Source organism: Phyllobates terribilis, unplaced genomic scaffold (genome assembly GCF_046119375.1).
Source record: "Phyllobates terribilis strain yellow unplaced genomic scaffold, ASM4611937v1 Scaffold_5__5_contigs__length_657084704, whole genome shotgun sequence".
Lineage (NCBI taxonomy): Eukaryota > Metazoa > Chordata > Amphibia > Anura > Dendrobatidae > Phyllobates > Phyllobates terribilis.
In genome coordinates, this window is record NW_027362765.1 from 261090778 (window position 1) to 261162866 (window position 72089).

Below are 72089 nucleotides of genomic sequence, written 5' to 3' on the forward strand. Positions count from 1 at the left end.
ATAGTGTACTTATTTTACAGTGTGTGGTTTTGTGGTTTATTCAGTGTGTAGTTTATATTGTATGTAGTGTTTTTACTAGACAGGGAACACAGGATAGTGTACTGTGTATGGTTTGCATTGTATTTAATGTTCTTATATATAATAGTGTAAATATCATGTATGGTTTATATTGTATATAGTATATTAATACAGTGCTTTTTTATTTTAATGGCGAGCATAATAATGTACATTTATTATTATGTGTAGTGTATGTATTATACAAGGGACTAGTGTTTGTACAATTTCTAGTTGTTTTATGTAGCGTATTATACAAGACACAGAGTAGTGGGCACCGAATATTGGGGCGGGCACACTGTATATAGGATAACTGCAGGATTTCTGCTGGCACTGAGGTTATATGTACAGGGGACACCATACTGTGCTGCTATGTCACAGCTCCAGACTGGTGGCAGCCGCTGTATTTTTGGGGGCCTTCTAACTCCAGAATATACAGCTAGATACAGACTGATATCTGTATAGGGAGGCATGTACCCAGCCTGCTGATTTCCTTCCATAACAGCGGTAGTTTATCAATAATATCATATATTTGTATATATTTGTCATCCAATCATTATTTATACCCTACTGTACTAATTCCTCATTAACCATACTACTTCATTCACTACTCATCGATAGTTCCTGGTTGTTCTTTTCCTTACACGAATCTCCATGGAAACGGTAAACAGATCGAATGTTCCGAACTTGCTCCTTGCGACAAAGCAGAGTTTGCTGGAGACAAGTGTAATAATACTGATCTATATATAGACCGCGGCCGCCGCTCCGTGTGCTGCGCCTTCTCCATAGTGCAGCTGGCAAGACAAAGAATACGCGGAGAGGAGCACGAAACGGGGCGCAATAGGGAAATGCGTGCGTGTGTGCGTGAGGGGGATTCACATTAATAGAGTGAGACTAATAGTAATAGTACAATGACTAACAGGGTAGATTAACGGCGAAATGTCTCAGGTGACAGCTGTCATTTAGTCCTGGTAATAATCTATACACCCTTTCTAAGCGTTACATCTAATAAGACCGGATAATAGAAAAGATCGGAGGCAGCGATTATACCGACCCTATATGGAGAGGAAGCGCGGTATACAGAGAGGAGGCGCCAGTGTGACACTGCCTGACACTGGGAGGCGATCAGCTGGCTGGCTGTCTGTCTATCATCTATCTGTCTATCCACCTATCTGTCTGTCTATCATCTATCTAATTATCTATCATCTATCTAATCAACTCTGTCTGTGTGTCATCTATTATCTACCTATCATCTAATATCTATCTATTATCTTCTATCATCTATGTTATATCTATCTAACATCTATCTAATCGACTCTATCAGTCAATCATCTATCTAATATCTATCTATCATATATCTATCTAATATCGATCTATCATCTGTCTATCTATCCAGCTCTTTATCTTCTTTCTGTCATCTCTCTCTCTCGATTCATTGATCTATCCTTTATTTTATTATCTAGGTAACTGATTAATATCTATCTGTTTTTTAGCTATTTGTATCGATCTATTGATCCATATTTCATTTTATTATCTAGCTAACCGTTTAATAATATCTATATAGCTTAGTTATCTATTTGCATCTCATATCTATCTAGAAAGACAAAATGAGATGTAGCACCAGTGCGGGTGCAAAGCATAAGCATATAGATAGATATGGGAAAAAAGGGAATAGCTGCACTCCAATTCCAAAAAAATGTTGGTGTTTATTCGTCCAACATGGCAATGTTTCGGTTTATGTCTGAGAAAGGTTCACACATGAACCGAAACGTTGCCATGTTGGGCGAATACACACCATCAAGTTTTGGAATTGGAGTGCTACTATTCCCTTTTTTATATCTATCTATATGCTTGGGCTTTGCCTGGGGAGCTTTGCACCCGTACATCGGTTAGCTGGTGCTACATCTATCTATCTATCTATCTATCTATCTATCTATCTATCTATCTATCTATCTATCTAGTATTTATCTACAGTATGTATCTATCCAACTATCTATCTCATATCCATCTATCCGCTTATGTATTATCAATGTCCCATTGATGTACTGAAGCACTGTATGTGTTCTGTAGGTTATACCAATTATGTATTCCTTACACAAAAGGAGAAAATACTGCAAATATATTTGAAACAACAATCCATATAGTCTTATAACATTCATCAAGGCACATCCTTAGGCAAACAATAGCTACCCCTGATAAACTGGTTCTTTTATATACAAACCAAGAGTGACTGGGATTACAACACAGAGCTTGTGAAATAAATAAGAAATACACACAACTTCTCCACATCAGAATGTGAAATAAATGGCACTGACGCCTGAAGGTTAGCTCTGTTCAGGTTGCAGGGTATTTCATGCTGCTTTTAGTGCAGTTTTTTTTTTTTGAGCCAAAGCCAGATCAAGCAGGAAGGAGAAGTGTCAGTATAACTTCCTTTATGCTTCTTATTCTTTTTGTATCCACTTATGGTCTTGGCTCAAAAACTGTATGAGTGTTTCCGTCCTTAGCCACCTTTGTGTGTAATTTTATCACTTCACTTCATATTTTATCATATTGCTTTAGATACTTCATTTTGCTGTCTTTTGGTCATTTTGCTGGCATTTTTAATTATGTCTTTTTAAGCCAAAAACCCAGAGGCCAGATGTTAAAATTGAATGTCCAATATAGTAAACACATATACAAAAACATTTTGGTTTGTGGCATTTTTGCAGTTAGTGGCATTTTTTTTATGAAACAGTATGCTCTGGGTATGGCACTTTTTGGTATTTTTCCCATATTGTATAGAAAATTTGTTGCTAGATATGTTAGACACTGCTCCTTTTGTCACTTCTCGGTTGGCTTATTTTAAACTAACATTTTGTACATGCCATTACTAAATAATCTGCCATTGACAAATATCTTGCATTTTATGACTCCACTTAGTCATGCCTCCTTGTCTAGTGGGGAGTAAGATATATCTGATACACATAATAAAGTTGTCATACAAAATATTTGTCAGTATTTTGGAGCAACTTGATACAGAATACTGGCGCAGTAATCTATCCTAGTTTCAAATGCTAATGATATGGACAAGGCACATAGCAGCTGTTCTTCTGCTTCCGTCTTCATTTCAGAGTAATAAAAGATTGGTAATAATGGATAGAAACACTTTTTTGTTGTGTTTAATAAACATAACATTAATATTAATGATGTGACCTCTAGTAGCTACTATTATCTGACGTTATTAATTATAATCTATTTTTCCCCATTGACTAAAAATGGCCATACACCTAAGTATGATCCTGATGTAGCATTTGCTGCAGATTTGCAATATAGATTTTGCGTCGTAATACATGTACATGCGGTTTTCAAAATCCCATGCATGTGTAGCAGAAAAAAATCTGCACAGAAATCAGTGCATGCGGCAGATTTTCAGATCCCTAGCCTTTTCTTTTTTTTGTGCTGATATGTTGAAGATTTCTACAGCAGATCTTACATTTTCAGCAAAAATTGTATGCAGATCTTACTGCAAATTTTGCAATTTGCAACAAAATCACATGAAGATTTTGTTGAGAATTTATTGCGAACTTAGTAGATTTGCAGAAAAATCTGCAGCGAAATTTATCCTCCACATCTGCATTTATCCTTAGATGTCAGCCAAACGCATGTTTAGCTTCCATATATTCCTCCAAACCTCCCCATATATGTATGATTTGCTCAGCTGAGCTTGCATGTGTTCTCAAAAGGGAGAAGGGAATAAGCCACTGTCAGGTATCTCCCATAAGTAGAGATGAGCGAACCCGAACTGTAAAGGTCGGGGATTCGTACCGTCCGGTGCTGAACTCCGAACACAGACTTCTCCTGGAAGTCAGTTTGAGAGTTCAGGAGTTCGGGAAGGAGAGAGAGATTTTCCAGCTCCAAAGTTCGGGTCTCCATTGATTTCATTGAGGTTTGGATTCTGGTTCAAGTTCGGGTACAGTTCTGGTACCCGAACTGAACTTTGGACTAAAGTTCGGTCTGGTACCGGAACCTGAACTTTCACGGGTCCGCTCATCCCTACCCATAAGAACAAAGGGTCAGGCATGTTAAAATCTAGTATGCGCAACCCTTCTTTCTATTGACCTCTGCTGTTGAGGGTAAGTGGGTATATCTCAATAATCTTTAGATAGTTGGCAGGTCCCACCCACCGTTTAACATTTATGACCACCAGCTTTACCAGAAAAAACCATTAACATACACAGTAGTGAAATTCTGTATAGATTGTTTTCCCCATTGTCTTCCCCACAATTCTTAAGGCCCCGTCACACATAACGAGATCGCTAGCGAGATCGCTAATGAGTCACGGTTTTGGTGACGCAATAGCGATCTCGCTAGTGATCTCGTCATGTGTGACAGGTAGCAACGATCAGGCCCCTGCTGTGAGATCGCTGATCGTTACAAAGCTTCCTGGACCATTCCTGGGTCGTTGCTCTCCAGCAGGGCAGTGTGCATCGCTGTACTTGACACCTTATCAACGACCTCGTTAGTGATTCAGAACTGAGACATGTAGGCGTGCATAAATTGGACTTTTCTGCGCTCCTCGTTTCCGATTGGTGGTCGCTACTGCGTCCTTGTTTTTTTCAGATCCCACCAGCGTTCTCCGGCTGTGACTCTACTTTGAAGAAATCAGGCATCTTTAGCGAGGTAAGTATTGTTTGGGGTCTCAAATGAGTTTCCATTTTTAATGGACACGAAGTGGAGATCCCATCTGACTGGAGACGCAGTGTTAAACCAAGGCCACCCAATCAGAATGTAGTAGCGTTCTCCAATTGAAGATGAGGGGGGCACGGAAAAGTAATTTTATGTACGCCTTTCTGACACAGTACAGTCCCTATCAAGGTGTGGATCGTTGAAATAGCTGCTGTGTGAAAGCGTCCCAACGACTGCCGAGATCGTTGGTTAGATCGCTGGGGCAGCCGAGATCGTTGGGAAGTTCTGCACGTTTGACATCTCCCCAGCGATCCCAAAACCGTGACGCAATAACGATCTCGCTAGCGATCTCGCTAGCGATCTCGTTATGTGTGACAGGGCCTTTACCTACAACAGATAAGCTGTATTTAAGGTTGATGGAGGATGGGTCACCTATTATCTTTTTGTTGATGGAGGATGGGTCACCTATTATCTTTTTGACATGCCATCTTTCTACTTTATTCTTGTAGTAGACAGAAATTAGAGTTTACCAAGGTCCACCCAACTATTTTGGATGCTAGAACGATCCTCAAAAATGGTGGTCCATTGTAGGCAAAGGTGGCTTACACTTTGGATTGCTGTCAGCCTAACCATGGTTGAGCGAATATGTGTTCATTTGAATACTGAAGTAATACTCCTTTTCTCCAACATGTGCCACTCAGGGAGCATAGTGACTAAGCAATACAGATTATATAGTCAGCAGTTTTACTAAAATAATCAGGTTAATACAATTTACATGCTCCATCATACAGGAATCACTCCATATTTATAGAGTCCCATTTTTATTTTTTTCCAACATATGTATTGGAAAAATTTGCAGTAGCTTAAAGAAGTTGTCCACTACTTGGACAACCCCTTGACATACCCTTGGCGCTGGCGCTGATAAAATAAAAAAAGCTTATACTCACCTCCTGTGCCAATGCTGTTCCCGCGGTGTCGGCACTCATTCTCCCCGAGGCAACTGTGCTGTTGTTGTGACACGTGAGCCTGGCGCCTAATCAGTGCTGGTGTCACTGTCCCCACCTTGGGACAAATTGAACATGAAGAGGAAGTCAGAGATCAGCTGCAGCTCGGACTTCATCTGCATGTTCAATTCGACAGAAGGCGGGGACAGTGACGCCGGCGTAGATTGGGCACCGGGCTCATGTGTCACAACAACAGTACGAGAGCCCTGGGACTGCGAGTGCTGACACCGCTGGAACGGCGCCGGCACAGCAGGTAAGAGCTTTTTTATTTTATCGGGGCCAAACATTTAGATCAAGAAGGGGTTGTCCTTTAAGTTTAGGCTAGTGTCCTTTATTCTATTACATTTGCCACATATTTTTGACAAAGAAAAGTAAAGAAAGGGACACAAGGCTCAACGAGGTGTTGTTTTTAGCCTTACCAAGGTTCAATACAGCGTGCACATGGTTGATGTATCTGGCTCGTTCTCCACAGGGGAGAAATATTGGCATACTGCTCATATGGCGCTCCAGTATTAATCTCTTCTGTTGTGTTTTGTCAACTGTAGGCCCTGAGGGAATGGTGAATATACACATATTCTCTCCTGAAAGCTGCTTTAAAAAGGCTTGAAACAAAACCCTTTTTTTAAATGGATTTAGTGGAAAACTGGCTATTTTCATCAGTGACTTGGACATTGGTTGTGATCTAGCGCACGGTTCTCTGTAGATCTTAAACCCACAACATCTATTTATTTACACAGTGCAAATGTTTTTGCAAAATCTTGTTTTGCTTAGGTCTTCCACTGGTTATAATACCATATGTAAATTTTGCCTGAATTGGTGGTGCAATCTGGTGCACAATATGGATTTATATTGTGGTCAGTGCTGTCCCATATTATATACTGTTTTTGTTTATTTGAACAGCTTTCGGCTCGATCTCGAGCTATGGCGATGGATGAACGCTCTGTAGGAAGATCTTGTGCAAGCCTAGATAGGGCTGCCAGGGTCTTCTCCGCCGTTATTGTGATAGTATCTCATGCTAAAAATTGAGCTTCTACGGAAAAATATGGTCAGAAAATAAAATAGGGAAAATAAAAGTGATTCTAAGAATACATATTGTTCATTTTTCACAAGTCAGTAGGATGTGAATATATTAAAGAAATTGTCTGGGGTAATTTTTTTTTTAAGTCATTTTGTCACAGCTGTCCTCACCCTGGTCAAGCGCTGCCTCTTTGCCACTGCCCCGGTGTTTGTTTACAGGAAGCAGTGATGATGTCATATGTACAGTGCATGTTACCGCTGCAGCCAATTACTGGCATAGTGGCTCTGATGATATAGACACATTGAGCCACCGAGCTCAGTGATTGGTAGCTGCAGTCATGTGTACTGTACTAGTGGCACCATCACTGCAGCTTGTCAACAAGGACAGTGGCAGTAAGGCAGAGCAGAACCTGGGAAAATGAGTATTGGTGTGCTTGTTATTTTCTACAGCTGCAACTCTATGGAAAAAAATGATCCCAGACAACTTCTTTAAACATTGTTGTATATTTTATCAGTTATAGTTTCCTGCAGTCCTCCTTTCCCAGCCTGTAGGCCCCATATAACTGTTCACAGCAGGGGAGAGATATCTGAGAATGCAGCAAAGTTCTGATGTCACACCAGAAGGAACAGGAAAAACTTAGCAAGTATTTAGAGGTGAAATTTGCAATTACAGAAACCTGCAAAGGGAAGAGAATATGATCCAAAATATGCAATTTAGGTGAAGCTGAGAGCGTGATCAGTGATAATGTGTAGACAGATGTGATCCTACACAGTTCTGATCTTCTGACATTGACTGAAATAAAAAACCATATACTGGACAGTATACGGTACTTACTGCATTGAAAACACACTTGATTCAACTTGCATGAATAAGCTATCTTTCAAGTATGTCTACTCTTTTTAACAGTATTTTATTCACACTAATGAGCAAAAAATGGTTCAGTATCCAAATGTATAACCTTCAACCAGCAATAAACTATAAGATAGCATGAAGCATGGGAACTGGTATTTTCAACAATTTACTATACACACAGTTAGATCAAGATATATTTGGACAGTGACACAAGTTTTGGCATTTTAGCTGTTTACCAAAACATATTCGAGTTATATGGGCTTAAAGTGCAGACTCTCTGCTTTGGGCTATGTTCACACGTTAAGTATTTGGTCAGTATTTTACCTATTTGTAAGCCAAAATCAGGAGTGGAACAATCAAGAGGAAAATTATAATAAAAAATATGTGCACCGCTTCTGCATTTTTTGCCCACTCTTGGTTTTGGTTTACGAATACTGATGTAAAATATTTAACGTGGCCTTAATTTGAGAGTATTCACATCCTAATTGGAGTAAGGGTTTAGGAATTACAGCTCTTTAATATGTAGCTGCCCCTTTTTAAAGGGAACAAAAGTAATTGAACAATTATCTCAAAAGCTCTGTAATGGACTGCATGGACTATTCACTTGTTAATCCATCATCAATTAAGCAGGGAAAAGGTCTGGAGCTGATTTCAGGTGTGGTATTTGCATTTGGAAGCTGTTGCTGTGAACCCACAACATGCAGTCAAAGAAGCTCTAAATGGAAGAGAAAAAGACAATCATTAGGTTGAAAAAAAAGAGGAAATCCATCAGTGAGCTAGCAAAACTGTTAGGAGTGGCCAAATCAACAGTTTGGTACATTCTGCAAAAAAAAAACAGTGCACTGGTGAAATTGCCAACTCATTAAGGCCTGGACATCCATGGAAGACAACAGTGGTGGATAATCACAGAATCCTTTCCATGGTGAAGAAAAACCCCTTCACAACATCTATCCAAGTGAAGGACACTCCAGGAAGTAGGTGTTTCAGTATTTACAGTAAGTCTACCATAAAGAAAAGACATCATGAGAGGAAATACAGAGGGTTCACCACAAGGTGCAAACCATTAATCGGCCAGATTAGTCTTTGCCAAAAACATATCTAAAGCCAGCCCAGTTCTGGAAAAGCATTCTTTGGACGGATGAAATTAAGATCAACCTGTACCAGAATGATGGGAAGAAGAAAGTATGGAGAAGGCTTGGAACGACTCATGATCCAAAGCACACCACATCCTCTGTAAAACATGGTGGAGGAAGTGTGATGTCATGGGCATGCATGGCTTTCAATGGTACTGGGTCACTAGTGTTTATTGATGATGTGACTGAAGACAGAAGCAGCCGGATGAATTCTGAAGTGTACAGGGCTATCCTTTCTGTTCAGATTCAACCAAATGCAGCAAGTTTGATCAGACGGTGCTTCACAGTACAGATGGACAATGACCCAAATCATAATGCAAAAGCAACCCACAAGTTTAAGGCAAAAAAGTGAAATATTCTGCAGTGGCCAATTCAGTTACCAGATCTCACTCCATCGAGCATGCATTTCACATGTTTAAGACAAAACTTAAGGCAGAATGACAAAAATTCACTGCTTAGGAATTACTTGTTTATATCTCCAACATAGAAAATTATAATAATTCATAGACTTATCCAATTGAAGTAGAATTTGAAATTAAAAAGTAACTTTTATTAAATTTATTAAAATGATTCAAAACACTCACTATACTAAATATTAAAAATAGATGACTAAAGACCCTTGTATCTCTGGACTAAAGCCACAATAGGGTGTTACTAGTTAGTCAAACTTCATGATTCATACAGCCCTATGCGTTTCATCATCTAAATATGACTGCTGTGATCATCAGGGGTTAGCAGTCTCTTTGGTTAGTTTACTGATAAGAGTAACATATTGTTTGCGGATAACATATTGGCAGGGTTGCCGGCCATCAACCCTGCCAATACGTTTATCATCAATGTTACTCTATCAGTAAACTAACCAAAGAGACTGCTAACCCCTGATGATCACAGCAGTCATATTTAGATGATGAAACGCATAGGGCTGTATGAATCATGAAGTTTGACTAACTAGTAACACCCTATTGTGGCTTTAGTCCAGAGATACAAGGGTCTTTAGTCATCTATTTTTAATATTTAGTATAGTGAGTGTTTTGAATCATTTTAATAAATTTAATAAAAGTTATTTTAATTTCAAATTCTACTCCAATTGGATAAGTCTGTGAATAATTAAGGCAGAATGACCCATAAACAAGCAGACCCATCACAAAGGTTTTTAACAAGAATGTCTCGGTACATTTTTTCCATTCATCCTTCCTTCAGTTATATGAAGTTTGCCAGTGCCATTTGCTGAAAAACAGCCCCACACCATGATGTTCCCATGTCCAAACTTCACTGTTGGTATGGTGTTTTGGGGTAATATGCAGTGCCTTTTGGCCTCTAAACATGGTGTGTATTATGGTATCTAAAGAGTACAATTTTGGTCTCATGTGACCAGACTATTATACCAGTATTTCACAGGCTTGTCTAAATGTAGTTGAGCAAACAGAGTAATGGAATCTTGCATGGTGAACATGTGTACAAGCCATGGAGGTTGAGCATTACTTATAATTTTCTTAGAAACATTTATACCTGTTGATTCTAGGTCTTGTTGTAGATCTCCACAAGTGGTCATTGATTCTTGGACAACTCTTCTTGTAATTCTTTTATTTCGGTTTGAAATATTGTGGGGAGCACCTGGTCGTGACCGGTATATGGTGAAATGATGTTCTTTCCACTTCCAGATTATGGCCCCAACAGTGCTCACTGGAACCTAAAGTAGTTTATAAAAACTTCTGTAACCAATGTCATTAGAATGTTTTGCAACAATAAGGCTGCAAAGGTATTGAGACAAGGCCCTGGTTTTACCCATCATCAGATGTTTTTTTTTTGTGGCACCTAGATAATGAGATGCTTTTTTATAGTGCATCAGTTGAACTAGCTGATATTTTTTATCACTAAGTGGCAAGATTGCTTTCTAATTACTGATAGATTTCAGCTGGCGTCATGACTTTCCATGCCTTTTTTCACCTCTTTCTTCATGTGTTCAATACTTTTTTTCCTGTCCTGTGTCATTTCTCATTATTACACATAATTTATGAACAGCTATGGTTTGATTTCTTTGACTGTGTGGATTGGATGACTTGTTACCGACTTAAGGGAGGCCATTCTTGTGGGATACAATGATACTCTTTATTTTTTTTATTTCTACAAGTGCAATCTTTTGGAACAAGCAAAAAAACAATTATACCACCTAGATCTGGCCATATCCTAGAAACTTTATTAGGTTGTCTTTACTCCAAGTGTACGAAAGTACCATTAAAGGGTTATTCCCAACTTGGGAATTTATCAGCTATCCACATGTGATAAACTGCTGATCGCTGTGGGTCTGAACTCTGAAATGCCCTATTTAGAACAGCGTTGGCATACACAGTCTATGGGACTGCCAGAATGGCCATGTGTGATATACCCATAGATAGCAAATGAAGGAATGGTGTGCATGTGCAACCAACACTCAATATCCCAGCGGGCAGACCTCTAGTGATCAGCCATCCTATAGATGTGTAATGACTGGTTTTGTTATACCAGTAATGAGTGGGGATTTCATATTTGGGATCTAAAAAAAAAAAACAAAAAAAAAAAAGCACCATGGCACGCTGTTCCTGATTCATTAAGGAAGCACACATCTCTTAAGTCAACTGAGTCTGAAGAGTGGCCTGCACCTTGCCACAAATCGTAAGATTTCTGGCTTAATGTGTTCCAGAGCGTGTCTGTCATGAATTACACGAATTGTGGAGTCGTTTCGCCCATTTTGGCGGAGCTTGGCGAAACCGGGCTGAACATGGCAAAAGTCACAACATTTTTGCAACTTATCAAATGTTATATGCCAGAAATATGGCCAAGACACTATGATAAACCATTTTTCAAGAAATTGGTTGCCTCTTGAAAAAAGGAGCAACAAATGCACTAAAATAACAAAGCACTAACTCTTCTATCCCCATCACCCAGTGCAGATGCCCCAGCAGTCCTTACCTTTATTTACCAGCATGCGACTGCTGCAGCCAATCTAATCATGTGCCAGATTACTGGCATGCCCATGAGGTGTACAGAAGAGATGTCTTTTTTTATTTTTTGGAGCATTCTCAGCACATCTTTTTTGGGAAGAGATGCACAAAACATGTTTTACATAAATCAGTCACACATTAGAGACATTTGTAATTCTTATATCAATTTAATTTTTCATTATTACACAGCATTAGATAGTACTTAACCGTGGCAGAAGGCTAGATAAGCCTATGGCTTTACCACTTACATAACATTTCTCCACTGTACATTTACATCCATTCATTAGCTGGAAGCACTAGGCCTAGTCTAATAGCAGCATTTTCCTATCAAACACTCTGGATTTAAATTGTTCCTGTATCCCATGAGTACCCCAAATACTATACACATTGTACATAAGTGTAAATGCTTACAGTCCTGACAAAAAAAAGTACAGAAAAATGCATTTCCCACAGAAAATAGGTAAACAATAAAAAGCCAAGTTACCTCTACAAATATAAGTATGCACCAATAAATATAGAAATTTCAGAGTAACTATTAAAGGATATTGAGCTTCTGCCTCTAAGTGCTTTAAGAGATCAATTCTCACAGCTGTCAAGTATGGAAACAAGATATAAGGTCCAGTATGATGTACCCCCCTGCTACGATTTTCCCTGATCGAAAAGTATGGCGACTGTGGGCTGCCTGAAAAATAAAAATGTGGCTTGTGAGGTCATGTTGTTATATACTCCTTGAAAGTCACAGTAAGACAGTTGGCCGTTACATCTGTAATAACAATATTTCCAAAAAATGGTCTAAACACAGTTTGTGGTTCCTCCTTTGCACAGTGTGATTCAGTGGGTTGTAACTCCTGGGGTGTCACTTGCACCCCATTTTTGCCTGAGCCCTGGTCAGTGTCACACCTGGACTTGACACAGCGGAGGTCTATGGGTTCATCCAAGTCTGAGTCAAGGAGAATGGTGTCTGGCTCTTGTGGACATAAAGGAAAGTTCTGCAAGGTCTGGTTCTCCAGTCTATCAGAAGCACTCACACTTCGAGAGGCGAGGAGATTTTTGCAAGGTTGGGTTGGCTCAGATATTTCGGATAAGCAGCGCTTTCTAGGATTTGTGTACACTTTATCTTTTGAAAAATCCTTAACAGCACTGAAACCGGTGTTGATCTCTTTTTTCGTGGTGAGCTGCAATGGCTTGTCACTGACAGTTTCAACACTTGAATAGGTTCTCTGGAGACCTCCAAGAGGAACGGTGCCTCTATTCCCATTTTCTGCATTAATCTGGATTTTAGACTCCACTCTCTTCTTCCAGTGTTCCTGTTTCTCCTCTAAGACTTTACAAGTCCTTTCTCCATTACAAGATTCAAGGGTTTCCACTTTGTTTCCAGAAGTAACAGCACCACAATCTTCCTCCGAAGATTTAATTTTGACTGACTGCAATCCATTATCCATGTATTTACTCATAACTATGACAATCCTTCCATTTTTATTTTTATTCTTCACAATCTTCATTTTACCCCCAATGCCATTTACGGCCACCTCCGGTGGACTGGTGGAGGTGCCAACAGATGAACTGTTCTTATCTACTCCATTTAAGGCGGTACCGGAACCATTCTTTACATGAACGCCAAAATCCACATACTGGCTATTATGCCATGACGATTCCTTGTTTCTATTGTTTTGATCAGCACAATGCTGGAAATCTTTCCCAGTGGGTTGTTGATCATACATTTTCGGATCTGGCTGATAATGGTGGTGTCTCTTACTGTTCAGCTGGTAATAATATTTCTTTTGGCTGCTGGGGTGATGCTTTTCAGTATGATCGTGATCATTGGGCTGATACTGGTGATGCTTTTTACTGTTTAGCTGATATTGATGAGGCTGACTCTTCTTAACGGATGTTATCTCCAGTTTAGAGCGGTGGTCCACAGAGGAGTCCTGAAGGCCACTTAAAATATTAGACCGACGAGCAAAAGAGGGTATCTGCAATGTAAAAGAAAAACTTACTAGTAGCTATTCAATCTAGATTAGGTACTACAAGAGCCGAAAGCAAACAATCAGAATTAGGGCTTGTGCAGACAAACGTATACATCGGACAAGTTCTAGCCGATGTTTTATCACGTAGCACTCAAAACAACGTTGTTCTATGGGGCAGTGCTGATCAGCTTTTTTTTATTCCTATACCGATTCAGCGAGAGGAAGAAAAAAAAAATGCAGAATGCAAATTGGATCGCACTCGGCCATTGAAGTCTATGGGTGTGCAGAAAACATCAACTGCACTTTGATGACATCTGAGTGCAGTCAGATTTCCGTAGACTCGTAGAACAAAATTTCACCATTCACCAATGTTGTTACATTGGCTTACTGGGTTAATGCGCCTGTCTTGTTAACAGGCTTTCATGAGTTCAAATCCATGGAGAGCTTTTTTTTTTTTCGGCCTTATAAACTATGTAACTATTCTTGAGAACAATAAAATTACATCTTATGCTTAGTTAATTAATCCAGGGATTTAATCTGACTGCCAGATTGGTGTCAGGAAATGAATTTTTCCTCAATGATGTAAATTGGCCTATACCGCATGTATTTTTTTTTTTTTTTTGCCTTCCCCTGGATCAACGCTGCGGAATAGCTGCAGTGCACAAGAAATAGGCTGAACTGGATGGACGCTTGTCTTTTTTTGGCCTTATAAACTATGTAACTAAACTATGTAACTATATCTTCTTCACATCTGATACAATTCGCTCATCTGAGCGAATCGGATCACACTAAGCTGACACTTTGATCAAAGTTTGAATCAATCATATTCTCAAGCATGACAGAATCAACGCTCATGTGACCCCAGCCTAAGGGTGCTTTCACACTGCATTCAGGCACCCCGTTCGATGGCCCTATAGGGTCTTGCGCCCGAACTACCCGAAAAACAGGAGTCTGGCGTATGCGCCAATAGGGCCATAGACTATAAAAGATGCAGACAGAGTGAAATGTGCGCTATGACGTGTATAATTTTTGGGCATATACGCCTACTGGAGCCGGGCACCCAGACGTAGTAGACTCCATATAGAACAGTAAGGCTTTCTGACGTTAACAGAAAGTATGGATTTTTTAACAAATATATTAACTTACTGATAAAATGTGGTGCTTTGGTTTGGGGCCACGTTTTCTGTATCCCAAAATTTGCTCCTGCCTTTCCCTATAGGTAACAGAAAACACAGACATTATTATAAGTTACACTGTATTCTTAATAAAGAAACCCAGAACTGGATACAAAGCCTGATGTAACATCTTATGAGAGATGATGCAATAACACATAAAAGCCTGACACAACCAGGTGGATAAATACATATACATTTAACTTTATAATATACAAATGTAAATGGCTTACATTTAGAAGGTAGGAAAAAATGTTAAATGGCGTTCAGATGCTAATGATCAGGACAAAGTACAATTCACGTCTTGGTAGACTGTTTGTACTGTATAATCTTAGCCTAAGGGATGTTTTTCAAAATGAGCCGAGAAACTTTGCAGCAAAGACTTGCACCATTGTAAGAACAGAACCTAAGGATGGCTCAATGACAACGGCCTTTTTTATGGCATAGAAAAGTAAGAATGGGTTCACAAACTGACTAGCATTTATTTTCCTAGACTTTGATACTGAAGGCCTATTACTAGTATATCAGTATCCATATATAATATAAGGATACTAGGTCAGTGGGGGTCTGACTCCTGGCACTCAACTACTGACTCAAGGGGTAGAACAGGACTGAGCTGCAATACCACGCACAGCCACTATAAAATATAAGGCATCGTATCTGGTGAACAATGAACAGGATGCGGTGTAGGCCATCAATATTAAAGAAGTCGTCTACTGCTGGACAACCCGTCTTTAACTGCTTAAAGGGATATTCAAGTTTCAAAAGTTATCCCCAATCCACAGACTAGGTACAGGCGCTATGGCCTAGAGCGCACCTGAGAACAGGAGCCCTGAAGAGCCCAGGCTGAATTGAGCAGAGCTTGATCATGTACACTAACACTCCGTTCACACTTAATGAGAGCGCCAGAGATATCTGAGTGCTGCTGCGCTCGGGTGATTGGCCCTGCCTTTAGAAAGAATGGAGCAGCAGTGTGCATGATCAATCTCTGCCCCATTCAGCTGGGCCTGGTTCTCTGGATCACTGGGGACCGTGGAAGTCAGACCCCCCCAGGTACTGGAAAGTTATATCCTATACTGTAAATAGAGAACAACTTTCAACATAAGAATACCCCTTTAAGTGTCCCATAGAACAAAAAATAAAACACCAACCTCCAAGACCAGCAATATCAGCGCTGTGATTTCCGGTGATCACGTGGCATTTTTTTTTTTATCTCACGTGATCGCTGCCGCCAATCGGGGGGCAGCATAGCCGGAAAAGTTCTGTCTGACAAAACTGAGCGCTGCAGTTGACGGCTGCAGCCACTGAAGTGACAAACTGTCATGTGACTGCCAGGAATCTCAACACAGACATCGAAGGAGCAGTACTAGTCAGGGAGGCAAGTATATGTTTTTTTTTTTTAAAGTTTTGTGGAACACTTAGGCACTAGTGGACAATCCTGTTAAAAATCCAGGGAAACTATGAACAGCACTGGGAGCACCATAGAATGTATATCCAAGCCATGAAGAATTTTTTAAATGGATTACAACTGAAAATTATGTTTTGCTTTAAATAAAGTAAACTAATATTTAATCATTGGACAACCCCACTAAAGTGTCATGTGCGTGCCACAAATTAAATATGCAACTTGCCTCTTCAGAGAGGAAGAGGACTTGAATGGTAGCGCCACCTATTGGCAGTAGCAATCCTAAAAGTCACCATCGACCCTTTAACAAGCCTTGGCATATGCTACAAATTAATAATAATAAAAAAATATATATATTTGTACTTATTTTTAATGTCCCACCTGTTCTGAAAAGCAACCAAAAGCCGGGGGTCCAAAATATTTTCCTCTGGTTCCCATGTGTTATACCTGGAAAGCAAAATATACCAGATTATCGAAGGAGTCATTTTTTTAATTGTTGTCTACAGTTCTAGAAATAAAGTCTAATACAACATTATGCAGCTTCCTTTGCAGATCCTAGCCATTTTCAAGACACCTGTCTGCTGTAACTAAACAGGAAAATTCTTCGTTCCATCCACAAGCTGGAAAGCTTTACAGACCCAAGAAAGGCATCCAGTCAAGGCACATTATGGACCTAAGAATTGCCCAGACGGAATAAAACAACGTGCAACTGTACTAGGTCTGTACAGCTGTATGGCTTCATCCACTGACAGCAAGGAGGGATCTTGAAAATGACAACAATTTGAAATATTACGTGTACCAGAACTTTGCTACGGCGAAGATTTACTAAACTACTTTGCAAAAAAAAGTTGTTTTACTACGAGTCTGATTTGTTATGTTGTTTAGACACTTTGTGCCTTGCTCGACATGGGGTGTGGTTTATAATACACCAATGTGTACCAAAATTGCGACACAAAATATTGCCATCAAATAAGCCAAACGAGGTGGCACAACACGTCTAGCAAGAAGCACCACATTTATCACACGGTCTGAGCCATTGGGATATTGATTTGGTGCATTTTCTACCAGCCTGGTCTAGTTTTAGGCCATGTTCTCACATTGCATAAACACTGCATTTTTTCTGCTCAAGGAATGCGATTTCCTGGAAAATTATGTTCACTGTGTATTTACAGACAATTTTAAACTGTACATTTTTCCCCTATAGAATTTTAAGAAGACACAGGTGAAAATAATGCTTCAAATCTACACCAAATGGGATAATGCATAAAAAAGCAGCTAAAACGCAATAGCAGATTGCTAGTGTGTATTTTGTTGCAGACACCTGCAGAAAAAAAACCTGGATGGAAAATCCTCAACAGATTACAGCCCCAGTAAAATGGATGCAATATTAATAATCTCATCCAGACATTGCTTTTATTTTCAGGGCAGATATTGGTCCATTTTGTCAATTTTACCTGTGTGTATTTAGTGGCAGATCTTCTATTCTAGAGATAAGAATGGCTAATATACAATATATGCATTATACATTACGCTGCGGGTGTCACCTACAGTCGCTGCAGGGCTCCCATGTCAGTCTCTGCACATCCTGACCTGTAGAGGTTACAGGAGGCTGGGATGTGACAGACTGGAGAATCACCTGTACAGGTATCTTTAAAAATAAATTATATATATATATATATATATATATATATATATATATATATATATATATATATATAGTTAGTTAGTCTGCAGGAAAATCCACACGATTGTGTCAAGAACTGTCCCTGTAAATCTGCATTGTGTGAACTTAACCTTAAAACAGTTCATTTGAATCCATCCGATTTAATAGCACATGATCCAAGTTATAGGACCCCGACCAGGCAGAGTGCAGTACTAGAGTGGGAGGGAGAAGCAGGGGGCACAGAGGCTCCGATTACAATTATTGCCTTGGCAGAGGCAGGTGGAGGTGCAACATTGGGCAGAGAGGCTTAGCATGCAATTTTTAAACTTGGCCATGGCAGGTGAGGTGTAACCTGCTCCCCTAAAAAAAATATCAATATCCAGAAGTAAGCATTCATATACAGAATAGTTACTACATACAGCAGCTGAGATATATATATATATATATATATATATATATATATATATATATATATATATATATATATAGCTATATAGCAGCTGCTGTATGTAATCATGCCAATGTCAGAATCGTAGTTATGCCATTCTTTTGATTGTGTCCCCAAATATTAATAAATAAAGAAGGAGGACTCATTAAATCTACCATGGAAGAAGAAGCCAGAGTGACGTGGAGAGAGAAGAGAGGAAGGCAGGGAAAGAAATTCCATCCTTGGCAAAAAGCGCATTCCCCTCCCCCTCACCCGGGCCGGTAGTGCCAGTCTGCACTAACTCCTTCCTTGCCAGCTGCAGATTGTACCATTAGGCTGAGGCATTATTACACAGGTGGCACTGATGCCATGCACAGTGCTAGTGAGCACGATGCAGGATCCGGATAATATGATGCCAGGCCATTACTAACAGCTGCAATATGTGGTGGGGGATGGGGGGGGGGATTTCGCCATTGCAAACCGTGCAGTAGTTTTATATAGGGGAGCACTTACTTGGAAGACCACCCTCGCCATTTCACCAGATACTCCACTCGGCCCTGCAATGACAGAACATATGGGGTGACTGGCAGTCCTGGGTGGCACCGTGCCGCAGTAATGGAGGGGTGCCCGCCTCTTACCTTGCGGATTCGCCTCTTCTCGATGCTTTCCACCGCAAACACATGCTCGCCTGCAGCAGGCAGCTCCATGTCCGCCGTCTACAAGAGGCCGGAGCCTGGTGCCTGCCCTGTGTATAGATCGGCCGAGCTGTCTGTGTGCCACTTCTAAGCTGCCCTTTTCAGCAGTGCAGCCCAATCCTTCCCCCGGGTCTCATTATGTAGCAGGAGCTGTAATCAGTCCCCGGCTGCAGAATGACAGCGCAGCGCTCATCACCGCTGCTCCGTGTCACTGCGAGCGCAGACTGTCCGGAGCTGCTGGAGTCAGAGCTTCACTGACATCACGGGGCGGGGCCTCCAGCTGTCACCGAGCAATGACAACGAGTCGGGATTGGTCAGCACAGATGGCAGGCTCCGCCCATCTCAGCAAGCAGCGAGAAGATGGGGGAGGGGAGGAAGCGCACAGCTCTCCGCCATGCACAGCCAAAACTACAAGCGGTACACTGCACATCTGCGGGCAGGTGTGCTCCGGCCCCCGACTGCTCACACGATGTGTGGGGACTTGTGACAACTGCCCCTGCATTAGCTAGCCACGTGCATGATGGCTTATGTGCGGGTCTTAGTACAGTGATCAAATAAAATAGCAATTACCAGATCATAAGATCGGGAATAGACATCTCTAAATCCACGCATCGATCCTTCTAGATCCATAAATCTACAGACACACATAGAACGTCATACTATATATACCCCTCAGCTTAAGCGTTATATGTATCTATATACTCACAAAATCAGATCTATAGAGCCACTCACATATTTAAGTGTATGGATATATTTCTTTTTTTATAAGTATATATATATACACACATGTATACATGTGTGTAGATCTATGAATCAACTGATCTTAGTGTATATATATATATATATATATATATATATATAAACACATAGGCATTTGTGTAGATCTATAGAGCAACAGCTTTTAAGTGTATATATATATATGTATATATATACACACACACTAAGATCAGTTGATCTACACAGATGTATATATTTATATTTATAAACATATTTACATACACTTAAATACGTGAGTATATCTATAGCTCATCTGTTTTTAGTGTTTATATGTGTGATTATATATATACATATGTACACTTAAGATCAGTTGATATATATATATATACATACATATATATATATATATATACACATACTTTTATTCACACATGGACTGAGACCCCTCTTATACTAAAATCTAACCATCCTAATTAAAGGGCTTCCCTCTAAAAATTAAAGAACTGTCATAGAGATATCTCTTTCTCTAATATATTGTTCTGACAGCCGTGACAAATGATATTCCTATCAGTTTCCATAGGGGCTGTCAGCCACTTTTTCATATTCCCCTATATGTCATATTAAACCTGGTGGCTGTGAAATACAATGCTGTTCTGTTCTATGTCTGTGGAAAGCTGTGGAATAAACTAATTGGCATCAAAGGTTTCCACCCAGCTTCTGTAATAATGGAAATGACATGATTTTAGGTGGATCTGCTTTTCCTGCAGCTCAGCTAGGCGTGGAGGAGCACTGTGCTTCTAATTTCGTAGCTAATTTACTGGAAATTAATTAATAAACAATTAATGATGCAATTGATCCCTTATGAAATGAGGTGTCTGGGGATCAGTGGGTTAATATATATACGATGAGATCCACATTTATCTATCATTCTTCTATTTTGTGCCCAGTAGTATTGATATCAGAGAGGGGTGCAGTGTATTTTAGCATAATCCAGCAGATCTTCTGATCATAGAGCTATTAATAGTGCTCACTGCTAAATGTTACCATTTCGGATGGTTTTCTATTTCTGTAGAAGGTAGATATATACCCTCAGGATTGTAAAGTGTTAATCAGTCTTGTGGATCTGCAGTGATTGCAGATATGTATAACATAGATGTCACATTATAATTAGACATAGATAATGACGTGTTCCTAACTGCTCCACATGTAATGTGACACGTGGTGTAAATATGTATGTTCTATATGAAAGTCGTCCATCCGTTCGAGCCCAAGTCAATTGCACTTTTGCTGTAAAACTTTCAAAAAGGACTGCATGGGATTGAACGTGAAATGTCTTTTATTACGGTAGGTAAACCATTATAGTTCATTATCCCAGGATGTCATATATATTCATTATAACAGGCTGCATGTGAGATGCCATCTCCAATTCTTTCCATCAGCAATCTCCTCGTGTCATGTGCCCTCCAGACGTCTGGGGAGATCTAATCGCAGACATTTGTGCTTCTAGCCGGGTCCTTTCTATAAATATAGAAGTCGTCCGATGTGTTCTGTTGTCCAGACATCGGTGACTATGACGTTGCCTTCTTTCTATTTTTACATGCCCTGTGATCTATATCGCTGCTTTCTGGTGTAATCTGTATGCACTGAGCAGCTGTATGTAGACTGACGGAAATTACAACGCAAATTCATGTATTTAGTCAAGGATCTGAATTTATGCCGTCTCTTAGTAAATAAACGCCTTATGCCCCCATACACATTAGAGCTGAAAGAAAAGGATGATTGTGACCAAAATTATTGTCGTGTGTAATACTTCACCAACGACTGTGCTCTACGATCGATTCTAGACTGATGAACGTTCATAATTGTCAGAAATATTGATGGGAATGTTGGATATTTTCATCTATCGGCATTGGTGTAAAGTGTATGTGGTGATCATTCGAACCACCAAAGATTGTTTTCTAGCCACACTGTGTAAGGGCACAAACCACGAGTGCTCGTACTTACTAAGCCACATCCAGAAAGAGCAGACACTCCAGGGACGATCGCACATATTAGCCAGACTGCACGTAAAATTCACAGTATATGCATGGTGTTTCATAAGGAAATACATACATAAAGTTAAGTTCACACAATGAGATTTTGGTGGGTTTCCGACTGCTGTGTATTTTCACAGTGCAAAAAATGCAGCGTCTTACAGTTCCAGTAAAGAATTGTGAGGCAAAAAATAATTATAATAATATATTTTGCCGCGCAATTGTTTTAATGAGCCAGTCTGTCAGCTTCAGCAGATGAAGTCTATACGAGGAACACCACTTCACTACTACTCTCATCAGAGTTGACCTGCACAACTCCACCAGGTGAGCAGATCCCATCTACTCTTCCCTGTTTCTTATCACCAGGACTTCACTTCGCTCCTATTTTGTCTTCTAGTTCCAGCAAACAGGATGGGAATTATAGAGATCTCATGCCCGCTGTGCTTCTTTTTTACATGGTGTAAAGTGACCTGCGGTGCTTTTTTGAAATTCACAACATGTCAATTTCTCTTGCGGGTACGCTGAGTTTTCTGTGCAGATTTTCTCCATTGACTTGTGTTAGATGCAGAAAATCTGCCGGTGAAAACCATTCGTGGTTTTAGTGCATTTCCACTTAGGAAACGCACTAAAAACGCATGTAATCCGCACATGACTGTCAATAAATTTTTGTCAAATCCGAATGCAAGGAAGTTTTCAAAACAAAGCAGCTTTATTTCAAACATGACATAGCAACAAGAGACAAAAAACGGTGCGCCGAAAACGCGATAGAAACACACGTAAAAAAAATGCAATTAAAAAACACAGATAACATAATTTACACAATAGGTTCAGAAATGATGCAGAAAATATACATTGAAACCGCACCAAAAGCTCAAAGTCAGCCTACAGAAAAAAATGAACTGCGCACATGGGGTTTCATAAGGAAATACCCCATAGACAAAGCAATTACACAAGTACAATGTGATTGCAAATTTGTAAATTTACTTTAAGTTTATAGTTTTTGCTTTGATTTTAGTATGTTGTGTGCATATTATATATATATATATATATATATATATATATATATATATATATATAGCGCGCATAAGAAGAGGCAGCACTCCAAAAGCTGTGAAAAAGGGACTTTATTAGTCTATCAGATGTGGCAACGTTTCGGCTGAGCACAGCCTTTTTCAGGCTTGAAAAAGGCTGTGCTCAGCCGAAACGTTGCCACATCTGATGGACTAATAAAGACCCTTTTTTCACAATTTTTGGAGTGCTGCCTCTTCTTATGCGCTATACATATTGGACAACGGAATCATTGTCTGGCTTTGGACCCAATTTTTAAGTCTAGTGCTGTTCCGTTTTCTTATTTTATATATATATATATATATATCTTTATGTGCTCCAGACTAATAATTTATTTTGACCTTGGCTTCAAATGTTGGATAAGTAATGACTTAGGTTAATATTGTAGTATGCTATCATATTTTGTATATGATATATTTTTACCTACATTTTGAAAGATTAACTTATCCATATTTTTTTTTCATTAAAGCCTATGAAAAGTAATGTAAAAGTTTTTCCTTGTGTTTGCTTTGAATATCTTGTAAAAATAATGTCAAAAACTGACTTTGTTTATTAATAAAGACCATTAGATTTCTTCTAAGACGTATTTTAAACCTTTTAGCAAAATGATATGACCTGATGTACCTTGTGATCGTGGAATAAGTAATTCGGCAGCTGTCACGTATGTGAACCATAGGTAGGTATAACAATAACATTTACTGTAATTATTTCATTCGTACACGAACACTGGTGGCTTTTACCAATAGCGAGGGCTGTAGTCCGTAATATACACAAGGAGTTGTAGGAGGCAACCATCTTTGTGTTAATGTTCCACTGCAGTAGAGGTAGTGACAGAGGCAGAGGATAATATCTGCAACATAAGGGTATATGCACATGGCACCTGCTGGTTTACCAAAAACGCTTCAGGAAATGCCTGTAGTGCTTTCCTGAAGTGCCTTTTGAAGTGTTTTGCAGCTACTTTGCTGCTGGTGCTTTTTTTTGGTTAAATTTTATGTATCAATATTGAGCGGCTTCCAAGCAGAAGCCACCAGAAGTATAGTCAGGTCATTTCTTTTATCTGCTTTTCAGCCCTGAAAAGGTTAAAAGAAGTTCAAAAAGACTTAACATATGCTCAGTAAGTCATTTTTATATTGCATATGCTCATTTTATATTGCATAGGCTTATTCTTTATGCAATTTTTTTTACCGCTAATTCAGACAGGACCTGGACTAAATTTTCCTTCAGAAAGGCATAACCAAACTCCACGTTCACATGCTGAGTATTTGGTGAGTTTTTTACCTCAGTATTTGGAAGCCAAAACCAGGAGTAGATGATAAATACAGAAGTGGTGACGTGTTTCTATGAGACCACGTTCACATGTTCAGTATTTGGTCAGTATTTTACCTCAATATTTGTAAGCCAAAACCAGGAGTGGGTGATGAATACAGAAGTGGTGACGTGTTTCTATGAGACCACGTTCACATGGTCAGTATTTGGTCAGTATTTTACCTCAGTATTTGTAAGCCAAAACCAGGAGTGGGTGATGAATACAGAAGTGGTGACGTGTTTCTATGAGACCACGTTCACATGGTCAGTATTTGGCCAGTATTTTACATCAGTATTTGTAAGCCAAAACCAGGAGTGGGTGATGAATACAGAAGTGGTGACGTGTTTCTATGAGACCACGGTCACATGGTCAGTATTTGGTCAGTATTTTACCTCAGTATTTGTAAGCCACAACGAGGAGTGGGTGATGAATACAGAAGTGGTGACGTGTTTCTATGAGACCACGGTCACACGTTCAGTATTTGGTCAGTATTTTACCTCAGTATTTGGAAGCCAAAACCAGGAGTGGGTGATAAATACAGAAGTGGTGAAGTGTTTCTATGAGACCACGTTCACACGTTCAGTATTTGGTCAGTATTTTACCTCAGTATTTGGAAGCCAAAACCAGGAGTGGGTGATAAATACCGAAGTGGTGACGTGTTTCTATGAGACCACGGTCACACGTTCAGTATTTGGTCAGTATTTTACCTCAGTATTTGGAAGCCAAAACCAGGAGTGGGTGATGAATACAGAAGTGGTGACGTGTTTCTATGAGACCACGTTCACATGGTCAGTATTTTACCTCAGTATTTGTAAGCCAAAACCAGGAGTGGGTGATGAATACAGAAGTGGTGACGTGTTTCTATGAGACCACGTTCACATGGTCAGTATTTGGTCAGTATTTTACCTCAGTATTTGTAAGCCAAAACCAGGAGTGGGTGATGAATACAGAAGTGGTGACGTGTTTCTATGAGACCACGTTCACATGGTCAGTATTTGGTCAGTATTTTACCTCAGTATTTGTAAGCCAAAACCAGGAGTGGATGATGAATACAGAAGTGGTGACGTGTTTCTATGAGACCACGGTCACACGTTCAGTATTTGGTCAGTATTTTACCTCAGTATTTGGAAGCCAAAACCAGGAGTGGGTGATAAATGCAGAAGTGGTGACGTGTTTCTATGAGACCACGTTCACACGTTCAGTATTTGGTCAGTATTTTACCTCAGTATTTGGAAGCCAAAACCAGGAGTGGGTGATAAATACAGAAGTTGTGACGTTTTTCTATGAGACCACGGTCACACGTTCAGTATTTGGTCAGTATTTTACCTCAGTATTTGTAAGCCAAAACCAGGAGTGGGTGATAAATACAGAAGTGGTGACGTGTTTCTATGAGACTGTCAGGCAAAAGGTATTTTTGCCCGAGTTTTAAAAAATGAGAGAGGTTTTAAAAAGGAAAAAAAAAAAAAAAAAACCACCCCCTATCTGTTTGTAAGAGAAGACATAGAACTCACTTTTGCTTTTCCCCAAACCAGGAATCTTTATGACCCGCCATAAAACCTCAGTCCAGGGCAAGCACTGGTACAAACCGGAAAATCCCTCCAAAAAATCCCATTGTTTAATTGTACAAACGTTTTATGCCAATTTTAATCACGCACAGGTCTGACAAACATCGGAACCACGTTTTTTGAATGCTTACCTTTTTCCCATTACAATAGTATAACTTGCATAACTGAGGAATGACCGAGAACTGAGATAATGGATTCTGAGCGTCATAGAGGTTTCATATTTAATATCTATCTTCAGGAATATTGGTGACGGTCAAGATGATGTCTCCCTCTTGGATGTGGGACCCCCCCACACCAAGATATGGAATCTGAAGGATTTTTTAGGTCTTCTGCAGCTGGGTGGGCTCGCAAAGCCGAGCCCCCTTGTAAGGTAAATAAGGGGTGTGCCCCAGAGTTTTGGCTGCTTGCTAAAAACCAGATCGGCCATTTTTCAAGCCATTCCAACCAGGGACGCAGACGCATGCACTACACGCTGCGTGAAGGAATCAAGTCTAATTTCCGGGGAGCCGTCCCCCCCACAGAATCTGAGACCATCACCTTGTGAAGCAGGTTTTGCTATTACTTATCCCTTTTATTTTAATAACTGTTCATGCATACATGTAAACTGTCTCCTTTATAATATCTTGTATATATTTTGTAAACACTGCCCCCCTTTGGGAGTAAATAATTAATTATTTACCAGTTTCGTCCTTCTTGTCCTATGTCGAGCAAACACGTTCCTCACCCGCTAATTCACATTACCTACCAGGTACCCGATCCACCTGTTAAGCGATCGGTGGTGGCAGTATACCAGTATTTATGTGATATTGTGGTTTGAGGGTGGCTGGTTGGAGGTATATATACGTTCCTGGAAGGAACTGGTGGTATATATACGTCCTGTCACATCACGTGCCACAATAGTCGACATAAATTAGAGCAGCTGCACCCGTGCTTATCCTCTGTCAATACCGTGTTTGACCAGCAGGATAAGGGGGCGCCAGAGAGCTGCAAGGTCTGACCCAAGAGTGGGTGTCGTTTTCATGACAGAGACCACGTTCACACGTTCAGTATTTGGTCAGTATTTTACCTCAGTATTTATAAGCCAAAACCAGGAGTGGGTGATAAATACAGAAGTGGTGACGTGTTTCTATGAGACCACGGTCACACGATCAGTATTTGGTCAGTATTTTACGTCAGTATTTGTAAGCCAAAACCAGGAGTGGGTGATGAATACAGAAGTGGTGACGTGTTTCTATGAGACCACGTTCACACGTTCAGTATTTGGTCAGAATTTTACCTCAGTATTTGTAAGCCAAAACCAGGAGTGGGTGATGAATACAGAAGTGGTGACGTGTTTCTATGAGACCACGTTCACATGGTCAGTATTTGGTCAGTATTTTACCTCAGTATTTGTAAGCCAAAACCAGGAGTGGGTGATGAATGCAGAAGTGGTGACGTGTTTCTATGAGACCACGGTCACACGTTCAGTATTTGACCTCAGTATTTGTAAGCCAAAACCAGGAGTGGGTGATGAATACATAAGTGGTGACGTGTTTCTATGAGACCACGTTCACATGGTCAGTATTTGGTCAGTATTTTACCTCAGTATTTGGAAGCCAAAACCAGGAGTAGATGATAAATACAGAAATGGTGACGTGTTTCTATGAGACTACGTTCATACGTTCAGTATTATTTGGTCAGTATTTTACCTCAGTATTTGTAAGCCAAAACCAAGAGATGGGTGATAAATACAGAAGTGGTGACGTGTTTCTATGAGACCACGTTCACACGTTCAGTATTTGGTCAGTATTTTACCTCAGTATTTGTAAACCAAAACCAGGAGTGGGTGATGAATACAGAAGTGGTGACGTGTTTCTATGAGACCACGTTCACACGTTCAGTATTATTTGGTCAGTATTTTACCTCAGTATTTGGATGCCAAAACCAGAAGTGGGTGATGAATACAGAAGTGGTGAAGTGTTTCTATGAGACCACGGTCACACGTTCAGTATTTGTAAGCCAAAACCAGGAGTGGGTGATGAATACAGAAGTGGTGACGTGTTTCTATGAGACCACGTTCACATGGTCAGTATTTTACCTCAGTATTTGTAAGCCAAAACCAGGAGTGGGTGATAAATACTGAAGTGGTGACGTGTTTCTACGAGACCACGTTCACACGTTCAGTATTTGGTCAGTATTTTAGCTCAGTATTTGGAAGCCAAAACCAGGAGTGGGTGATAAATACAGAACTGGTGACGTGTTTCTATGAGACCACGGTCACACGTTCAGTATTTGTAAGCCAAAACCAGGGGTGGGTGATGAATACAGAAGTGGTGACGTGTTTCTATGAGACCACATTCACATGGTCAGTATTTGGTCAGTATTTTACCTCAGTATTTGTAAGCCAAAACCAGGAGTGGGTGATGAATACAGAAGTGGTGACGTGTTTCTATGAGACCACGTTCACATCGTCAGTATTTGGTCAGTATTTTACATCAGTATTTGTAAGCCAAAACCAAGAGTGGGTGATGAATACAGAAGTGGTGACGTGTTTCTATGAGACCACGGTCACACGTTCTGTATTTGGTCAGTATTTTACCTCAGTATTTGTAAGCCAAAACCAGGAGTGGGTGATGAATATAGAAGTGGTGACGTGTTTCTATGAGACCACGTTCACATGGTCAGTATTTGACCTCAGTATTTGTAAGCCAAAACCAGGAGTGGGTGATAAATACAGAAGTAGTGACGTGTTTCTATGAGACCACGGTCACACATTCAGTATTTGACCTCAGTATTTGTAAGCCAAAACCATGAGTGGATGATGAATACAGAAGTGGTGACGTGTTTCTATGAGACCACGTTCACACGTTCAGTATTTGGTCAGTATTTTACCGCAGTATTTGGAAGCCAAAACCAGGAGTAGATGATAAATACAGAAGTGGTGACGTGTTTCTATGAGACCACGTTCACATGGTCAGTATTTGGTCAGTATTTTTAGTCAGTATTTGTAAGCCAAAACCAGGAGTGGGTGATGAATACAGAAGTGGTGACGTGTTTCTATGAGACCACGTTCACATGGTCAGTATTTGGTCAGTATTTTACCTCAGTATTTGTAAGCCTAAACCAGGAGTGGGTGATGAATACAGAAGTGGTCACGTGTTTCTATGAGACCACGGTCACACGTTCAGTATTTGGTCAGTATTTTACCTCAGTATTTATAAGCCAAAACCAGGAGTGGGTGATAAATACAGAAGTGGTGACGTGTTTCTATGAGACCACGGTCACACGTTCAGTATTTGGTCAGTATTTTACCTCAGTATTTGTAAGCCAAAACCAGGAGTGGGTGATGAATACAGAAGTGGTGACGTGTTTCTATGAGACCACGTTCACATGGTCAGTATTTGGTCAGTATTTTACCTCAGTATTTGTAAGCCAAAAACAGGAGTGGGTGATGAATACAGAAGTGGTGACGTGTTTCTATGAGACCACGTTCACATCATCAGTATTTTACATCAGTATTTGTAAGCCAAAACCAGGAGTGGGTGATGAATACAGAAGTGGTGACGTGTTTCTATGAGACCACGTTCACATGGTCAGTATTTGGTCAGTATTTTACCTCAGTATTTGTAAGCCAAAAACAGGAGTGGGTGATGAATACAGAAGTGGTGACGTGTTTCTATGAGACCACGTTCACATCATCAGTATTTTACATCAGTATTTGTAAGCCAAAACCAGGAGTGGGTGATGAATACAGAAGTGGTGACGTGTTTCTATGAGACCACGGTCACACGTTCAGTATTTGGTCAGTATTTTACCTCAGTATTTGTAAGCCAAAACCAGGAGTGGGTGATGAATACAGAAGTGGTGACGTGTTTCTATGAGACCACGGTCACACGTTCAGTATTTGGTCAGTAATTTACCTCAGTATTTGGAAGCCAAAACCAGGAGTAGATGATAAATATAGAAGTGGTGACGTTTTTCTATGAGACCACGTTCACACGTTCAGTATTTGGTCAGTAATTTACCTCAGTATTTGGAAGCCAAAACCAGGAGTAGATGATAAATATAGAAGTGGTGACGTTTTTCTATGAGACCACGTTCACACGTTCAGTATTTGGTCAGTATTTTACCTCAGTATTTGGAAGCCAAAACCAGGAGTAGTGTGTCGGACTTTCTCTATTAGTCCATCTATACTGACCTCCTTCAGGTTGCAAACTGAATATATTTTTTTCTGCATCTACCTCTGAAAAAATATTGGGCTTCTAGCTGTGTGTGGGTCTTGTTCTATTAATCCATCTATACTGACCTCCATCAGGTTGCAAACTGAATATATTTTTTTCTGCATCTACCTCTGAAAAAATATTTGGCCTTCTAGTAGTGTGTCGGACTTTCTCTATTAGTCCATCTATACTGACCTCCATCAGGTTGCAAATTAAAACTAATTTTTATCTGCATCTACAGTACCTCTGAAAAAATATTGGGCTTCTAGCTGTGTGTGGGACTTGTTCTATTAGTCCATCTATACTGACCTCCATCAGGTTGCAAACTGAATATATTTTTTTCTGCATCTACCTCTGAAAAAATATTGGGCTTCTAGCTGTGTGTGGGTCTTGTTCTATTAATCCATCTATACTGACCTCCATCAGGTTGCAAATTCAAAATAATTTTTTTCTGCATCTAACCCAGCCAATAGTTTTGGCCTAATACCACAGTTTGGCCACTCAGCTCTTCTCGGTTACCATCCATTGTTTTTTTGTGCAAACAACTCCAGAGTTGTGAATTAGTTAACCACCAAAATGAGTGGAAAAAGGCCTTCTGCTGGTGGAAAGGGGAATAGGCATGTTGGGAAGGGGAAAAAAGGTTGTGTCCGTGGGGTAGGTGTTAAAGCAACAGTAACATCTGCAGAAGAAAGACCATCTTCCAGCCAAACTAAAATGTCTACTTCTTTTAGCGGACAATGTGATAAGATCCCTTTCTTACGGCCACGCCAATCGCTACAAATTCCAGATGAGGCACAAAAACAGCAGGTGCTTCAACGGATATCAAGTGCTCCTTTAAGTGGGCTCTCCTCCACATCAACTTCAACATCACAAATACTCCAGTCCTCAAAGGTGTCACCCCAATCGCACTTGCTTCCTCACAGCTCCCAAATCTCCAGCTGCCCGTCTGAGTATGAGGTAGAACAGATGGTTGAGTCTGCAGAGCTGTTTACTCATACTATAGCCTGGGAATCAGAGGTCGACTCCAGCGCTTCTGTGAATCCAGACGAGGAAATGATCTGCACTGATGCCCAGAATCTTTATGAGTCGGATCCAGGACCAGACGCAGAAGGTTCTGACCATAATGTAGACCCTCATTCCCAAACTGTAACTCCTGTTGGTGGAGACAATGAGGAAGACGATGATAAGACTCAAATACCTGATTGGAGCGACAACTTTAGTTTTTTGTCAGGGCAGGAACAGGTTGGCTCTGAGGACGACGGGTGTGATAACGCACAGGGTGATGATGATGAGGTCGGAGATCCCACTTACTGTCAACCCACAGTCAGCCAAGAGATGAGGTCAGCAGAGGAGGTGGAGGAAGATGCTAGTGACGACGAGGTCAGGTTGCGCCTTCCTGGACAGAGACGTAGTACTGGAAGCACGTCAACAACTGCATCCTCAAACACAACTCTGCCTCTCACCACAAGTCGTGGTGGCTCTTCAGGTCGCATGGGTGCTAAGCCTTGCATAGCCTGGGCATTTTTTCAGATCGATAAAGATGACCCAACTCGTGTTATCTGTAACATTTGTCAGCAAAAGCTAAGTAGAGGCCAAAAAATACATAGTTTGAGTACTTCATGCATGAACCGGCACATGGACATGAAGCATAAGTTGCAGTGGGAAGCTCAGTGTGCTACAATGCGGCCTAGCCGGCCGGGCCAACCACCGTCTGCCATATCTTGTGCATCCGCGGCCTCTTCATCCTCTGTGACTGGGGGGACAGCAGTCACACCTGTTTTGGGGCGCAGACCTGCCACCTCTTTACCCGCAACAGCCAGCGTGATTGGCAGGTCATCATTTTCTTTGGAGGTGGTAACACCAGCTGGTGTTGAGCGCTGTCCGACATCGATAGCACCACCTTTGGATCAAGGCAACCTAACATGTCCGCCTGCATCTTCCTCACAGACCGGCAGTTTGCCGGGGACACCCTTATCAACCCCGTCTAAGCACAATAGCCAGCCCTCGGTCCCTCAGATGTGGACAAGTAAAAGACCATTTCCTCCTAGCCATGAGAAAGCTAAGAGGTTGAATTTCACCATCTGCAAGCTCTTGGCTACAGAAATGCTGCCTTTCCGCCTGCTGGACACAGAGGATTTTCGAGACCTTATGTCCGTTGCAGTGCCCCAGTACCAGATGCCCAGTCGGCACTACTTCTCAAAGAAAGGTGTGCCTGCGCTCCACCAGCATGTCGCACATAACATCACCGCTTCTTTGAGAAACTCTGTGTGTGACAGGGTGCATTTCACCACAGACACTTGGACGAGTAGGCATGGACAGGGGCGTTACATGTCGCTGACTGGGCACTGGGTAACTATGGTGACAGCAGGACAAGGGGCTGCTGTCTAAGTCTTGCCGTCCCCACGAGTTGTGCATCAATCCTCTTTATGTCAAAGTTCCTCCACTGCTTCTGCCTCATCAACCTCCTCTCCGTCTTCCACCTGCACCCAAAGCCTGTCTGGTCATGCCACAAGCTTTCTAACTGCGCAGAAGGGATCCTGCACACCTCCTTACTATGCTGGCAGTAGGGCTCAACGTCATCAGGCGGTTTTTACATTGAAATGTCTGGGAAATGTGAGTCACACAGCTGAGGAGTTGTGGTCAGCTCTGGAGAACCAATTTCATGAATGGTTGTCTCCACTGGACCTGAAACCAGGGAAGGCCGTGTGCGACAATGCTGCAAACCTGGGTGCGGCCCTTCGCCGGGGCAATGTCACACACGTGCCTTGTATGGCTCACGTGTTGAACCTGGTTGTCCAGCAATTTTTAGCCCACTATCCCAGACTACATGGCCTTCTGCAGAGGGCACGGTCGCTGTGTGCTCACTTCCGCCGTTCGCATCCCGCAGCTCAGCGACTTACATCTCTACAGAAGTCATTGGGCCTGCCACTTCACCGGCTAAAATGCGATGTGCCTACCCGGTGGAATTCAACTCTGCACATGTTGCAGCGACTGTGGCAGCACCGACAAGCCCTGGTGCAATACGTTCTGATGTATAGCCTGGGCCAACGAGATTCCGAGGTGGGGCAAATCACGCTGGAGGAGTGGTCTCCGATCAGGGACCTATGCACCCTTCTGCACAGTTTTGAAATGGCGACGAAGATGTTTAGTGCTGACGATGCCATTATCAGCATGACTATTCCGGTGATTTACATGCTGGAGCACATGTTAAACAGAATTCGGAGTCAGGTGGTGGCACAAGAGGAGGTGGAGGAAGTAGAGGAGGAGGAGTTGTATGCGGAAGGGCTAACATCTGCAAGGTCCAGACGGTCGGCAGCACCAAGGCGGCAGGCATGTGAGGGTGGGGGAGATGGTTTTACCAGGGCGCATGGTAGCAGCCAAACTAGTGAGGAAGGTGCAGGAGCCCAGGAAGAAGTGGAGGACGAACTGATGGAAGACTCATCAGATGAGGGAGACCTTGATCACATTTCTGTTGTGCGAGGTTGGGGGGAGAGGACAGAGGAAGGAAGCATGATTGTTACCTCGCCACCAACACAACAGGGACTTGGTGCTCCTGGATGCGCAACACACGAGTGCCTTCTTGCTGCACTACCTGCAACATGACCCTCGAATTGTGAGAATTAGAAATAATCCTGACTACTGGGTTGCCACACTGTTAGATCCCCGGTACAAAAGTAAATTTGCAGAAATTATTCCTGCCATAGAAAGGGATGCACGCATGCAGGAGTATCAGCAGAGACTGTTGCAGAATCTTACATGTGCTTTTCCACAAAATACCAGTGGTGCACGTAGTGAATCTCACAGTTCCAACTTGCCAACGGTGGGACCGTCAAGTGTTCAGCACTCAAACCGTAACAGAACCACAGTATCTGCTGGTAACATCAATTTTGCGGAATCATTTCACCACTTTTTTAGCCCATCCTTTGCAAGGCCACAGGAGACAAGAAGTCTGACACATAGTCAACGCCTAGAGACGATGGTACAGGAGTATCTCCAAGTAAACATTGAAGCCATGACTGTGTCACTGGACCCTTGCTCTTTTTGGGCTTCCAATCTGGATAAATGGCCGGAGCTAGCCACTTACGCCTTGGAGATCTTGTCATGCCCCGCAGCCAGCGTTCTGTCTGAACGTGTGTTCAGCGCTGCTGGTGGTGTGCTGACAGATAAGCGCACGCGGCTCTCCACTGATAATGTAGACAGACTCACGTTCATAAAGATGAACAAATCATGGATCCGAAACGACTTTTCTACCCCTGTGTCATCCTGGGGAGAGTAAAAGCTTGATTGGTTAAAATCACCCTACCAACCGTTTTAAGCTTTCAAATTACTAATCATGTTTATCTGTATCTTGGCTGGAAAATAATTTGGGCTTTGTAGCAGTGTGCAGCACTGATTCTATTAGGCCATCTATAATAAGCTCCACCAGATTTAAAATTACTAATCATGTTTATCTGTATCTTGACTGGAAAATAATTTGGGCTTTTTTAGCAGTGTGCAGCACTGATCCTATTCGGCCATCTATACTAAAGCTTCACCAGATTTAAAATTAAAAATAATTTTTAGCTGCATCTAGCCCGGAAAATAATTTTGGGGCTCCGAGATGCGCAAGACACATAAGTGCCTTCTTGCTGCACTACCTGCAGCATGACCCTCATATTGTCAGAATTCGAAGTAATCATGACTACTGGGTTGCCACACTCTTAGATCCCCCAAACTTTTCGATCAACCTTTTCATTTTAATAAAGACCAAAAAAATGGTCATTTTTGAAATTATAAGCATTAGCAGGTTGTTAGAAACTGAAATCAAACAGTTTTCAACTCAAAACTTTATTCTAGGTGATGTTACATTTTCACATAGGACCCCTTGTTCGAAAGGAGCTTCTGAACTCTCTCGTCCATTGAATTTGTCAGGTTTTGGATGGTTTCTGCTTCAATTGTTTTGCATGAGGACAGAATACCCTCCCAGAGCTGTTGCTTAGATGTGAACTGCCTCCCGCCATCATAGACACTCCTTTTAATGATGCTCCAAAGGTTCTGAATGGGGTAGAGGTCAGGGGAGCATGGGGGTCACACCATAAGTTTGTCCCCTTTTATGCCCATATCAGCCAGAGATGCAGATGTTTTATGTGCAGCATGAGATGGTGCATTATCATGCAGAAAAATGATCTTGCTGTGAAATACACGGTTCTTCTTCTTGAACCATGGCAGGAAGTGCTGTTTGAGAAAATCCACATACATTATGGAGTTCATCTTTAGCGCCTTCAGGGATCCTAAAGGGGCCGACAATCTCTCTCCCCATGATTCCAGCCCAAAACATTACTCCACCTCCTCCTTGTTGGCGCTGTAGCCGTGTTTGCGTGGGGTGTCCATCAACCAGCCATCCTCCACTCCATTCATCTGGACCATCGAGCGCTTCACGGCACTCATCCGTGAACAAAACAGTTTTGAAATCAGTCTTCATGTAATGTTTGGCCCACTGGAGCCGTTTCTGCTTGTGTGAAGTGGATAGAGGAGGTCGACAGGATGACGCATGCACAGCTGCAAACCTCTGAAGGACCCTGCATCTTGTTGTTCGGGGGACGTTGGAGGCACCAGCAGCTTCAAAAACTTGTCTGCTGCTATGACAAGGCTTTTTTGCCGCTGCTCTTTCAACCTGACGTAATTGCCTGTAGGAAAGAGTCCTCAATTTGCCCTTATCAGCACGCACACGTGTGTACTGTGAATCAGCTACATACTTCTTGATTGCCAAGACACTTCATCCTGATCATCGCACAATGTTGATTGTGGTCATGCCTTGACCTAAACACTCCACAATTTGTTGCTTCTCAGCAGCCGACACATCCTTTTTCTTTCCCATTTTGGCAGAAAATGTAGGCTGCTTAATAATGTGAGAGAGCCTTCTTAAGTAGTCTTGCCTTTCATTGGACACACCTGCCAAACTAATTAGCACAGGTGTCTGCAATTGCTTACAGTGATATAAAGAGCCCTGACACACATCACCATCAATGAGTTTAACTGACAAACAAACAAATTCTTCCCTTATCACTCCTAAACACTTTTTGCATAATAATTTGGAACGCAGTGTACATGTGCTTTTCCACAAAACACCAGCGGTTCACGTAGTGAATCTTACAGTTCTAACTTGACAACCGTGGTCTGTATGGAGTTGTTCAATAAAGGGCCCAAAATTAAGATAACATAGAGGGGAGAGGTCTCTATGAATAGGAATTCCTAAGTATTTGATACCCTGTGAGGGCCAGGCAAAGGGAAAGTTGGACTGGATGGAATCCTATATGGATTTGGGGAGGGAGACATCAAGGGCCTCAGACTTCGCTGCATTGATTTTAAAATTTTACCATGTAACAAAGTGATCTATTTCAGCCATAACAGCATGGATGGATATATGTGATTGAGTGATATATACTAGGACATCATCAGCAAATAGAGAGCACTTGTACTCGGTGCCTCCCACCTCAATCCACCTAATATTGGGGTTATGGCGAATTGATGAGAGCAGGTGCTCCGTCACTAGGATGTATAAGAGAGGGGACAGAGGACATCCCTGCCTTGTCCCATTGGTGATTGTGAAAGGTGATGAAAATGTTCTGACGCACCCCCTGGGCCTTGGGACACCCGGAGCCGGACCCTTTTTGGTGGATGCTGGTGGTTGTAGTCTTCGTGGCGGCGACCCGGTTCCGTGGCTCAGGGCGGTCAAACCAGTGGCGGAACTATTTATGTGGTTTTGATGTTTAAATGTCCGACTACGCCACCCGTGGATTGCGGTCAGAGTGAACCGCCGCTACAGGGCAGACCGCTGAGGCTGGTGTTGTGGGTGCAGCAGAGCGTAGCATAACTCCCCACGGGAGGAGTATAGCCTCAGGGCAGTGTATGCGGAGGATGGGGGTGATGGTGCAGGGCAGCAGCAGTAACGACACGGAGTCAGTGATGCAGTCCAGGGCCTTTACTCACAGTTCTTATTATCCAGACCACGTCTGCAGGTAACGGCTGCCCACGTCGTACTGTGCTCACCAGGTGAGGGGCTCAGACAACTCCCAGATAACTTTGGAGCACTTCACAGGACCCCCTTTGTGTGTCCTTTGTCTGGCCTTTCTTACCAACACTTCTGTCCGGCTGCCTCGGGCCTCCTTTTGGTAAACTTGGCGCCAGTTTCCCTGACCCTATGTGGTGCCTTCCTAGCGGGTGTAGCGAGAGGCTGCGCCACATAAAATGTCAGAGCCTCCGGTTTCTAGCTGAGGGTCGTTTCCTGCCTCCACTAGTTCGGGGACCGGTCTCCCCCTTTGGCCTGACCCCTCCACGCAGGTGGATTCGGGCGTGCGGTGGCGACTCGCCCGTCCGCACCCCTGGGATCCCTTCATTCCTCGTTCCTGGAGCCTTCTCCGCTCCTCTTCCTTCCTTCTCCCTCTTCCAGGCCTGGGCCTCTGTTACTAGGCACGCCTCTGGAGCAGAGCTCATGCAGAGCCCCTGCTCCCTGCCACTTCTGCTCAGACTTCTCTGCACTGAACTAAGATGGTGCCCACCTTTTATACTCCCTTCTCAATGCACCCAGGAACTGCTTCCTCCCTGCTCCTGCACTACAGGGTTCCCCTTCCTCAGTGTTCCCTCCCCCCACTCCAGCCAGGGACAGGGACTGTCGTGCCCATCTCAGGGGCATATTGGTCGCCCTGCCCCACGGCAATGTGGTGTAATGCATGCAGGTGTCGGGTCCTGATCCACACTCCATCCTTACCTGAGAGTGAGATATCACACCTCTGGGTGAGGTGCAATACGTCTGTAGCAACCGAGCCCTCAGGGTGCTACAGTTCCATTTATCTTCAGCCTAGGTGACGTATTGCGATACAGGGCCATGATTTTGGCTATAAAAGGGTCCCCTAGACCCCTACCCCAAGCTTTTTAAGAGAATCATATATGGCGTGCCAGGAGACTCTATGGAATGCTTTCTCAGCATCCAACGAGAGTATCCAATTACAAATTTTTAACTGCATCTAGCCCAGGAAATACTTTGTGCCTAGTAGCAGTGTCTGCTAGTCAGCGGATTATCCCGGCTGTTAAGCAAGCTACACCACCTGTAGTTTAGACACTTAATTTTTTCAAAGGAAATGCTTCGGGACCATGGGATACTCAGTGAAGAGCATCAGGAGGCACCCCAAGGCATAGGGGCTGGGACTGGCAGTAGGATGCCTTGCGGTGGACAGCCGAGCTCGATCCTTATAAAAGCTTTTTAACTGCAGCAGCTTTAGTGGACGCTACTGGAGCTGGAATTACGCGGCTGCTGGCATGAGACTTGCCCTCCAATAGATCCTTGTAAATGGATTTAAAGTGTATTCATTCAAATTAGAGGGACAATTTAAATTAAAAAGCTTAGAGCTGCCTCCACCACAGGGGGGCTCGCTCGACCCACCAGCGGACAGGCACCAGTATTGGGAGAGGGGGGCTGGCCATCAGGGTTCACCGCGGCTCTGGCACAAACCCGGCGACACGGAGGTGGCACGGGCAGGAGCGGACTGGCCGTGTCGGCTTCTCACTTTTTGGATTTTAGAAGGGCATGACATGCCTATATCTGTGTCTCCCCCTCCTTTTACTCCTCCACCTCTTTTATTTTCGCATGACTATATGTACTTGTCACTTTTCCATGTGTTAGTTGTGTCTTCTGAGCAGTTTGTCAGCTTTTGGACACCTTTGAAGGTGTTTTCTATGTGTTTCTATGTGTTTTTGTATGCCTGCCATTGGTTTTAACGGTGTTCGAAGGTGTTCGACGAACAGTTCGGCGAACACACGGGTGTTCGACGAACCGAACCGAACTCGAACACTACGGGGGTGGCTCAACACTATTTGTAAGCCAAAACCAGGAGTGGATGATGAATACAGAAGTGGTGACGTGTTTCTATGAGACCACGGTCACACGTTCAGTATTTGTAAGCCAAAACCAGGAGTGGGTGATGAATACAGAAGTGGTGACGTGTTTCTATGAGACCACGGTCACACGTTCAGTATTTGTAAGCCAAAACCAGGAGTGGGTGATGAATACAGAAGTGGTGACGTGTTTCTATGAGACCACGTTCACATGGTCAGTATTTGGTCAGTATTTTACCTCAGTATTTGTAAGCCAAAACCAGGAGTGGGTAATGAATACAGAAGTGGTGACGTGTTTCTATGAGACCACGGTCACATCGTCAGTATTTGGTCAGTATTTTACATCAGTATTTGTAAGCCAAAACCAAGAGTGGGTGATGAATACAGAAGTGGTGACGTGTTTCTATGAGACCACGGTCACACGTTCTGTATTTGGTCAGTATTTTACCTCAGTATTTGTAAGCCAAAACCAGGAGTGGGTGATGAATATAGAAGTGGTGACGTGTTTCTATGAGACCACGTTCACATGGTCAGTATTTGGTCAGTATTTTACCTCAGTATTTGTAAGCCAAAACCAGGAGTGGGTGATGAATACTGAAGTGGTGACGTGTTTCTATGAGACCACGATCACATGGTCAGTATTTGGTCAGTATTTTACCTCAGTATTTGTAACCAAAACCAGGAGTGGGTGATGAATACAGAAGTGGTGACGTGTTTCTATGAGACCACTTTGTATTTGGAAGCCAAAACCAGGAGTGGGTGATGAATACAGAAGTGGTGACGTGTTTCTATGAGACCACGGTCACACGTTCAGTATTTGGTCAGTATTTTACCTCAGTATTTGTAAGCCAAAACCAGGAGTGGGTGATGAATACAGAACTGGTGACGTGTTTCTATGAGACCACGGTCACACGTTCAGTATTTGTAAGCCAAAACCAGGAGTGGGTGATGAATACAGAAGTGGTGACGTGTTTCTATGAGACCACATTCACATGTTCAGGATTTGGTCAGTATTTTAACTCAGTATTTGTAAGCTGAAACCAGGAGTGGGTGATGAATACAGAAGTGGTGACGTGTTTCTATGAGACCACGGTCACAAGTTCAATATTTGGTCAGTATTTTACCTCAGTATTTGTAAGCTGAAACCAGGAGTGGGTGATGAATACAGAAGTGGTGACGTGTTTCTATGAGACCACGTTCACACATTCAGTATTTGGTCAGTATTTTACCTCAGTATTTGTAAGCCAAAATCAGGAGTGGGTGATAAATACAGAAGTGATGACGTGTTTCTATGAGACGACGTTCACACGTTCAGTATTTGGTCAGTATTCTACCTCAGTATCTGTAAGCCAAAACCAGGAGTGGGTGATGAATACAGAAGTGGTGACGTGTTTCTATGAGACCACGTTCACATGGTCAGTATTTGGTCAGTATTTTACCTCAGTATTTGGAAGCCAAAACCAAGAGTAAGTGATGATTACAGAAGTGGTGACGTGTTTCTATGAGACCACATTCACATGGTCAGTATTTGGTCAGTATTTTACCTCAGTATTTGTAAGCCTAAACCAGGAGTGGATGATAAATACTGAAGTGGTGACGTGTTTCTATGAGACCACGTTCACACGTTCAGTATTTGGTCAGTATTTTACCTCAGTATTTGGAAGCCAAAACCAGGAGTGGGTGATGAATACAGAAGTGGTGACGTGTTTCTATGAGACCACGGTCACACGTTCAGTATTTGTAAGCCACAACCAGGAGTGGGTGATGAATACAGAAGTGGTGACGTGTTTCTATGAGACCACTGTCACACGTTCAGTATTTGTAAGCCACAACCAGGAGTGGGTGATGAATACAGAAGTGGTGACGTGTTTCTATGAGACCACGTTCACATGGTCAGTATTTGGTCAGTATTTTACCTCAGTATTTGTAAGCCAAAACCAGGAGTGGGTGATGAATACAGAAGTGGTGACGTGTTTTTATGAGACCACGTTCACATGGTCAGTATTTGGTCAGTATTTTACCTCAGTATTTGTAAGCCAAAAACAGGAGTGGGTGATGAATACAGAAGTGGTGACGTGTTTCTATGAAACCACGTTCACATCATCAGTATTTTACATCAGTATTTGTAAGCCAAAACCAGGAGTGGGTGATGAATACAGAAGTGGTGACGTGTTTCTATGAGACCACGGTCACACGTTCAGTATTTGGTCAGTATTTTACCTCAGTATTTGTAAGCCAAAACCAGGAGTGGATGATGAATACAGAAGTGGTGACGTGTTTTTATGAGACCACGTTCACATGGTCAGTATTTGGTCAGTATTTTACCTCAGTATTTGTAAGCCAAAACCTGGAGATGGGTGATAAATACAGAAGTGGTGACGTGTTTCTATGAGACCATGTTCACACGTTCAGTATTTGGTCAGTATTTTACCTCAGTATTTGGATGCCAAAACCAGAAGTGGGTGATAAATACAGATGTGGTGACGTGTTTCTATGAGACCACGGTCACACGTTCAGTATTTGGTCAGTATTTTACCTCAGTATTTGTAAACCAAAACCAGGAGTGGATGATGAATACAGAAGTGGTGACGTGTTTCTATGAGACCACGTTCACATGGTCAGTATTTGGTCAGTATTTTACCTCAGTATTTGTAACCAAAACCAGGAGTGGGTGATGAATACAGAAGTGGTGACGTGTTTCTATGAGACCATGTTCACATGGTCAGTATTTGGTCAGTATTTTACCTCAGTATTTGGAAGCCAAAACCAGGAGTAAGTGATGATTACAGAAGTGGTGACGTGTTTCTATGAGACCACGTTCACATGGTCAGTATTTGGTCAGTATTTTTACCTCCGTATTTGTAAGCCAAAACCAGGAGTGGGTGATAAATACAGAAAATGTGACGTGTTTCTATGAGACCACGTTCACATGGTCAGTATTTGTAAGCCAAAACCAGGAGTGGGTGATGAATACAGAAGTGGTGACGTGTTTCTATGAGACCACGGTCACACGTTCAGTATTTGGTCAGTATTTTACCTCAGTATTTTTAAGCCAAAACCTGGAGATGGGTGATAAATACAGAAGTGGTGACGTGTTTCTATGAGACTATGTTCACACGTTCAGTATTTGGTCAGTATTTTACCTCAGTATTTGGAAGCCAAAACCAGGAATGGGTGATGAATATAGAAGTGGTGACGTGTTTCTATGAGTCCACGTTCACATGGTCAGTATTTGGTCAGTATTTTACCTCCAGTATTTGTAAGCCAAAACCAGGAGTGGATGATGAATACAGAAGTGGTGACGTGTTTCTATGAGACCACGTTCACATGGTCAGTATTTGGTCAGTATTTTACCTCAGTATTTGTAACCAAAACCAGGAGTGGGTGATGAATACAGAAGTGGTGACGTGTTTCTATGAGACCATGTTCACATGGTCAGTATTTGGTCAGTATTTTACCTCAGTATTTGGAAGCCAAAACCAGGAGTAAGTGATGATTACAGAAGTGGTGACGTGTTTCTATGAGACCACGTTCACATGGTCAGTATTTGGTCAGTATTTTACCTCAGTATTTGTAAGCCAAAACCAGGAGTGGGTGATGAATACAGAAGTGGTGACGTGTTTCTATGAGACCATGTTCACATCGTCAGTATTTGGTCAGTATTTTACATCAGTATTTGTAAGCCAAAACCAGGAGTGGGTGATGAATACAAAAGTGGTGACGTGTTTCTATGAGACCACGTTCACATGGTCAGTATTTGGTCAGTATTTTACCTCAGTATTTGTAAGCCAAAACCAGGAGTAGGTGATGAATACAGAAGTGGTGACGTGTTTCTATGAGACCACGTTCACATGGTTAGTATTTGGTCAGTATTTTACCTCAGTATTTGTAACCAAAACCAGGAGTGGGTGATGAATACAGAAGTGGTGACGTGTTTCTATGAGACCACGTTCAGTATTTGGTCAGTGACGCGCCCCCTGGGACATATTCCTTTTTGAGGGGAATACCCGGCACCGGATCAGATGGGGGGGGTTGTAGTCTCCGAGCGGCTGTGACCCGGTCCCGTGCCCAGGGCGTCAAGCTCAGTGTTATGTGGCAGCTTTACAGATGTTACTAAAGTTCTTTTGTGTCGACTACGCCACCCGTTGTGATGCGGTCACTGTGGCCGCCGCTGCAGCAGGGTCCGCTGAGGCTGATGGTGGATGCGCAGCTTGGTGGGATAACCCCCAACGGGAGGGGTATAGCCTCAGAGGGGACAGGCGCAGAGGATGGGGGTTGTGGTGGTGCGGTGCAGCCGGCAATGAAGACAGACTCGGGTTGTGCAGTTAAGGGTGTTTACTTACTGCAGATGTTGTACTGGTCACTCCAGCTGCTAGTGACCACCCGAGCCGTGCTGCGTCCACCAGGTCCTGGATCCAGCCAACCCCCAAACAAGTCCGGAGCGTGGCCCTGAGCTCTCCCTCTGTCCTTTCTTCAGCCGTCCCCACCAGGGATTCACCTAGGTCCAGCTCCCTCGGGCCTTCTTTTGGGACACCCTTGGCCCTGGGTTCCCTGACCCTGCATGTGGTGTGCCTTCGGGGTGAATGTGGTGGGTGACCGTGACAGACACTGCCCACGGTCTCCGGTCTCTGGCTGGGGATTGTTTTTGCCCCCACCAGCTTGGGTTCCGGTACCCTGATGCTGACTCCTCACCCGGTGCTCTAATTTGGGTTCTTGGGTCCCTTCAGTCTTCCCCCTCTGGGTCTCTCTCTGCTCCACTCTCTCTCTCTCCAGGGCTGCTGTTTCCTGCTCTCTGCATCAGACTTGTCCTCTGCAGCTGACTGACTCTCTGCGTCTGACAGGCTCCTCTGCGTCTGACAGGCTCCTCTGCGTCTGACCCTGATTCTAGTTGGTGCCCTCCTTATATATCCCTCTATGTGTGAGCTCAGGTGACCAGCACCCAATGAGCTCCTATCACTACCCAGACTGCTCCCCCTATCTGCCCCTACACTACATGGGATGTACCACCCCCCTCCCACTCCAGCCAGGAACAGGCTCGGTTGTACCTGCACATTTCTAAGTGGGAGTACCGTCGGCCTGCTCCTCTGAAATGGGATGTATGTAGTGCATGCAGTCTATCTGAGCTCAGTTCCACACTCCTTCCTTACCCGGGAGTGGAATATCACACCTCTGGGTTGAGGTGCAATACCCCTGTAGCAGCCGAATCCTCAGGGTGCTACATTCCCCCCTGGTAAATCACAGCACGTCCTCGGGCTGTAAGACATAAAACACCAAAACATACAAAATTTTTCATATAAACATATAAAACATATAAGACATTATATATATAACATATCTTATCAGATAAAACTTTCTCGTAGACTTCTCTTGTCTCTGGTTCCTCCTCCGGACACTGTGCAACGTGTGTCCGGGAAAAGTGCGACAGTCTCTTAGAAAATCTGGTTTTCTATAAAACCGGTAGGGGGCGCTTTAGGACGCGCAACTATATACAGGGAAGTTGGAAGTTGGCCGCTCTCAGTCCTCGGCCAGTTAGAGGAAAGGGAATGGCTGCTCACAGTCCTCAGCCTGTAGGATGAAGGGGTTAACGGGTAAACAGTTCACTGGTCCCAACGGGGACTATTTTAGCAGCAGCAACAGTTCCAGTTTCAGTTTCAGTTCCTTTATACCCCGATTGGGTAACTATTTACATCACTTCTCGGCCGCACTCAACGGCGTCTTCCTCCTGCTCTTTCTTGATATGGTGTTGCTTCAGACCCGTCCGGGTCCTCTGGCTCCTCCTCTCCGTACCGCAACTCCTCCTCCGTCAAGCGGTGTACGTGGAGGGCGTAAGGTCCTTTGGCACACTTGTGCCGGGTGAAAGTGACCTCATCTCCGACGTAGAGGTCACGGCCTTTGTGACCTTCCGGCAGGTGGGACTCGACGTCTCTGCGGGTCACAAAAACGTCACCGCGGTTGTTACGGTCCCGAATAAAGCCCCACCCATGCTGCGGGTTGAACTTTATCACTGTCCCGATGGTGCGGGGACAATGCGCTGCACGGGGGTTCCTCCTAGTCCGGCTCTTCTGCTCCGCGCTCCGGATTTGGGCCTGTTGTTCTCTGGCCCGCCTCTCCTCCCGTTCTCTCGTAAACTCTGCTAGCTGCTGACGACAACACTCAGTCCGCTCAGCGGCGACTGCCCGAGTTTCCTGAGTGAACCCCATTAGATCTTCTCCGGTGGGGTCCCACTCAAACTGTGCGTCTTCCAAAGGAGGCGAGACCCGAGTCACGGGCTTCGGAGCCGGGATCAGGGGCTCACACAAGGGCCCTCGTCTTTGTTGCCGCTCCAGCTCATGGTATCCTTCGGGCCAGATGAAGGGTCGCCCGTCCGGCCATGTGAGCTGGCTGAAGAGGTCCTCCCCCAGGTGTGGCACCCTTGGTATTGCGGGCGCGGGCGCGGTGGTGATGGCGCCCGGGTTGCCCAGGCCTTGCGGCCAGGCCTGGGGCACCTGGAAGGTGAAGGGCACCGTTAGGACGGCGGCGCCCTGGGCTACCTGGCCTTGCGGCCAGGCCGGAGGCTCCGCGGAGGTAGGGGGCGCTGTTGGTGGTGCGGCGCCCGGGGGTACTAGGCCTTGCGACCAGGCTGGTGGTAATTCCTGCTTTGTCACGCTCCGGGTCGAGGCGCGTGACGTCACAGGGGTCGCTGCGGCGGCTTCCGGTCGGGGCCTAGTCCATAGCGGTGACATGGCGGCTACGGGCACAGCAGGGGGACTTTCGGGCTCTGCGACGGGGAGCTGGGGCAGGTAAGCGGTGTCACGGCTTGGGGTATAGGCGTCCCCTTTACCTGCCTCCATGCGTTCGGCTCCCTCCTCGGCGCCGTCTCCGGCCTTGGGTCCTCCCGCGCCATCCTCAGAGGCGGTCTGTTTCCTCTTCCAGGGTAGCGTGCTCCGTTGACTGGTCTCAGCTTGCTGGGTCATCTCCCGGCTCCACTCCGCCAGTATCTCGCGCTGTACCCGGGCCATCCTCCTTGCGAGGCCCTCCAGGGCAGTTTGTGCACACTCCCGGTCTCGGGGGAGCTGCGCTAGGATCTCCGCTAGACCTAGCGGGGTTGTGGACTCTAGCAGGCTCCTGACCATCGGGTCGGTGCTGCTCTGCTCGGCTTCCGGCAGGCTCCTGGCCAGCGGGCCGGTGCTGCTCTGCCCTCCTTCCTCGGTCTCTAGCAGACTCCTGGCCAGCGGGCCGGTGCTGTTCTGCTTTCTCTCCATCTCCGGGTAAGCTCCTCCGCTACTCCTTGTTAGACCTCTTGCCTCCGGGTGCGCTCGCTCCAGACTGCTCCAAGCGACACCCATCTTTTCTCTTTTCTTTCGTCTCCTCCCACTTCGAGGGCGGTCCCGGGGCAACTCGGTGACTGTCAGCTCCAGGGGGAGTTCTTTCACGCTGACAGACACCTCCAGCATCACAGTCTCTGTTGGTGGGGGCGGTTTCCACTTTTGGCGCCATTTTCTGTACTGGCCCACGATGGGAGGTGGCCTCTTGCCCTCCTTTGGCACGCCCATAATGGCGTCCGCTGCTCTTCCAAGGCGGGAAATCTGCGGTTTTGGCGGGAAGCGTCGCCCAGTGGCGGGAAACTCTGCAGATGGCGGGAACAAGCTGGAAATGGCGGACAATCGGCGGGAAACGACTGGTGATGGAGTCCGATGGCGTGGACCCTCCGGAACCGGCAGGAGTCTTCTTTCTGAGGTAAACTTGCACTTTTCTTCAGGCACGCAGTACCCGGGTGTTGCGGGCACGTAATCCTGCCGACTACGCCAAAGTTGACGCGCCCCCTGGGACATATTCCTTTTTGAGGGGAATACCCGGCACCGGATCAGATGGGGGGGGTTGTAGTCTCCGAGCGGCTGTGACCCGGTCCCGTGCCCAGGGCGTCAAGCTCAGTGTTATGTGGCAGCTTTACAGATGTTACTAAAGTTCTTTTGTGTCGACTACGCCACCCGTTGTGATGCGGTCACTGTGGCCGCCGCTGCAGCAGGGTCCGCTGAGGCTGATGGTGGATGCGCAGCTTGGTGGGATAACCCCCAACGGGAGGGGTATAGCCTCAGAGGGGACAGGCGCAGAGGATGGGGGTTGTGGTGGTGCGGTGCAGCCGGCAATGAAGACAGACTCGGGTTGTGCAGTTAAGGGTGTTTACTTACTGCAGATGTTGTACTGGTCACTCCAGCTGCTAGTGACCACCCGAGCCGTGCTGCGTCCACCAGGTCCTGGATCCAGCCAACCCCCAAACAAGTCCGGAGCGTGGCCCTGAGCTCTCCCTCTGTCCTTTCTTCAGCCGTCCCCACCAGGGATTCACCTAGGTCCAGCTCCCTCGGGCCTTCTTTTGGGACACCCTTGGCCCTGGGTTCCCTGACCCTGCATGTGGTGTGCCTTCGGGGTGAATGTGGTGGGTGACCGTGACAGACACTGCCCACGGTCTCCGGTCTCTGGCTGGGGATTGTTTTTGCCCCCACCAGCTTGGGTTCCGGTACCCTGATGCTGACTCCTCACCCGGTGCTCTAATTTGGGTTCTTAGGTCCCTTCAGTCTTCCCCCTCTGGGTCTTTCTCTGCTCCACTCTCTCTCTCTCCAGGGCTGCTGTTTCCTGCTCTCTGCATCAGACTTGTCCTCTGCAGCTGACTGACTCTCTGCGTCTGACAGGCTCCTCTGCGTCTGACAGGCTCCTCTGCGTCTGACCCTGATTCTAGTTGGTGCCCTCCTTATATATCCCTCTATGTGTGAGCTCAGGTGACCAGCACCCAATGAGCTCCTATCACTACCCAGACTGCTCCCCCTATCTGCCCCTACACTACATGGGATGTACCACCCCCCTCCCACTCCAGCCAGGAACAGGCTCGGTTGTACCTGCACATTTCTAAGTGGGAGTACCGTCGGCCTGCTCCTCTGAAATGGGATGTATGTAGTGCATGCAGTCTATCTGAGCTCAGTTCCACACTCCTTCCTTACCCGGGAGTGGAATATCACACCTCTGGGTTGAGGTGCAATACCCCTGTAGCAGCCGAATCCTCAGGGTGCTACATCAGTATTTTACCTCAGTATTTGTAAGCCAAAACCAGGAGTGGGTGATAAATACAGAAGTGGTGACGTGTTTCTATGAGACCACATTAACATGGTCAGTATTTGACCTCAGTATTTGGAAGCCAAAACCAGGAGTGGATGATGATTACAGAAGTGGTGACGTGTTTCTATGAGACCACGTTCACATGGTTAGTATTTGGTCAGTATTTTACCTCAGTATTTGTAAGCCAAAACCAGGAGATGGGTGATAAATACAGAAGTGGTGACGTGTTTCTATGAGACCATGTTCACACGTTCAGTATTTGGTCAGTATTTTACCTCAGTATTTGGATGCCAAAACCAGAAGTGGGTGATAAATACAGATGTGTTGACGTGTTTCTATGAGACCACGGTCACACGTTCAGTATTTGGTCAGTATTTTACCTCAGTATTTGTAAGCCAAAACCAGGAGTGGATGATGATTACAGAAGTGGTGACGTGTTTCTATGAGACCACGTTCACATGGTCAGTATTTGGTCAGTATTTTACCTCAGTATTTGGAAGCCAAAACCAGGAGTGGGTGATGAATACAGAAGTGGTGACGTGTTTCTATGAGACCACGTTCACATGGTCAGTATTTGGTCAGTATTTTACCTCAGTATTTGGAAGCCAAAACCAGGAGTGGGTGATGAATACAGAAGTGGTGACGTGTTTCTATGAGACCACGTTCACATGGTCAGTATTTTACCTCAGTATTTGTAAGCCAAAACCAGGAGTGGGTGATGAATACAGAAGTGGTGACGTGTTTCTATGAGACCACGGTCACACGTTCAGTATTTGGTCAGTATTTTACCTCAGTATTTGGAAGCCAAAACCAGGAATGGGTGATAAATACAGAAGTGGTGACGTGTTTCTATGAGACCACAGTCAGTCACACGTTCAGTATTTGGTCAGTATTTTACCTCAGTATTTGGAAGCCAAAACCAGGAGTGGGTGATAAATACAGAAGTGGTGACGTGTTTCTATGAGACCACGTTCACACGTTCAGTATTTGGAAACCAAAACCAGGAATGGGTGATAAATACAGAAGTGGTGACGTGTTTCTATGAGACCACATTCACATGGTCAGTATTTGGTCAGTATTTTACCTCAGTATTTGTAAGCCAAAACCAGGAGTGGGTGATGAATACAGAAGTGGTGACGTGCTTCTATGAGACCACGTTCACACGTTCAGTATTTGGTCAGTATTTTACCTCAGTGTTTGGAAGCCAAAACCAGGAGTGGGTGATAAATACAGAAGTGGTGACGTGTTTCTATGAGACCACATTCACATGGTCAGTATTTTACCTCAGTATTTGGAAGCCAAAACCAGGAGTTGGTGATGTGTTTCTATGAGACCACGGTCACATGGTAAGTATTTGGACAGTATTTTACCTCAGAATTTGTAAGCCAAAACCAGGAGTGGGTGATAAATACAGAAGTGGTGACGTGTTTCTATGAGACTACGTTCGCACGTTCAGTATTTGGTCAGTATTTTACCTCAGTATTTATAAGCCAAAACCAGGAGTGGGTGATAAATACAGAAGTGGTGACGTGTTTCTATGAGACCACGGTCACACGTTCAGTATTTGTAAGCCAAAACCAGGAGTGGGTGATGAATACAGAAGTGGTGACGTGTTTCTATGAGACCACGTTCACATGGTCAGTATTTGGTCAGTATTTTACCTCAGTATTTGTAAGCCAAAATCAGGAGTGGGTGATGAATACAGAAGTGGTGACGTGTTTCTATGAGACCACGTTCACATGGTCAGTATTTGGTCAGTATTTTACCTCAGTATTTGTAAGCCAAAAACAGGAGTGGGTGATGAATACAGAAGTGGTGACGTGTTTCTATGAGACCACGTTCACATAGTCAGTATTTGGTCAGTATTTTACATCAGTATTTGTAAGCCAAAACCAGGAGTGGATGATGAATACAGAAGTGGTGACGTGTTTCTATGAGACCACGTTCACATGGTCAGTATTTGGTCAGTATTTTACCTCAGTATTTGTAAGCCAAAACCAGGAGTAGATGATAAATACAGAAGTGGTGACGTGTTTCTATGAGACCACGTTCACATGGTCAGTATTTGGTCAGTATTTTACCTCAGTATTTGGAAGCCAAAACCAGGAGTGGATGATGAATACAGAAGTGGTGACGTGTTTCTATGAGACCACGTTCACATGGTCAGTATTTTACCTCAGTATTTGTAAGCCAAAACCAGGAGTGGGTGATAAATACAGAAGTGGTGACGTGTTTCTATGAGACCACGTTCACATGGTCAGTATTTGGTCAGTATTTTACCTCAGTATTTGGAAACCAAAACCAGGAGTGGGTGATGAATACAGAAGTGGTGACGTGTTTCTATGAGACCACGTTCACACGTTCAGTATTTATTCAGTATTTTACCTCAGCATTTGGAAGCCAAAACCAGGAGTAGATGATAAATGCAGAAGTGGTGACGGGTTTCTATGAGACCACGTTCACACGTTCAGTATTTGGTCAGTATTTTACCTCAGTATTTGTAAGACAAAACCAGGAGTGGGTGATAAATACAGAAGTGGTGACGTGTTTCTATGAAACCACGGTCACACGTTCAGTATTTGGTCAGTATTTTACCTCAGTATTTGGAAGCAAAAACCAGGAGTGGGTGATAAATACAGAAGTGGTGACGTGTTTCTATGAGACCACGTTCACACGCTCAGTATTTGGTCAGTATTTTACCTCAGTATTTGGAAGCCAAAACCAGGAATGGGTGATGAATACAGAAGTGGTCACGTGTTTCTATGAGACCACGGTCACACGTTCAGTATTTGGTCAGTATTTTACTTCAGTATTTGGAAGCCAAAACCAGGAGTGGTTGATGAATACAGAAGTGGTGACGTGTTTCTATGAGACCACGTTCACATGGTCAGTATTTGGTCAGTATTTTACCTTAGTATTTGTAAGCCAAAATCAGGAGTGGGTGATGAATACAGAAGTGGTGACGTGTTTCTATGAGACCACGTTCACATGGTCAGTATTTGGTCAGTATTTTACCTCAGTATTTGGAAGCCAAAACCAGGAGTGGGTGATGCATACAGAAGTGGTGACGTGTTTCTATGAGACCACGGTCACACGTTCAGTATTTTACCTCAGTATTTGGAAGCCAAAACCAGGAGTGGGTGATAAATACAGAAGTGGTGACGTGTTTCTATGAGACCACGTTCACACATTCAGTATTTGGTCAGTATTTTACCTCAGTATTTGTAAGCCAAAATCAGGAGTGGGTGATAAATACAGAAGTGGTGACGTGTTTCTATGAGACCACGTTCACACGTTCAGTATTTGTAAGCCAAAACCAGGAGTGGATGATGAATACAGAAGTGGTGACGTGTTTCTATGAGACCACGTTCACACGTTCAGTATTTGGTCAGTATTTTACCTCAGTATTTGGAAGCCAAAACCAGGAGTGGGTGATGTGTTTCTATGAGACCACGGTCACACGTTCAGTATTTGGTCAGTATTTTACCTCAGTATTTGTAAGCCAAAACCAGGAGTGGGTGATGAATACAGAAGTGGTGACGTATTTCTATGAGACCACGTTCACACGTTCAGTATTTTACCTCAGTATTTGTAAGCCAAAACCAGGAGTGGGTGATGAATACAGAAGTCGTGACGTGTTTCTATGAGACCACGTTCACATGGTCAGTATTTGGTCGGTATTTTACCTCAGTATTTGTAAGCCAAAACCAGGAGTGGGTGATGAATACAGAAGTGGTGACGTGTTTCTATGAGACTACGTTCACACGTTCAGTATTTGTAAGCCAAAACCAGGAGTGGGTGATGAATACAGAAGTGGTGACGTGTTTCTATGAGACCACGTTCACATGGTCAGTATTTGGTCAGTATTTTACCTCAGTATTTGGAAGCCAAAACCAGGAGTGGGTGATGCATACAGAAGTGGTGACGTGTTTCTATGAGACCACGGTCACACGTTCAGTATTTGGTCAGTATTTTACCTCAGTATTTGGAAGCCAAAACCAGGAGTGGGTGATAAATACAGAAGTGGTGACGTGTTTCTATGAGACCACGTTCACACGTTCAGTATTTGGTCAGTATTTTACCTCAGTATTTGGAAGCCAAAACCAGGAGTGGGTGATGTGTTTCTATGAGACCACGTTCACACGTTCAGTATTTGGTCAGTATTTTACCTCAGTATTTTATAAGCCAAAACCAGGAGTGGGTGATAAATACAGAAGTGGTGACGTGTTTCTATGAGACTACGGTCACACGTTCAGTATTTGTAAGCCAAAACCAGGAGTGGGTGATGAATACAGAAGTGGTGACGTGTTTCTATGAGACCACGTTCACACGTTCAGTATTTTACCTCAGTATTTGGAAGCCAAAACCAGGAGTGGGTGATGAATACAGAAGTGGTGACATGTTTCTATGAGACCACGTTCATATGGTCAGTATTTGGTCAGTATTTTACCTCAGTATTTGTAAGCCAAAACCAGGAGTGGATGATGAATACAGAAGTGGTGACGTGTTTCTATGAGACCACGGTCACACGTTCAGTATTTGGTCAGTATTTTAACTCCGTATTTATAAGCCAAAACCAGGAGTGGGTGATAAATACAGAAGTGGTGTAGTGTTTCTATGAGACCACGGTCACACGTTCAGTATTTGTAAGCCAAAACCAGGAGTGGGTGATGAATACAGAAGTGGTGACGTGTTTCTATGAGACCACGTTCACATGTTAAGTATTTTACCTCAGTATTTGTAAGCCAAAACCAGGAGTGGGTGATGAATACAGAAGTGGTGACGTGTTTCTATGAGACCACGGTCACACGTTCAGTATTTGGTCAGAATTTTACCTCAGTATTTGGAAGCCAAAACCAGGAGTGGGTGATTAATACTGAAGTGGTGACGTGTTTCTATGAGACCACGTTCACACGTTCAGTATTTGGTCAGTATTTTAGCTCAGTATTTGGAAGCCAAAACCAGGAGTGGGTGATAAATACAGAACTGGTGACGTGTTTCTATGAGACCACGGTCACACGTTCAGTATTTGTATGCCAAAACCAGGAGTGGGTGATGAATACAGAAGTGGTGACCTGTTTCTATGAGACCACGTTCATATGGTCAGTATTTGGTCAGTATTTTACCTCAGTATTTGTAAGCCAAAACCAGGAGTGGGTAATGAATACAGAAGTGGTGACGTGTTTCTATGAGACCACGATCACATGGTCAGTATTTGACCTCAGTATTTGTAAGCCAAAACCAGGAGTGGGTGATAAATACAGAAGTAGTGACGTGTTTCTATGAGACCACGGTCACACGTTCAGTATTTGGTCAGTATTTTACCTCAGTATTTGCAAGCCAAAACCAGGAGTGGGTGATGAATACAGAAGTGGTGACGTGTTTCTATGAGACCACGTTCACATGGTCAGTATTTGGTCAGTATTTTACCTCAATATTTGGAAACCAAAACCAGGAGTGGGTGATAAATACAGAAGTGGTGACGTGTTTCTATGAGACCACGGTCAAACGTATAGTATTTGGTCAGTATTTTACCGCAGAATTTGGAAGCCAAAACCAGGAGTAGATGATAAATACAGAAGTGGTGACGTGTTTCTATGAGACCACGTTCACACATTCAGTATTTGGTCAGTATTTTACCTCAGTATTTGTAAGCCAAAATCAGGAGTGGGTGATAAATACAGAAGTGGTGACGTGTTTCTATGAGACCACTGTCACACGTTCAGTATTTGTAAGCCAAAACCAGGAGTGGGTGATGAATACAGAAGTGGTGACGTGTTTCTATGAGACCACGGTCACACGTTCAGTATTTGGTCAGTATTTTACCTCAGTATTTGTAAGCCAAAACCAGGAGTGGGTGATGAATATAGAAGTGGTGACTTGTTTCTATGAGACCACGTTCACATGGTCAGTATTTGGTCAGTATTTTACCTCCGTATTTGTAAGCCAAAACCAGGAGTGGATGATGAATACAGAAGTGGTGACGTGTTTCTATGAGACCACGTTCACATCGTCAGTATTTGGTCAGTATTTTACCTCAGAATTTGTAAGCCAAAACCAGGAGTGGGTGATGAATACAGAAGTGGTGACGTGTTTCTATGAGACCACGGTCACACGTTCAGTATTTGGTCAGTATTTTACCTCAGTATTTGTAAGCCAAAACCAGGAGTGGGTGATGAATATAGAAGTGGTGACTTGTTTCTATGAGACCACGTTCACATGGTCAGTATTTGGTCAGTATTTTACCTCCGTATTTGTAAGCCAAAACCAGGAGTGGGTGATGAATACAGAAGTGGTGATGTATTTCTATGAGACCACGTTCACATCGTCAGTATTTGGTCAGTATTTTACATCAGTATTTGTAAGCCAAAACCAGGAGTGGGTGATAAATACAGAAGTGGTGACGTGTTTCTATGAGACCACGTTCACACGTTCAGTATTTGTAAGCCAAAACCAGGAGTGGATGATGAATACAGAAGTGGTGACGTGTTTCTATGAGACCACGTTCACATGGTCAGTATTTGGTCAGTATTTTACCTCAGTATTTGTAAGCCTAAACCAGGAGTGGGTGATGAATACAGAAGTGGTCACGTGTTTCTATGAGACCACGGTCACACGTTCAGTATTTGGTCAGTATTTTACCTCAGTATTTGTAAGCCAAAACCAGGAGTGGGTGATGAATACAGAAGTGGTGACGTGTTTCTATGAGACCACGTTCACACGTTCAGTATTTGTAAGCCAAAACCAGGAGTGGGTGATGAATACAGAAGTGGTGACGTGTTTCTATGAGACCACGTTCACACGTTCAGTATTTGTAAGCCAAAACCAGGAGTGGATGATGAATACAGAAGTGGTGACGTGTTTCTATGAGACCACGTTCACATGGTCAGTATTTGGTCAGTATTTTTCGTCAGTATTTGTAAGCCAAAACCAGGAGAGGGTGATGAATACAGAAGTGGTGACGTGTTTCTATGAGACCACGTTCACATGGTCAGTATTTGGTCAGTATTTTACCTCAGTATTTGTAAGCCTAAACCAGGAGTGGGTGATGAATACAGAAGTGGTCACGTGTTTCTATGAGACCACGGTCACACGTTCAGTATTTGGTCAGTATTTTACCTCAGTATTTGTAAGCCAAAACCAGGAGTGGGTGATGAATACAGAAGTGGTGACGTGTTTCTATGAGACCACGGTCACACGTTCAGTATTTGGTCAGTATTTTACCTCAGTATTTGGAAGCCAAAACCAGGAGTGGATGATAAATACTGAAGTGGTGACGTGTTTCTATGAGACCACGTTCACACGTTCAGTATTTGGTCAGTATTTTACCTCAGTATTTGGAAGCCAAAACCAGGAGTGGGTGATGAATACAGAAGTGGTGACGTGTTTCTATGAGACCACGTTCACATGGTCAGTATTTGGTCAGTATTTTACCTCAGTATTTGTAAGCCAAAAACAGGAGTGGGTGATGAATACAGAAGTGGTGACGTGTTTCTATGAAACCACGTTCACATCATCAGTATTTTACATCAGTATTTGTAAGCCAAAACCAGGAGTGGGTGATGAATACAGAAGTGGTGACGTGTTTCTATGAGACCACGGTCACACGTTCTGTATTTGGTCAGTATTTTACCTCAGTATTTGTAAGCCAAAACCAGGAGTGGGTGATGAATACAGAAGTGGTGACGTGTTTCTATGAGACCACGTTCACATGGTCAGTATTTGTAAGCCAAAACCAGGAGTGGGTGATAAATACAGAAGTAGTGACGTGTTTCTGTGAGACCACGATCACACATTCAGTATTTGGTCAGTATTTTACCTCAGTATTTGTAAGCCAAAACCAGGAGTGGGTGATGAATACAGAAGTAGTGACGTGTTTCTATGAGACCACGTTCACATGGTTAGTATTTGGTCAGTATTTTACCTCAGTATTTGTAAGCCAAAACCAGGAGTGGGTGATGAATACAGAAGTGGTGACGTGTTTCTATGAGACCACGTTCACTTGGTCAGTATTTGGTCAGTATTTTACCTCAGTATTTGTAAGCCAAAACCAGGAGTGGGTGATGAATACAGAAGTGGTGACGTGTTTCTATGAGACCACGTTCACATGGTCAGTATTTGGTCAGTATTTTACATCAGTATTTGTAAGCCAAAACCAGGAGTGGGTGATGAATACAGAAGTGGTGACGTGTTTCTATGAGACCACGGTCACACGTTCTGTATTTGGTCAGTATTTTACCTCAGTATTTGTAAGCCAAAACCAGGAGTGGGTGATGAATACAGAAGTGGTGACGTGTTTCTATGAGACCACGGTCACACGTTCAGTATTTGGTCAGTATTTTACCTCAGTATTTGTAAGCCAAAACCAGGAGTAGGTGATGAATACAGAAGTGGTGACGTGTTTCTATGAGACCACGTTCACATGGTTAGTATTTGGTCAGTATTTTACCTCAGTATTTGTAAGCCAAAACCAGGAGTGGGTGATGAATACAGAAGTGGTGACGTGTTTCTATGAGACCACGGTCACACGTTCAGTATTTGGTCAGTATTTTACGTCAGTATTTGTAAGCCAAAACCAGGAGTGGATGATGAATACAGAAGTGGTGACGTGTTTCTATGAGACCACGTTCACATGGTCAGTATTTGGTCAGTATTTTACCTCAGTATTTGTAACCAAAACCAGGAGTGGGTGATGAATACAGAAGTGGTGACGTGTTTCTATGAGACCACGGTCACACGTTCAGTATTTGGTCAGTATTTTACCTCAGTATTTGGAAGACAAAACCAGGAGTAGATGATAAATACAGAAGTGGTGACGTGTTTCTATGAGACCACGGTCACACGTTCAGTATTTGGAAAGTATTTTACCTCAGTATTTGGAAGCCAAAACCAGGAGTAGGTGATGAATACAGAAGTGGTGACGTGTTTCTATGAGACCACGTTCACATGGTTAGTATTTGGTCAGTATTTTACCTCAGTATTTGAAAGCCAAAACCAGGAGTGGGTGATGTGTTTCTATGAGACCACGGTCACACGTTCAGTATTTGGTCAGTTTTTTACTTCAGTATTTGTAAGCCATAACCAGGAGTGGGTGATAAATACAGAAGTGGTGACGTGTGTCTATGAGACCACGTTCACACGTTCAGTATTATTTGGTCAGTATTTTACCTCAGTATTTGGATGCCAAAACCAGAAGTGGGTGATCAATACAGAAGTGGTGATGTGTTTCTATGAGACCACGTTCACACGTTCAGTATTTGGTCAGTATTTTACCTCAGTATTTGTAAGCCTAAACCAGGAGTGGGTGATGAATACAGAAGTGGTCACGTGTTTCTATGAGACCACGGTCACACGTTCAGTATTTGGTCAGTATTTTACCTCAGTATTTGTAAGCCAAAACCAGGAGTGGGTGATGAATACAGAAGTGGTGACGTGTTTCTATGAGACCACGGTCACACGTTCAGTATTTGGTCAGTATTTTACCTCAGTATTTGGAAGCCAAAACCAGGAGTGGATGATAAATACTGAAGTGGTGACGTGTTTCTATGAGACCACGTTCACACGTTCAGTATTTGGTCAGTATTTTACCTCAGTATTTGGAAGCCAAAACCAGGAGTGGGTGATGAATACAGAAGTGGTGACGTGTTTCTATGAGACCACGTTCACATGGTCAGTATTTGGTCAGTATTTTACCTCAGTATTTGTAAGCCAAAAACAGGAGTGGGTGATGAATACAGAAGTGGTGACGTGTTTCTATGAAACCACGTTCACATCATCAGTATTTTACATCAGTATTTGTAAGCCAAAACCAGGAGTGGGTGATGAATACAGAAGTGGTGACGTGTTTCTATGAGACCACGGTCACACGTTCTGTATTTGGTCAGTATTTTACCTCAGTATTTGTAAGCCAAAACCAGGAGTGGGTGATGAATACAGAAGTGGTGACGTGTTTCTATGAGACCACGTTCACATGGTCAGTATTTGTAAGCCAAAACCAGGAGTGGGTGATAAATACAGAAGTAGTGACGTGTTTCTGTGAGACCACGATCACACATTCAGTATTTGGTCAGTATTTTACCTCAGTATTTGTAAGCCAAAACCAGGAGTGGGTGATGAATACAGAAGTAGTGACGTGTTTCTATGAGACCACGTTCACATGGTTAGTATTTGGTCAGTATTTTACCTCAGTATTTGTAAGCCAAAACCAGGAGTGGGTGATGAATACAGAAGTGGTGACGTGTTTCTATGAGACCACGTTCACTTGGTCAGTATTTGGTCAGTATTTTACCTCAGTATTTGTAAGCCAAAACCAGGAGTGGGTGATGAATACAGAAGTGGTGACGTGTTTCTATGAGACCACGTTCACATGGTCAGTATTTGGTCAGTATTTTACCTCAGTATTTGTAAGCCAAAAACAGGAGTGGGTGATGAATACAGAAGTGGTGACGTGTTTCTATGAGACCACGTTCACATCATCAGTATTTTACATCAGTATTTGTAAGCCAAAACCAGGAGTGGGTGATGAATACAGAAGTGGTGACGTGTTTCTATGAGACCACGGTCACACGTTCTGTATTTGGTCAGTATTTTACCTCAGTATTTGTAAGCCAAAACCAGGAGTGGGTGATGAATACAGAAGTGGTGACGTGTTTCTATGAGACCACGGTCACACGTTCAGTATTTGGTCAGTATTTTACCTCAGTATTTGTAAGCCAAAACCAGGAGTAGGTGATGAATACAGAAGTGGTGACGTGTTTCTATGAGACCACGTTCACATGGTTAGTATTTGGTCAGTATTTTACCTCAGTATTTGTAAGCCAAAACCAGGAGTGGGTGATGAATACAGAAGTGGTGACGTGTTTCTATGAGACCACGGTCACACGTTCAGTATTTGGTCAGTATTTTACGTCAGTATTTGTAAGCCAAAACCAGGAGTGGATGATGAATACAGAAGTGGTGACGTGTTTCTATGAGACCACGTTCACATGGTCAGTATTTGGTCAGTATTTTACCTCAGTATTTGTAACCAAAACCAGGAGTGGGTGATAAATACATTAGTGGTGACGTGTTTTTATGAGACCACGGTCACACGTTCAGTATTTGGTCAGTATTTTACCTCAGTATTTGTAAGCCAAAACCAGGAGTGGGTGATGAATACAGAAGTGGTGACGTGTTTCTATGAGACCACGTTCACATGGTCAGTATTTGGTCAGTATTTTACCTCAGTATTTGTAAGCCAAAACCAGGAGTGGGTGATGAATACAGAAGTGGTGACGTGTTTCTATGAGACCACGGTCACACGTTCAGTATTTGGAAAGTATTTTACCTCAGTATTTGGAGGCCAAAACCAGGAGTAGGTGATGAATACAGAAGTGGTGACGTGTTTCTATGAGACCACGTTCACATGGTTAGTATTTGGTCAGTATTTTACCTCAGTATTTGTAAGCCAAAACCAGGAGTGGGTGATGAATACAGAAGTGGTGACGTGTTTCTATGAGACCACGGTCACACGTTCAGTATTTGGTGAGTATTTTACCTCAGTATTTGAAAGCCAAAACCAGGAGTGGGTGATGTGTTTCTATGAGACCACGGTCACACGTTCAGTATTTGGTCAGTTTTTTACCTCAGTATTTGTAAGCCATAACCAGGAGTGGGTGATAAATACAGAAGTGGTGACGTGTGTCTATGAGACCACGTTCACACGTTCAGTATTATTTGGTCAGTATTTTACCTCAGTATTTGGATGCCAAAACCAGAAGTGGGTGATCAATACAGAAGTGGTGACGTGTTTCTATGAGACCACGTTCACATGGTCAGTATTTGTAAGCCAAAACCAGGAGTGGGTGATGAATACAGAAGTGGTGACGTGTTTCTATGAGACCACGTTCACATGGTCAGTATTTGTAAGCCAAAACCAGGAGTGGGTGATGAATACAGAAGTGGTGACATGTTTCTTTGAGACCACGTTCACACGGTCAGTATTTGGTCAGTATTTTACCTCAGTATTTGTAAGCCAAAACCAGGAGTGGGTGATGAATATAGAAGTGGTGACGTGTTTCTATGAGACCACGTTCACATGGTTAGTATTTGGTCAGTATTTTACCTCAGTATTTATAAGCCAAAACCAGGAGTGGGTGATAAATACAGAAGTGGTGACGTGTTTCTATGAGACCACGGTCACACGTTTAGTATTTGGTCAGTATTTTACCTCAGTATTTTATAAGCCAAAACCAGGAGTGGGTGATAAATACAGAAGTGGTGACGTGTTTCTATGAGACCACGGTCACAAGTTCAGTATTTGTAAGCCAAAACCAGGAGTGGGTGATGAATACAGAAGTGGTGACGTGTTTCTATGAGACCACGTTCACACGTTCAGTATTTGGTCGGTATTTTACCTCAGTATTTGTAAGCCAAAACCAGGAGTGGGTGATGAATACAGAAGTAGTGACGTGTTTCTATGAGACCACGGTCACACGTTCAGTATTTGGTCAGTATTTTACCTCAGTATTTGAAAGCCAAAACCAGGAGTGGGTGATGAATACAGAAGTGGTGACGTGTTTCTATGAGACCACGTTCACATGGTCAGTATTTGGTCGGTATTTTACCTCAGTATTTGTAAGCCAAAACCAGGAGTGGGTGATGAATACAGAAGTAGTGACGTGTTTCTATGAGACCACGGTCACACGTTCAGTATTTGGTCAGTATTTTACCTCAGTATTTGGAAGCCAAAACCAGGAGTGGGTGATGTATACGGAAGTGGTGACGTGTTTCTATGAGACCACGGTCACACGTTCAGTATTTGGTGAGTAGTTTACCTCAGTATTTTATAAGCCAAAACCAGGAGTGGGTGATAAATACAGAAGTGGTGACGTGTTTCTATGAGACCACGGTCACACGTTCAGTATTTGTAAGCCAAAACCAGGAGTGGGTGATGAATACAGAAGTGGTGACGTGTTTCTATGAGACCACGTTTACATTGTCAGTATTTGGTCGGTATTTTACCTCAGTACTTGTAAGCCAAAACCAGGAGTGGGTGATGAATACAGAAGTGGTGACGTGTTTCTATGAGACCATGTTCACACGTTCAGTATTTGGTCAGTATTTTACCTCAGTATTTGGAAGCCAAAACCAGGAGTGGGTGATAAATACAGAAGTGGTGACGTGTTTCTATGAGACCACGGTCACACGTTCAGTATTTGGTCAGTATTTTACCTCAGTATTTGTAAGCCAAAACCAGGAGTGGGTGATAAATACAGAAGTGGTGACGTGTTTCTATGAGACTACGGTCACACGTTCAGTATTTGGTCAGTATTTTACCTCAGTATTTGTAAGCCAAAACCAGGAGTGGGTGATGAATACAGAAGTGTTGACGTGTTTCTATGAGACCACGTTCACACGTTCAGTATTTGGTCAGTATTTTACCTCAGTATTTGGAAGCCAAAACCAGGAGTGGGTGATGTGTTTCTATGAGACCACGGTCACACGTTCAGTATTTTTAAGCCAAAACCAGGAGTGGGTGATGAATACAGAAGTGGTGACGTGTTTCTATGAGACCACGTTCACATGGTCAGTATTTGGTCAGTATTTTACCTCAGTATTTGTAAGCCAAAACCAGGAGTGGGTGATGAATACAGAAGTGGTGACGTGTTTCTATGAGACCACGTTCACATGGTCAGTATTTGGTCAGTATTTTACCTCAGTATTTGTAAGCCAAAACCAGGAGTGGGTGAATACAGAAGTGGTGACGTGTTTCTATGAGACCACGTTCACATGGTCAGTATTTGGTCAGTATTTTACCTCAGTATTTGTAAGCCAAAAACAGGAGTGGGTGATGAATACAGAAGTGGTGACGTGTTTCTATGAGACCACGTTCACATCATCAGTATTTTACATCAGTATTTGTAAGCCAAAACCAGGAGTGGGTGATGAATACAGAAGTGGTGACGTGTTTCTATGAGACCACGGTCACACGTTCTGTATTTGGTCAGTATTTTACCTCAGTATTTGTAAGCCAAAACCAGGAGTGGGTGATGAATACAGAAGTGGTGACGTGTTTCTATGAGACCACGTTCACATGGTCAGTATTTGGTCAGTATTTTACCTCAGTATTTGTAAGCCAAAACCAGGAGTGGGTGATAAATACAGAAGTAGTGACGTGTTTCTATGAGACCAAGGTCACACGTTCAGTATTTGGTCAGTATTTTACCTCCGTATTTGTAAGCCAAAACCAGGAGTGGATGATGAATACAGAAGTGGTGACGTGTTTCTATGAGACCACGTTCACATGGTCAGTATTTGGTCAGTATTTTACCTCAGTATTTGTGACCAAAACCAGGAGTGGGTGATGAATACAGAAGTGGTGACGTGTTTCTATGAGACCACGGTCACTCGTTTAGTATTTGGTCAGTATTTTACCGCAGTATTTGGAAGCCAAAACCAGGAGTGGGTGATGAATACAGAAGTGGTGACGTGTTTCTATGAGACCACGGTCACACGTTCAGTATTTGGTTAATATTTTACCTCAGTATTTGTAAGAAAAAACCAGGAGTGGGTGATGAATACAGAAGTGGTGACGTGTTTCTATGAGACCACGGTCGCATGTTCAGTATTTGGTCACTATTTTACCTCAGTATTTGGAAGCCAAAACCAGGAGTGGGTGATAAATACAGAAGTGGTGACGTGTTTCTATGAGACCACGTTCACATGGTCAGTATTTGGTCAGTATTTTACCTCAGTATTTCTAAGCCTAAACCAGGAGTGGGTGATAAATACAGAAGTGGTGACGTGTTTCTATGAGACCACGGTCACACGTTCAGTATTTGTAAGCCAAAACCAGGAGTGGGTGATGAATACAGAAGTGGTGACGTGTTTCTATGAGACCACGTTCACATGGTCAGTATTTGGTCAGTATTTAACCTCAGTATTTGTAAGCCAAAACCAGGAGTGGGTGATGAATACAGAAGTGGTGACGTGTTTCTATGAGACCACGTTCACATGGTCAGTATTTGGTCAGTATTTTACCTCAGTATTTGTAAGCCAAAACCAGGAGTGGGTGATGAATACAGAAGTGGTGACGTGTTTCTATGAGACCACGTTCACATGGTCAGTATTTGGTCAGTATTTTACCTCAGTATTTGTAAGCCAAAACCAGGAGTGGGTGATGAATACAGAAGTGGTGACGTGTTTCTATGAGACCACGGTCACACGTTCTGTATTTGGTCAGTATTTTACCTCAGTATTTGTAAGCCAAAACCAGGAGTGGGTGATGAATACAGAAGTGGTGACGTGTTTCTATGAGACCACGTTCACATGGTCAGTATTTGGTCAGTATTTTACCTCAGTATTTGTAAGCCAAAACCAGGAGTGGGTGATAAATACAGAAGTAGTGACGTGTTTCTGTGAGACCACGGTCACACATTCAGTATTTGGTCAGTATTTTACCTCAGTATTTGTAAGCCAAAACCAGGAGTGGGTGATGAATACAGAAGTGGTGACGTGTTTCTATTAGACCACGGTCACACGTTCAGTATTTGGTCAGTATTTTACCTCAGTATTTGTAAGCCAAAACCAGGAGTGGGTGATGAATACAGAAGTGGTGACGTGTTTCTATGAGACCACGTTCACATGGTCAGTATTTGGTCAGTATTTTACCTCAGTATTTGTAAGCCAAAACCAGGAGTGGGTGATGAATACAGAAGTGGTGACGTGTTTCTATGAGACCACGTTCACATGGTCAGTATTTGGTCAGTATTTTACCTCAGTATTTGTAAGCCAAAAACAGGAGTGGGTGATGAATACAGAAGTGGTGACGTGTTTCTATGAGACCACGTTCACATCATCAGTATTTTACATCAGTATTTGTAAGCCAAAACCAGGAGTGGGTGATGAATACAGAAGTGGTGTTGTGTTTCTATGAGACCACGTTGACATCATCAGTATTTTACATCAGTATTTGTAAGCCAAAACCAGGAGTGGGTGATGAATACAGAAGTGGTGACGTGTTTCTATGAGACCACGGTCACACGTTCTGTATTTGGTCAGTATTTTACCTCAGTATTTGTAAGCCAAAACCAGGAGTGGGTGATGAATACAGAAGTGGTGACGTGTTTCTATGAGACCACGTTCACATGGTCAGTATTTGGTCAGTATTTTACCTCAGTATTTGTAAGCCAAAACCAGGAGTGGGTGATAAATACAGAAGTAGTGACGTGTTTCTATGAGACCAAGGTCACACGTTCAGTATTTGGTCAGTATTTTACCTCCGTATTTGTAAGCCAAAACCAGGAGTGGGTGATGAATACAGAAGTGGTGACGTGTTTCTATTAGACCACGGTCACACGTTCAGTATTTGGTCAGTATTTTACCTCAGTATTTGTAAGCCAAAACCAGGAGTGGATGATGAATACAGAAGTGGTGACGTGTTTCTATGAGACCACGTTCACATGGTCAGTATTTGGTCAGTATTTTACCTCAGTATTTGTAACCAAAACCAGGAGTGGGTGATAAATACATAAGTGGTGACGTGTTTTTATGAGACCACGGTCACACGTTCAGTATTTGGTCAGTATTTTACCTCAGTATTTGTAAGCCAAAACCAGGAGTGGGTGATGAATACAGAAGTGGTGACGTGTTTCTATGAGACCACGTTCACATGGTCAGTATTTGGTCAGTATTTTACCTCAGTATTTGTAAGCCAAAACCAGGAGTGGGTGATGAATACAGAAGTGGTGACGTGTTTCTATGAGACCACGTTCACATGGTCAGTATTTGGTCAGTATTTTACCTCAGTATTTGTAAGCCAAAAACAGGAGTGGGTGATGAATACAGAAGTGGTGACGTGTTTCTATGAGACCACGTTCACATCATCAGTATTTTACATCAGTATTTGTAAGCCAAAACCAGGAGTGGGTGATGAATACAGAAGTGGTGACGTGTTTCTATGAGACCACGGTCACACGTTCTGTATTTGGTCAGTATTTTACCTCAGTATTTGTAAGCCAAAACCAGGAGTGGATGATGAATACAGAAGTGGTGACGTGTTTCTATGAGACCACGGTCACTCGTTTAGTATTTGGTCAGTATTTTACCGCAGTATTTGGAAGCCAAAACCAGGAGTGGGTGATGAATACAGAAGTGGTGACGTGTTTCTATGAGACCACGGTCACACGCTCAGTATTTGGTTAATATTTTACCTCAGTATTTGTAAGAAAAAACCAGGAGTGGGTGATGAATACAGAAGTGGTGACGTGTTTCTATGAGACCACTGTCGCATGTTCAGTATTTGGTCAGTATTTTACCTCAGTATTTGGAAGCCAAAACCAGGAGTAGATGATAAATACAGAAGTGATGATGTGTTGCTATGAGACCACGTTCAGTATTTGGTCAGTATTCTACCTCAGTATTTGTAAGCCAAAACCAGGAGTGGGTGATGAATACAGAAGTGGTGACGTGTTTCTATGAGACCACGTTCACATGGTCAGTATTTGGTCAGTATTTTACGTCAGTATTTGTAAGCCAAAACCAGGAGTGGGTGATGAATACAGAAGTGGTGACGTGTTTCTATGAGACCACGTTCACATGGTCAGTATTTGGTCAGTATTTTACCTCAGTATTTGTAAGCCTAAACCAGGAGTGGGTGATAAATACAGAAGTGGTGACGTGTTTCTATGAGACCACGGTCACACGTTCAGTATTTGTAAGCCAAAACCAGGAGTGGGTGATGAATACAGAAGTGGTGACGTGTTTCTATGAGACCACGTTCACATGGTCAGTATTTGGTCAGTATTTAACCTCAGTATTTGTAAGCCAAAACCAGGAGTGGGTGATGAATACAGAAGTGGTGACGTGTTTCTATGAGACCACGTTCACATGGTCAGTATTTGGTCAGTATTTTACCTCAGTATTTGTAAGCCAAAAACAGGAGTGGGTGATGAATACAGAAGTGGTGACGTGTTTCTATGAGACCACGTTCACATCATCAGTATTTTACATCAGTATTTGTAAGCCAAAACCAGGAGTGGGTGATGAATACAGAAGTGGTGACGTGTTTCTATGAGACCACGTTCACATGGTCAGTATTTGGTCAGTATTTTACCTCAGTATTTGTAAGCCAAAACCAGGAGTGGGTGATAAATACAGAAGTAGTGACGTGTTTCTGTGAGACCACGGTCACACATTCAGTATTTGGTCAGTATTTTACCTCAGTATTTTTAAGCCAAAACCAGGAGTGGGTGATGAATACAGAAGTGGTGACGTGTTTCTATTAGACCACGGTCACACGTTCAGTATTTGGTCAGTATTTTACCTCAGTATTTGTAAGCCAAAACCAGGAGTGGATGATGAATACAGAAGTGGTGACGTGTTTCTATGAGACCACGTTCACATGGTCAGTATTTGGTCAGTATTTTACCTCAGTATTTGTAACCAAAACCAGGAGTGGGTGATAAATACAGAAGTGGTGACGTGTTTTTATGAGACCACGGTCACACGTTCAGTATTTGGTCAGTATTTTACCTCAGTATTTGTAAGCCAAAACCAGGAGTGGGTGATGAATACAGAAGTGGTGACGTGTTTCTATGAGACCACGTTCACATGGTCAGTATTTGGTCAGTATTTTACCTCAGTATTTGTAAGCCAAAACCAGGAGTGGGTGATGAATACAGAAGTGGTGACGTGTTTCTATGAGACCACGTTCACATGGTCAGTATTTGGTCAGTATTTAACCTCAGTATTTGTAAGCCAAAACGAGGAGTGGGTGATGAATACAGAAGTGGTGACGTGTTTCTATGAGACCACGTTCACATGGTCAGTATTTGGTCAGTATTTTACCTCAGTATTTGTAAGCCAAAAACAGGAGTGGGTGATGAATACAGAAGTGGTGACGTGTTTCTATGAGACCACGTTCACATCATCAGTATTTTACATCAGTATTTGTAAGCCAAAACCAGGAGTGGGTGATGAATACAGAAGTGGTGACGTGTTTCTATGAGACCACGGTCACACGTTCTGTATTTGGTCAGTATTTTACCTCAGTATTTGTAAGCCAAAACCAGGAGTGGGTGATGAATACAGAAGTGGTGACGTGTTTCTATGAGACCACGTTCACATGGTCAGTATTTGGTCAGTATTTTACCTCAGTATTTGTAAGCCAAAACCAGGAGTGGGTGATAAATACAGAAGTAGTGACGTGTTTCTATGAGACCAAGGTCACACGTTCAGTATTTGGTCAGTATTTTACCTCCGTATTTGTAAGCCAAAACCAGGAGTGGATGATGAATACAGAAGTGGTGACGTGTTTCTATGAGACCACGTTCACATGGTCAGTATTTGGTCAGTATTTTACCTCAGTATTTGTGACCAAAACCAGGAGTGGGTGATGAATACAGAAGTGGTGACGTGTTTCTATGAGACCACGGTCACTCGTTTAGTATTTGGTCAGTATTTTACCGCAGTATTTGGAAGCCAAAACCAGGAGTGGGTGATGAATACAGAAGTGGTGACGTGTTTCTATGAGACCACGGTCACACGCTCAGTATTTGGTTAATATTTTACCTCAGTATTTGTAAGAAAAAACCAGGAGTGGGTGATGAATACAGAAGTGGTGACGTGTTTCTATGAGACCACTGTCGCATGTTCAGTATTTGGTCAGTATTTTACCTCAGTATTTGTAAGCCAAAACCAGGAGTAGATGATAAATACAGAAGTGATGATGTGTTTCTATGAGACCACGTTCAGTATTTGGTCAGTATTCTACCTCAGTATTTGTAAGCCAAAACCAGGAGTGGGTGATGAATACAGAAGTGGTGACGTGTTTCTATGAGACCACGTTCACATGGTCAGTATTTGGTCAGTATTTTACGTCAGTATTTGTAAACCAAAACCAGGAGTGGGTGATGAATACAGAAGTGGTGACGTGTTTCTATGAGACCACGTTCACATGGTCAGTATTTGGTCAGTATTTTACCTCAGTATTTGTAAGCCTAAACCAGGAGTGGGTGATAAATACAGAAGTGGTGACGTGTTTCTATGAGACCACGGTCACACGTTCAGTATTTGTAAGCCAAAACCAGGAGTGGGTGATGAATACAGAAGTGGTGACGTGTTTCTATGAGACCACGTTCACATGGTCAGTATTTGGTCAGTATTTAACCTCAGTATTTGTAAGCCAAAACCAGGAGTGGGTGATGAATACAGAAGTGGTGACGTGTTTCTATGAGACCACGTTCACATGGTCAGTATTTGGTCAGTATTTTACCTCAGTATTTGTAAGCCAAAAACAGGAGTGGGTGATGAATACAGAAGTGGTGACGTGTTTCTATGAGACCACGTTCACATCATCAGTATTTTACATCAGTATTTGTAAGCCAAAACCAGGAGTGGGTGATGAATACAGAAGTGGTGACGTGTTTCTATGAGACCACGGTCACACGTTCTGTATTTGGTCAGTATTTTACCTCAGTATTTGTAAGCCAAAACCAGGAGTGGGTGATGAATACAGAAGTGGTGACGTGTTTCTATGAGACCACGTTCACATGGTCAGTATTTGGTCAGTATTTTACCTCAGTATTTGTAAGCCAAAACCAGGAGTGGGTGATAAATACAGAAGTAGTGACGTGTTTCTGTGAGACCACGGTCACACATTCAGTATTTGGTCAGTATTTTACCTCAGTATTTTTAAGCCAAAACCAGGAGTGGGTGATAAATACAGAAGTGGTGACGTGTTTCTATGAGACCACGGTCACACGTTCAGTATTTGGTCAGTATTTTACCTCAGTATTTGGAAGCCAAAACCAGGAGTGGGTGATAAATACAGAAAATGTGACGTGTTACTATGAGACCACGTTCACATGGTCAGTATTTGTAAGCCAAAACCAGGAGTGGGTGATGAATACAGAAGAGGTGACGTGTTTCTATGAGACCACGGTCACACGTTCAGTATTTGGTCAGTATTTTACCTCAGTATTTGTAAGCCAAAACCAGGAGTGGGTGATGAATATAGAAGTGGTGACGTGTTTCTATGAGACCACGGTCACATGGTCAGTATTTGGTCAGTATTTTACCTCAGTATTTGTAAGCCAAAACCAGGAGTGGGTGATAAATACAGAAGTAGTGACGTGTTTCTATGAGACCACGGTCACACGTTCAGTATTTGGTCAGTATTTTACGTCAGTATTTATAAGCCAAAACCAGGAGTGGGTGATGAATACAGAAGTGGTGACGTGTTTCTATGAGACCACGGTCACATGGTCAGTATTTGGTCAGTATTTTACCTCAGTATTTGTAAGCCAAAACCTGGAGATGGGTGATAAATACAGAAGTGGTGACGTGTTTCTATGAGACCATGTTCACACGTTCAGTATTTGGTCAGTATTTTACCTCAGTATTTGGATGCCAAAACCAGAAGTGGGTGATAAATACAGATGTGGTGACGTGTTTCTATGAGACCACGGTCACATGGTCAGTATTTGGTCAGTATTTCACCTCAGTATTTGTAAGCCAAAACCAGGAGTGGGTGATGAATACAGAAGTGGTGACGTGTTTCTATGAGACCACGTTCACATGGTCAGTATTTGGTCAGTATTTTACCTCAGTATTTGTAAGCCAAAACCAGGAGTGGGTGATAAATACAGAAGTAGTGACGTGTTTCTGTGAGACCACGGTCACACATTCAGTATTTGGTCAGTATTTTACCTCAGTATTTGTAAGCCAAAACCAGGAGTGGGTGATGAATACAGAAGTGGTGACGTGTTTCTATTAGACCACGGTCACACGTTCAGTATTTGGTCAGTATTTTACCTCAGTATTTGTAAGCCAAAACCAGGAGTGGGTGATGAATACAGAAGTGGTGACGTGTTTCTATGAGACCACGTTCACATGGTCAGTATTTGGTCAGTATTTTACCTCAGTATTTGTAAGCCAAAACCAGGAGTGGGTGATAAATACAGAAGTGGTGACGTGTTTCTATGAGACCACGGTCACACGTTCAGTATTTGGTCAGTATTTTACCTCAGTATTTGGAAGCCAAAACCAGGAGTGGGTGATAAATACAGAAAATGTGACGTGTTTCTATGAGACCACGTTCACATGGTCAGTATTTGTAAGCCAAAACCAGGAGTGGGTGATGAATACAGAAGAGGTGACGTGTTTCTATGAGACCACGGTCACACGTTCAGTATTTGGTCAGTATTTTACGTCGGTATTTATAAGCCAAAACCAGGAGTGGGTGATAAATACAGAAGTGGTGACGTGTTTCTATGAGACCATGTTCACATGGTCAGTATTTGGTCAGTATTTTACCTCAGTATTTGGAAGCCAAAACCAGGAGTAAGTGATGATTACAGAAGTGGTGACGTGTTTCTATGAGACCACGTTCACATGGTCAGTATTTTTTCAGTATTTTACCTCCGTATTTGTAAGCCAAAACCAGGAGTGGGTGATGAATACAGAAGTGGTGACGTGTTTCTATGAGACCACGTTCACATCGTCAGTATTTGGTCAGTATTTTACCTCAGTATTTGTAAGCCAAAACCAGGAGTAGATGATAAATACAGAAGTGGTGACGTGTTTCTATGAGACCACGGTCACACATTCAGTATTTGGTCAGTATTTTACCTCCGTATTTGGAAGCCAAAACCAGGAGTAGATGATAAATACAGAAGTGGTGACGTGTTTCTATGAGACCACGTTCACACGTTCAGTATTTGGTCAGTATTTTACCTCAGTATTTGTAAGCCAAAACCAGGATTGGGTGATGAATACAGAAGTGGTGACGTGTTTCTATGAGACCACGTTAACATGGTCAGTATTTGGTCAGTATTTTACCTCAGTATTTGTAAGCCAAAGCCAGGAGTGGGTGATGAATACAGAAGTGGTGACGTGTTTCTATGAGACCACGTTCACACGTTCAGTATTTGGTCAGTATTTTACCTCAGTATTTGTATGCCAAAACCAGGAGTGGGTGATGAATACAGAAGTGGTGACGTGTTTCTATGAGACCACGGTCACACGTTCAGTATTTTTTCAGTATTTTACCTCCGTATTTGGAAGCCAAAACCAGGAGTAGATGATTAATACAGAAGTGGTGACGTGTTTCTATGAGACCACGTTCACACGTTCAGTATTTGGTCAGTATTTTACCTCAGTATTTGTAAGACAAAACCAGGACTGGGTGATAAATACAGAAATGCTTACGTGTTTCTATGAGACCACGGTCACACGTTCAGTATTTTACGTCAGTATTTGTAAGCCAAAACCAGGAGTGGGTGATGAATACAGAAGTGGTGACGTGTTTCTATGAGACCACGGTCACACGTTCAGTATTTGGTCAGTATTTTACCTCCGTATTTGTAAGCCAAAACCAGGAGTGGGTGATGAATACAGAAGTGGTGACGTGTTTCTATGAGACCACGTTCACATGGTCAGTATTTGGTCAGTATTTTACCTCAGTATTTGTAAGCGAAAACCAGGAGTGGGTGATAAATACAGAAGTGGTGACGTGTTTCTATGAGACCACGTTCACATGGTCAGTATTTGGTCAGTATTTTACCTCAGTATTTGGAAGCCAAAACCAGGAGTGGGTGATGAATACAAAAGTGGTGACGTGTTTCTATGAGACCACGTTCACATGGTCAGTATTTAGTCAGTATTTTACCTCAGTATTTGTAAGCCAAAACCAGGAGTGGGTGATGAATACAGAAGTGGTGACGTGTTTCTATGAGACCACGTTCACATGGTCAGTATTTGGTCAGTATTTTACCTCAGTATTTGTAACCAAAACCAGGAGTGGGTGATGAATACAGAAGTGGTGACGTGTTTCTATGAGACCACATTCACATGGTCAGTATTTGGTCAGTATTTTACCTCAGTATTTGTAACCAAAACCAGGAGTGGGTGATGAATACAGAAGTGGTGACGTGTTTCTATGAGACCACGTTCACATGGTCAGTATTTGGTCAGTATTTTACCTCAGTATTTGTAACCAAAACCAGGAGTGGGTGATGATTAGTGTTGAGCCACCCCCGTAGTGTTCGAGTTCGGTTCGGTTCGTCGAACACCCGTGTGTTCGCCGAACTGTTCGTCGAACATCTTCGAACACCGTTAAAACCAATGGCAGGCAAACAAAAACACATAGAAACACATAGAAAACACCTTCAAAGGTGTCCAAAAGCTGACAAACTGCTCAGAAGACATATCTAACACATGGAAAAG

The 72089-nt window shown here is 43.1% G+C and overlaps 1 protein-coding gene across 1 annotated transcript; it reads right to left on the minus strand.

Annotated features, from left to right (window-relative positions):
• Window positions 1-11909: 11909 nt before the first annotated feature.
• Window positions 11910-19314, minus strand: CBX4 (chromobox 4). Its single transcript, XM_073684102.1, has 5 exons — window positions 18980-19314; window positions 18855-18898; window positions 16633-16698; window positions 14821-14887; window positions 11910-13680 (listed from the first exon to the last, which is right to left on the minus strand). Exons 1-5 carry the CDS (start codon window positions 19046-19048, stop codon window positions 12418-12420), a joined length of 1509 nt encoding a protein of 502 aa, XP_073540203.1. The 5' UTR covers window positions 19049-19314; the 3' UTR covers window positions 11910-12417.
• Window positions 19315-72089: the final 52775 nt, after the last annotated feature.

Excerpts from the sequence above, each read along its gene's own strand:
- CBX4 (XM_073684102.1), bottom strand. The coding sequence starts at position 19,048 with ATGGAGCTGCCTGCTGCAGGCGAGCATGTGTTTGCGGTGGAAAGCATC. Across the intron at positions 18,899-18,979 it reads AGAAGAGGCGAATCCGCAAG|GGCCGAGTGGAGTATCTGGT; the intron begins GTAAGAGGCGGG and ends CTGTCATTGCAG. Across the intron at positions 16,699-18,854 it reads TGGCGAGGGTGGTCTTCCAA|GTATAACACATGGGAACCAG; the intron begins GTAAGTGCTCCC and ends TTTGCTTTCCAG.